The sequence below is a fragment of the Musa acuminata genome, chromosome BXJ2-10 (genome assembly GCF_036884655.1).
Source record: "Musa acuminata AAA Group cultivar baxijiao chromosome BXJ2-10, Cavendish_Baxijiao_AAA, whole genome shotgun sequence".
In the NCBI taxonomy this organism is placed as follows: domain Eukaryota; kingdom Viridiplantae; phylum Streptophyta; class Magnoliopsida; order Zingiberales; family Musaceae; genus Musa; species Musa acuminata.
Window position 1 is genome coordinate 2,967,115 of NC_088347.1, and position 72,089 is coordinate 3,039,203.

Sequence of the window (72,089 nt, forward strand, 5' to 3'; positions counted from 1 at the left end):
ATGATAGAATTGAGCGAGGTTGGAGAACCAAGCTCAAGCACCACTCTACAGCTCGAGTCTGTTCAGGTACCTAATACACAAGTATCAACTTTACGCAGGTCTGATAGAGTATCCCATCCTCCTGAGAGATATGTGGGACATATTAGAGCAGAGGATGTAGAGGATATTGATCCTCAGACCTATGAGGAGGCTATTATGAGTATAGACTCCGGGAAGTGGAAAGAAGCCATGAATTCTGAGATGGATTCTATGTACTCCAATAAGGTTTGGAACCTAGTTGATGCACCCGAAGGTATTGTACCCATCGGTTGCAAGTGGATCTTTAAGAAAAAGATCGGAGTAGATGGAAAGGTAGAGACCTATAAAGCAAGGCTAGTGGCTAAGGGGTATCGTCAAAGGCAAGGTGTTGACTACGAAGAAACTTTCTCACCCGTAGCAATGCTAAAATCCATCAGAATTCTATTGGCTATTGCAGCACACTATGATTATGAGATCTGGCAGATGGATGTGAAAACCGCATTCCTCAACGGGAACCTGGAGGAGGAGGTGTATATGATGCAACCTGAGGGATTCGTGTCCAAGAACTGCCCAGATAAGGTGTGTAGGCTGCTTAGATCCATTTATGGACTAAAGCAAGCTTCCCGAAGTTGGAACATAAGATTTGATGAGGCAATCAGATCTTATGACTTCGTTAAGAACGAAGATGAGCCTTGTGTATACAGAAAGGTAAGTGGGAGCGCTATCACCTTTTTGGTGTTATATGTGGATGACATCCTCATCATTGGGAATGACGTAGGAATGCTATCCACAGTAAAGACTTGGTTATCTAGACACTTCTCCATAAAGGACTTAGGGGAAGCATCCTATATCTTGGGGATTAGAATCTATAGAGATAGATCTAAGAGGATGCTTGGCTTGTCCCAATCCAGGTACATAGAAACCATTGTCAAAAGTTTTGGCATGAAAAATTCCAAGAAAGGGCGAACATGGATATGATACCTTATGCCTTAACAATAGGGTCTATCATGTATGCCATGCTATGTACTAGGCCTGATATAGCGCATGCTCTGAGTGTCACGAGCAGGTATCAGGCGGATCCAGGCTTGGAGCACTGGAAAGCAGTAAAGTGTATCCTTAAGTACTTGAGAAGGACTAAGGATCTTTTACTAGTAAATGGAGGTAATAGCCTTAAGGTTGAAGGCTTCACTGACTCATGTTTTCAGTCTGATGTCGATGATAGCAAGTCGAATTCAGGGTATGTGTACACCTTGAATGGAGGAGCAGTGTGCTGGAAGAGTTCCAAGCAAGATACTACTGCTGACTCGACCATAGAGGCGGAGTACATTGCTGCATCAGATGCAGCAAAGGAGGGAGTCTGGGTGAAGAAGTTCATCACAGATTTGGGAGTCGATACAGATAGCGACAAGTCGACTTCCTTATATTGCGACAACTATGGGGTGATTACTCAAATAAGGGAACCCGGGTCTCATCAGAAGTGTTCTGAGGAGGTTCCAGCTTATCAAAGAGATCGTAACCCGAGGAGATGTAGCAGTGGAAAGAGTTCCATCCGAAGATAACATTGCAGATCCACTAACAAAGCCATTGTCACAGATTGTCTTTGAGCGTCACAGGGGTCTGATGGGGATCAGACACATAGGTGATTGGCTTTAGGTCAAGTGGGAGATTGCTAGTCATAAGTGCCCAACAAGCCAATCACGTGAGTGATGGCACGTGTGACTTGATACAGAATCTTTTTGCTTATTATATTTTTGGCGTATATCACTTTATAACTATTGCATAAATGCATATATATTGTGATGTCCTTGGATTTGTGCAATGGGAATCGGATCGTGATGAGATCACGATAATGAGATCGATTCACCTTTAAACACATATCCTAAATAATCCCGGTCATAGGTTACTCGAGAGGGACATCGTGATAACCGGATAGACTGGTGTGCTGTATACCCGTCCATATGATGGATGCAGCTGGTCTCATAGCTGCTCGTGTAGGGACACTAGGGATACAGTACAGGTGCTCATTGGAGAATGAGTTCACTGATTGATCCGCTTACGGAATGCTGGATGGTTGATGATGCCTTATTGTCAGACAACGATTCCGTAGTCCTAGTGGTGTATCTGGTTCTTAGACTTGAGACACCAAGGATGTCCTGTATGAGTGCTCCACTCTTTGATACCAGACTTATAGGTTTGGCTGTTCCCAGATCTAATACAGCTGGTCATTGGGAGTGGTAGTCGACCTTACGAGGGCTATTGAGTGTCGATAGAGGATCATCCACTCTCGGCATCATGAGAGGAATATCCCATGTGTTCTTGCTCAGACAAATCCCTAGCCAGGGTCATTCGGGTTGAGAGAGAAAGAGTTCTCCGGGAGAATCCGATTAGAGCGAGACTCGAGTAGAAACCGTATGGGTCTGACAGCACCATGCTCGATATACGGTCTCTGGGATATTAGATGGATGAGGGACTATAGGTACATGGTAACTGAGGACAGACAGGTCCAATGGATTGGATTCCCCTGTATCGTCTGGGGACTACGGCGTAGTGGCCTAGTACTTCCGTAGTCGATGAGTCGAGTGAATTATTACAGAGATAATAATTCACTGAGTTAGAAGGAGTTCTGACAGGTATGACTCACGGCCAGCTCGATATTGGGCCTAGAGGGTCACACACATATGGTAGGCATTGCGATGAGTAGAGGTTCGGATATGAGATATCCGACGGAGCCCTTGTCTTATTGGATGCAGATCCAATACCCACTAGGGAAAGGACCCATTAGGGTTTTGACACGGGATCTCTATAAATAGGAGGGATTCACAGCCTCATAGGCTAGAGTCTTTGCTTGCCCTTCCTATTCTCCTCTCCCTCTCCACCTCAGAGTAGGCCTGGAGTTTTGAGGAGCGTCGTCGCAACCCTGCTGTGTGGATCACCGCTAGAGAGGAGGACGCTTGACCTCCTTCACCCTCTCCTAAGGATCTGTAAGGAAACAGGGATATACGATCTCCCTAGGTAACACAATCTCTATACGCAGTTTTGTGTTTTTGCGGATTTTGCGCACCAATCTTCGCACGACGATGAACATCTTTTTGGGAATCGGGGATTTTTGTTTTTTTGTTCTTCCGCTGCGCATATGATGTCGCCCCCCCTATGATTTCCCAACACATGTAAGATGGGGCTTTTTATGAAGGTGGTTGGATTTTGGTGAGGACTTCTCACATATCCAATTCCACTTCTTTTGGGAACGTGACCCTTGTTTGCAAGGATCATGTTTAATGACTTGCTGCCAACCTCAAATTTCTTCAAGGTGTCCTTAAGTAGCAAGATTTCCTTTTGGAAAGTTTCTAGATCATGGCATTTTATGCATGAGCTTAAACTATCATGATGTTCAGCTTTTAACTTATCGAAATTACAAATAAGACTATCATGCTCCTTTTTTAGCAATTTGTATTTTCTACTAATTGTCTTACATTCATCAAATAATTCATGGAAAGCATTTAATAATTCATGATAAGGTAAATCTTCATCAATTAAATTTGTTACCTCATCTCTGATGGCCATTAAGGCATAATGAGCAACTTGCTCGGTGTTGGACTCCTCTTCTTCGGATGCGCTTGAATCATCCCATGTTGCTTTGAGCGCCTTCTTCTTTGATGTTCTCTTCTTGGCTTGGGGACAATCACTCTTGTAGTGTCCCGGCTTTTTGCACTCATAGCAAATAACTTGGTCCTTCTTGGGTTCAAGTTTATTTTTTGCGTCATTCTTAAACTTGTTTCTTTTAAAGAATTTTTTAAATTTTCTTGTTAGAAGTGCCAAGTCATCATCACAGTCCTCATCACTTGAGTTTTCTCTCAAGTGGCCTTCTAAAGTTTTAAGTGCCATATCCTTCCTGTTCTTAGGAAGGATGTCTTCTTGCTCTTCATGAGCTTCACAAGTCATCTCGTAGGTCATTAATGACCCGATTAGTTCTTCAAGAGGGAAGTTGCGTAGATCTTTTGCCTCTTGAATAGTAGTGACTTTAGGATCCCAACTTTTAGGAAGGGATCTTAGAATCTTATTTACAAGCTCAAAATCCGAAAAACTTTTTCCGAGTCCTTTTAGACCGTTGACGACATCCGTGAAACGGGTAAACATGTCGCCAATGGTTTCACTCGGTTTCATCCGGAAAAGTTCGAAAGAATGTAACAGAAGATTGATTTTTGACTCTTTCACTCTACTTGTGCCTTCGTGAGTCACTTCGAGTGTGTGCCAAATATCAAATGCGGTTTCGCAAGTTGAAACACGGTTAAACTCATTTTTATCAAGTGCACAAAATAAGGCATTCATAGCCTTTGCATTATGAGTGAAAGCCTTCTTCTCCAATTCATTCCAATCGATCATTGGAAGAGAAGACTTTGAAAATCCATTTTCGATAATATTCCAAAGTTCAAAATCCATAGAAATAAGAAAGATCCTCATTCGGGTCTTCCAATAGGTGTAGTCCATCCCACTGAACATGGATGGACGTGTAATAGAATGGCCCTCTTGGAATCCGGCGTATGCCATCTCTCTTGGGTTTTAATCCGTTAGAGAGTTAACCAAGCTCTGATACCAATTGTTAGGATCAAGAGCACTAAGAGGGGGGGGGGTGTGAATTAGTGCAGCGGAAAACTTTCTGCGATTAAAACAAAACTGCGTTCGAACGATAAAAATGATTTCTGTTTGAAAGCCGATTCTAAGATTACTTTAACTTAAGATCAAGCAAGATGATGTTAAAGTCAATCTATGAAGGCGGTTTGCAGTTACGATGAAATCCAGAATAAGCGCAAACTGAAATACGACGTTCGTACGAAGAAACTGATTTACGTCTAAATGCTGATTCGTAAATCACTTGATTAGGCAAGATGCAGTTTAAGCAAGAGTATAAAAGGTAGTTAGCAGTTATGATGAAAACCAGAATATAAGCGCAAACTGAAATACGACGTTCGTACGAAGAAACTGATTTACGTCTAAATGCTGATTCGTAAATCACTTGATTAGGCGAGATGATGTTTTAGCAAGGGTATAAAGGCAGTTTGCAGTTATGGTAAGAATCAAAATGTAAACGTAATATGTAATATGATGATTGTACGAAAAAGCAGGTTTACGTCTAAACGCTGATTCGGAAAGTGCAAAGCTTGAAACCCGATTGTATATGCGCAGAAGGCAGTAAACTTCAGAGGAGGTTTGCAATAAAGATAAAATGCTCAAAGTAAATGCAAACTGAGATTTAGAGTGGTTCGGTCAATCTTGACCTACTCCACTTTTGGCTTCCCCCACCGACGAGGTCACCGACGTCAACTAGAGGCATTCCTTCAATAGGCGAAGGCCAACCACCCTTTTACAGTTTCACTCCTTTTGACGGGCTTAGGAGACAACCCTTACAGAACTTTTCTCTCCTCTCTTTACAACTTAGAACTTGGAAGAACAGAGGGAGAAGTACTTTTGGCCTTTACAACAATTTTGAGCTCTAAGAATCACAGAAAAGATCAAGATTTCGGTGTCTATTTGTGTGTTCAGTGCTGAATGGGTGGGGTATTTATAGGCCCCGACCCAGTTCAAATTTGGAGCTCAAAACTATCAAATCCCGGAATTCCGGGATCAAGCGATTGCACCTCCTGACTAGAGCGGTTGCACCGCCTGGCAGAGCTCGAAGACTGAGCCATGGCGGTTGCACCTCGTGTCAGGGGCTGTTGCACCACCCCAGTCTGGCTCGGAGACTGAGCCCAGGCGGTGCCACATCCTGACTAAGGTGGTTGCACCGCTTGCCAGAGCTCGAAGACCGAGCTTAGGCGGTGCTACCTCTCTGTCAGGGGAGGTTGCACCGCCCAGTCTCGCTCGGAGACTGAGCCCAGGCGGTTGCACCTCCTAGCTGGGGTGGTTGCACCGCCCAGTCTCCTTGGGAGACTTAGCCCAGGCGGTGCTACCTCCTGGTCTTGGGCGGTTGCACCGCCTAGTGCAATCAGGGTCTGAATGGGTAGATCCATTCGGCCCAATTTGAGTTTTTCAGGGGCCCATTTGCCCCAAGACTAAGTTAATGGGATCACCTCCCTTTTCTAACTTAATCAATGTGCTAACTACGATTAATCCTAAGACAATTTCCGTAGCTTGCTCCGGTGCATCAATCGCTTCTTCCGGCGAGTTTCCGGCGAACTTCCGTCGATCATCCGATGAACCCTCGGTGATGCTCCTACGGACTTTCGGCAAACTCCCGGTCTTGCGACGATCCACTTGGCGAGTTCCGACGAGCTTCTTTTGGAAAACTTATGGACTTCTGGGATTTGTTCCCGCAGAACCTCTGACGACTGTCTAAACTTCCATCGAACTCTCGAACTCCCAATGTGATCATTGTCTTGACTCTAGCGCAACTCCTGCTGCATGTCTTTCTTTTATCGTAGTTAATCCTGCACACTTATCTCAACACATAGATTAGACAACAAATGACAATTGACTTCATCATCAAAATCTGAGATTCAATAATATGGTCCCTAGTACAACCCCAATATCAAAGCCTCCCTACAGAATGGCACCACTCGAGCTAGAGGAATTAAAGAAGCAACTACAAGAATTATTAGATAAGATCTTCATACGACCCAGCTTTTCACCGTGGGGTGCTCTGGTATTATTAGTGAAGAAGAAGGATGGAACATTAAGGCTTTGTATTGATTATAGACAGTTGAATCAGGTGACCATAAAAAACAAGTATTCCATACCCAGAATTGATGATTTGTTTGATCAACTGCAGGGTGCACAAATATTCTCTAAGATTGATCTCAGGTCAGGTTACTATCAATTGAAGATCAAGGAGGAGGATATTCCAAAAACATCTTTTAGAACTCGATATGGTCACTATGAATTCTTGCTGATGCCTTTTGGTTTGACTAATGCCCCTGCAGCTTTTATGGAACTAATGAATAGGATATTTCAACCGCTCTTGGATGACTGTGTAATTGTATTCATTGATGACATATTGGTGTATTCAAGGAGTAATTAGGATATTTCAACCGCTCTTGGATGATTGTGTAATTGTATTCATTGATGACATATTGGTGTATTCAAGGAGTAATCAGGAGCATGGAACACTTAAGAAATGTACTGTCCATACTAAGAGAAAAGAAGTTGTATGCAAAGTTCAACAAATGTGAATTTTGGTTAAATGAAGTTTTTGCTTTCTCAAGCCATGGTAGGTTATTACAAGAGATTTGTGGAGGGATTTTCTCGAATCGCTCGAACCCTGCCCAATAACTCAATTTTGGTCCTTCAACCGCGGACCAAATTGCATAAGCGAGAAATTTTGGTCCTTCAACCGCGGACCAAATTGCATAAGCGAGAGTTTACGTAGTACTCATCAGGCCCTTATAAGCTAATCATACACATTGCCCACTTCCGATGTGGGACTAATGGGATGTTACATTATCTTGCAACCACGGACCAAAATGCTTAAGCGGGAGGTATTGTAGTACATTCATCAGGCCCTTATAAGCTAATCATACACATTCCCCACTTCTGATGTGGGACTAATAGGATGTTATAATATCCCCAACTCAATTAGCTTGACGTCCTCGTCAAGGCCCGATATAACCCAGATCGAACCCTAGCATAGTGCATGTGAGGATTAACTCATACACATTCCCCACTTCATTCCCCACTTCTGATGTGGGACTAATGAGATGTTACAATATCTCCAACTCAATTAGCTTAACGTCCTCGTCAAGGCTCGATATAACCCAGATCGAACCCTAGCATAGTGCATGTGAGGATTAACTCAGTGGTGGCTCCACGCCGTGATGAGTTCTCTGACTCCATCCACGGGTAGCCCCTTTCCTACTCGAGCCCTCTCACCCTACCCAAATGCTAGGTCGACTCTGATACCAAATGTCAAGACCCGAGTCTGATGAGCCAATTGGCCAATAACTCCATTTTGGTCCTTGCAACCACGGACCAAAATGCTTAAGCAAGAGGTAACGTAGTACACTTATCAGGCCCTTATAAGCTAATCATACACATTGCCCACTTCCGATGTGGGACTAATGGGATGTTACATTATCCCCCCTTTCCTACTCGAGCCCTCTCTCCCCATCCACAGGTAGCCCTTTCCTACTCGAGCCCTCTCACCCTACCCAAATGCTAAGTTGTCTGACTCCATCCACGGGTAGCCCTTTCCTACTCGAGCCCTCTCACCCTACCCAAATGCTAGGTCGGCTCTGATACCAAATGTCACGACCCGAGTCTGATGAGCCAACTAGCCAATAACTCCATTTTGGTCCTTGCAACCACGGACCAAAATGCTTAAGCGGGAGGTAATGTAGTACATTCATCAGGCCCTTATAAGCTAATCATACACATTCCCCACTTCTGATGTGGGACTAATGAGATGTTACAATATCCCCAACTCAATTAGCTTGACGTCCTCGTCAAGGCCCGATATAACCCAGATCGAACCCTAGCATAGTCCATGTGAGGATTAACTCATACACATTCCCCACTTCATTCCCCACTTCTGATGTGGGACTAATGAGATGTTACAATATCTCCAACTCAATTAGCTTGATGTCCTCGTCAAGGCTCGATATAACCTAGATCGAACCCTAGCATAGTGCATGTGAGGATTAACTCAGTGGTGGCTCCACGCCGTGATGAGTTCTCTGACTCCATCCACGGGTAGCCCTTTCCTACTCGAGCCCTCTCACCCTACCCAAATGCTAGGTAGGCTCTGATACCAAATGTCACGACCCGAGTCTGATGAGCCAATTGGCCAATAACTCCATTTTGGTCCTTGCAACCACGGACCAAAATGCTTAAGCAGGAGGTAACGTAGTACACTTATCAGGCTCTTATAAGCTAATTATACACATTCTTCACTTCCGATATGCGACTAATGGGATGTTACATTATCCCCAACTCAATTAGCTTGACGTCCTCGTCAAGGCCCGACATAACCCAGATCGAACCATAGCATAATGCATGTGAGGAATGAAACCAAAATATCAATCTTGATATCCTTTGGAAATTGACATCCTTTAGCCATGTAAAACAAACTCCCAACGTAATACACAAAATTCATGGTTTCATTCCTCTTGAAACCTCACCTTTCTATCTTATTATGGTTATACACAATTATCCAAGAGTGACCACCTCTGTCATGCCCCTAAAAAAAACAAAAAATATCCATGATATTAAAAAAATTTCAACACAAATCCATCCAGGATCCATGCACACATTTGAGGTCACTAAGAACACATTCGGATCAAACTTTCACCTCTATAATCTACAAATTTATAAATCCTGTGCAGTTCAAAAACATACAACACATCACTCGTTGATTGATAAAATCTAAACCCAACTCACCAAAATAATAACCACAACATAAATCCACAAGCATGGGAATCTATACAGTAAAAAAACCAACGTTTACCATAAGTTCATATTATTACACGAATTAAACTTAACCTTCCAGAATCCTAAATCTGAGAAGTCCTTTAAACTTATACAAAATCCACAAGGTTAGATTCATCGTCAACATTTCATTAGATGCAGAGTGTGCTTATACAACAAAAACATATATACTATTAAAGATCTGCCCAAAATCTTTTAGCTTTCCACTACCTCAGCCCAACCTTAACATTTAAGCAAGCGACAAGTTTTCCTGAAAAATTTATACAGTAACGAAGTGAGCATATAAAGCTCAGCAAGTGACTAATATATCCATGGTAAAAGAGGGAAATTTCCAAACAAATAAGGTTTCATAATGCAAGGCAAAATATAAGAATCCATAGACATAATCTCATTAGGTGTAGAATCACAAATATCATTTCAATCAAACATTTTTGGTTCTTAACAGATAGAGCATAGAGTAATTGGAGCATATCAATAACGTATGGAATGTTTTGGAGTATATCAACTACATATAGAACATTTCGAAGCATAACAATAGCAAATGAAATATTTTAGAGCATATCAAAGGCATATGAAATGTTTCGGTGCATATCAATGATAAATTAAACATTTCAGAACATATCAATGGCGTATGGACCATTTCGGAGCATTTCAAAGAACGAATATGAAACAGAAGCTCAAACGTCGACTTGACATTGCATTCATTTCATTCTTATCCAAAGTAGGTATAGAAACACATAACCAAAGCTTTGGATACCATATCAAACATATAGAAGGTGAAGTGGGACCATAACATAATATGGTACATCCATTTCTGAATGACCACCAAACATAAGTCTCTCACGTCTGGGAGCTCCATCCACCCACGTCTGAGTGAAGTCATAAGGGCCGGCAAAGCATCATAGGCTCTATGCATAACTCCCTTCACCATTTCTGGCAAAGGTTCACAATATCCCACAAACACTAGAGTACAAAGATAGTATAAACAATGAATAGCACATATCATAAGCACATGAGGAACAACAAAAGGTATATGTGCCTTTACAAGTCAATACGAAGTAAGCAATAATCTTTCACAATTATATTCAGATTTGAAAGGAAATGAAAGCAAGGGCACACACGGAATCCAAGCAATCACATACAACTCAATTCAAATAAGAAGGTTAGATGGATTCGATATCCAAAGGAATGAAACTAGAATAGGCACATATCGAAAGCAAATGCGGAATAATGGGATATATATATGCCTATATAAGTCAATGTGATATAGCATAAACGTTACATAATATGTTCAAGAATGGAAATAATTTATAGACAAGAGCAAACAATAATTCAAGCATTAATATAAGCCTCAATTGAGTAAAGGAAACTGAATGAAATCTATTTCCAAGCGAATGAAAACAAAAGATCCGAAATCAATCAAAGCTCGATTTCTGATAGAATTTCGAGAGGTGCATTGGATAAATACTTCAGATTGTCAATTATGCTCCAATACCCTCAAGAAAGTTATTATTGAAAGATATATCAATCTATTTTCTGATGGAACAAATTTCGTATGAATCAGGGTTTCCAACAAGGAGTTACCATGGATTTAGTAATCAAAGGTCAAAAACAAAAACACTATTTTGTAGAATTCATAGGGTCGGATTCAACAGATAACAGGAAAGGCATTTGAATTCAAAATTTATCAAACTATATGTCAAAAGATAGGTTTACAAGTCTATTTTCGAATGAAGTCAGTTTCGTACAAATCAGAATTTACAACAGGTACTTATAGGTATTTTAGTATCTAAAGGTCAGAAATTTTGATCCCTATTTTGCAGCATCGATAGGCTCATTTGAAACAGACGTTTAGGTAAGAATTCGGTGTCCAAAATCTTCAAAATCAGTTTCAAAAGAAAGATATAAGAGCCTAATTTTAAACAAACTATGTTCTGCCCAAATCTGCATTTAGTGCTAAAAATTATATCTAAAAACGTGTATAGGGGTCAGTTTACCGAAAAATTTCAGATCCATCGTTTTATGTCTAAAGAGATAATATCAAGTTCTAAGTATAAATCTTTCAGATTATTTAGAATTAATATAAGAACAGAGACTAATATTTCTATAGGATGGGATTAGAAAACTTGTCTTTGAGAATTATGACCCCAATTGAGAAGATTTGAGTAAGAAACCTCAAAGCCCCAATTTTTTTTTCTTCTTCTTCTTCCCCCTTTTTTTTCTCTTCTTCTTTCTTTCTTTCTCTGTTCTTCCACACAGCAGCTGCCTTCTCTGGTTCCTTAAGAATGAAGGCAGAGAGGCTTAAGCGGTGGGATTCGTAATTTTATATATTTTACAGTTTAGTCCTTGCTTTATTATATTTACGATTAGGTCCTCAGGGTTTACATATAGGTCCTCAGATTTTATTTTTTTTGAAAAAATCCCTCAAATCTTATGAATAAGTTACCTCTGATTCATACTTAGGCTCTTTTATCAAATTTAAGATAGATACTTACATTATCACTAGAAACTTATACGAAAATTCAGAAATGAGGGATGTTACACTCTCCTCCCCTGAAAAGAAAAATTTAGTCCTCTAAATTTATCGTACCTCTATCGATGAAAAGATGAGGATAAACCTTTTTCATTTCCTCCTCTAGCTCCCAGGTTGTTTCCTCTACAGAATGATATTTCCAAATTACTTGAACCAGAGGGATGACCCGATTCCTTATGATCTTTTCTCTCTTATCAACAATCTGAATGGGCACTTCCACATAAGATAAATCTTTATCGAACTCCATCAGCTCATACTTAATGATATAAGAAGGGTCAGATATATACTTTCTAATTATCGAAACATGGAATATATTATGGATATGACACAACGAAGGTGGCAAGGCCATCTTGTAAGTGACAGAATCAACCCTCTCAAGAACCTCAAAAGGTCCAATAAATCTTGGGCTTAACTTTCCTTTCTTCCCAAACCTTATAATGCCTTTGGAAGGGGAGACCTTTAAGAATACAAAGTCTCCGATTTCAAAGTCAATATCTCGTCTTTGTTGAATCTCGGATTTTGATGATAAAATCAATTGATGGGTTAATTGATCTAATCCATATTATTGAGTTAAGTGTGCAGGATTAACTACGATAACCAGAAAACACAAAGCAAGGATACCGGAGTCAAGTTCGATGGACGTTTAAGAGTCCGAAGAATCGTTGGAGATACTGCCGGAACCAACCGAGAAGAAATCGGGAACCTGTCGGAATTTTCGGAAGTTCACCGAAGAGATCGTTGGAGGTTCATGGAGATCACCGAGAAGGCTCGGCTACTCATTAAAGTCATCACAAGTTCGGGAGCTAGCTGGGAGCCCGTCGGAAGAAGTTCGTCGGAAAGCTCGCCGGAACAAGACTCGACGTTCGCGGTTGAAAACCTGCTTAGGATGTGTTTTTGTTATGTAGTTCACTTGTAGTTAGGATTAGTATTAAGAGATAATCCTATATCCTGGTTAGGGGCCAACTGGGCCCAAAATTAGACTTGGTTTGGGCTAAATTTGAAGCCCAACAAGTGAACCAAAGGGTCTAGCGATGACACTGCCAGACTAGGCGGTTGCACCGCCCAGCACTGTCAGTGTCTGACACTGACAGGCGGTGGCACCACCAGCATCGGGAACTTAAAGAGAATTCAAATTTTAGAGCCCAAATTTGAATCCTCTTGAGGCCTATAAATACCCCTCAAATCTCAGCTGAGATTACAACTTTTTGAGAAGCAATTGATTGAGAGAAAAATCTTAGAAGAGTCTTTGCTAGTCTTGTTTTCAATTTGCTAGTGTTCACCTCTTTCTTTCTTGCTGAATATCTGTAAGAGAGCGAACCGCTTGTAAGAAGTTGTAAGAAGGGTATTTACCCTTCCCTTTCAAGAGATTTGCTAATGGAAGGTGGGAGCCTCATCGAAGAGGGGCCTCGCAAGTGGATGTAGGTCATTTGACCGAACCACTGTAAAATCGGCGTGATCTCTGGTTTGCATTTACTTATTGTCATTTATATTGCTGCAAATCATTTGCACTTTAATGCTCTACTTCTTTGTCTCTGTCTTACTTATCCCTTTAAGTTAAAACGCAATCGAAATGGTTTCAAACGAAAACGTTACTTTTATCGTACGAAGTTTCCGAAAGGTTTTAAATCATGAAAAGTTTATCGCACTTTACCGCTGCACTAATTCACTCCCCCCTCTTAGTGCCGCTCCGATCCTAACAATTGGTATCAGAGGAAGGCTCACTCTCATATTTGGTTTAATACCCAAGAGAGATGGCTTACTCCGGCATGCATGAGGGACACTATATCACACGTCCACCTATATTTAATGGGTCAGATTACACGTATTGGAAGACCCGTATGAGGATCTTCCTCATTTCCATGGATTTCGAACTTTGGACTATTGTCGAAAACGGATTTCAAAAATCTTCTCTTCCGATGAGCGAATGGAATGAATCAGAGAAGAAGGTTTTTGCTTTAAATGCAAAGGCTATGAATGCCTTGTTTTGTGCACTAGATAAAAATGAGTTTAATCGTGTTTCAATTTGTGATTCGACTTTTGATATTTGGAGAACTCTTGAAGTCACTCATGAAGGCATTAGCCGAGTGAAAGAGTCCAAAATCAACATCCTTGTGCACTCTTACGAACTTTTCCGAATGAAACCAAGTGAGTCCATCGGAGACATGTACACCCGGTTCACGGATGTCATCAATGGACTCAAAGCTCTTGGTAAAGATTTTACTAACTTTGAACTAGTAACTAAAATCTTAAGATCCCTCTCTAAAAGTTGGGATCTAAAAGTTACGGCAATTCAAGAGGCCAAAGACCTTAAAACATTCCCTCTTGAAGAACTTATTGGGTCTCTAATGACCTATGAAATGACATGTCAAGCTCATGATGAGCTCGAGAACCCCCTTCTAAAGAACAGGAAGGATATGGCACTCACATCACAAGAAGACCACTTGAAAGGAACATCAAGTGATGAGGACAGTGACAATGACATTGCACTTTTGACTCAAAAATTTAAAAAATATTTAAGAAAGAACAAATTTAAAAATAATACAAAAAATAAGTTTGAACACAAGAAGGACCAAGTGATTTGCTATGAATGCAAAAAACCGGGACACTACAAGAACGATTGCCCTCAAGCCAAAAAGAGAACATCAAAGAATAAGGCGCTTAAGGCAACGTGGGATGATTCAAGCGCGTCCGAAGAAGAGGAGTCCAACACCGAGCAAGTTGCTCATTACGCCCTAATGGCCATCGGAGAAGAGGTAACATATTTAATTGATGCAAATTTACCTTATCATGAATTATTAAATGCTTTCCATGAGATATTTGATGAATGTAAGACAATTAGTAGAAAATACAAATTGCTAAAAAAGGAACATGATAGTCTCACTTGTGATATCGATAAATTAAAAACTGAATATCATGATAGTTTAGCTCCATGTATAAAATGTCATGATCTAGAATCTCTCCAAAAAGAGAACTTGCTACTTAAGGACACCTTGAAGAAATTCGAGGTTGGTAGCAAATCTTTGAATATGATCCTTACAAATAAGGGTCACATTCCTAAAAGAAGTGGAATCGGATTTGTGAGAAGTCCTCACCAAAATCCAACCACCTTCATTAAAGGCCCTGTCTTACATGTTCGGCACCAAAGCAATTGTAACTTTTGTTGCAAATATGGGCATAAAACTTATAAATGTCCATTCAAGAAAATTAGTCCGAACAAACTAATTTGGGTTCCTAAAGGAACCATGATCAACTCTATGCAATATGATGAACAAGTTAAATCAGTTTTTAAGGCACCCAAAAGAAAATGGGTACCTAAAAATAATCCGTTCTTGTTGAAACATACACCATCACAAACTAGGAGCAAGAGATGGTATCTAGATAGTGGATGCTCAAGACATATGACTGGAGATCCATCTCATTTCTCTATGCTCACTAGCAAAGAAGAAGGGTACGTCACCTTCGGAGACAACAACCAAGGGAAAATCATTGGCAAGGGAACCATAGGTAACAAATTAAAATTTTCTATTGATGATGTCTTACTAGTTGATGGATTGAAACATAATCTCTTGAGTGTTAGTCAATTATGCGATAAAGGTTATATCGTTAGATTTGAATCAAATGTGTGTATTATTGAAAAACTAAACCATAACATGACTATAATTACATTAAAACAAAATAATGTCTACACCATCAACCTTGATGAACTAAGTAATGAAATGTGCTTCTCTGCTTTAAATAATGATGCTTGGCTTTGGCATAGGAGACTAGGCCATACAAGCATGAAACTAATATCTAAGATCTCATCTAGAGAATTAGTGCGAGGAATTCCAAATATGAAGTTTATTAAGGACAAAGTATGCGATGCATGTCAACTAGGTAAACAAATAAAAACTAGTTTCAAATCAAAAACTCAAATTAGCACCACTAGACCATTACAATTGATTCATTTGGACTTATTTGGATCAATTGATATGACAAGTTTAGAAGAAAGCAAATATGCATTTGTAATTGTGGATGACTATACTAGATACACTTGGACCTATTTCTTAGCTCACAAAAGTGATTGTTTCAAGTGTTTCTCTAAATTTTGTAAACTCACTCAAAATGAAAAAGGTTTCATGATTTCATCAATTCGGAGTGATCACGGTGGCGAATTTCAAAACCGTGACTTTCAAAATTTTTGTGAAGTTAATGGATACAATCACAACTTCTCCACTCCGAGAAATCCCCAACAAAATGGAGTAGTTGAAAGAAAAAATAGAAACCTACAAGAAATGGTAAGAACTATGTTGAATGAACATAGTTTACCTAAGTATTTTTGGGTCAAAGCCGTAAATACGGCTTGCTACATCATGAATAGGGTCCTAATAAGACCATCCCTATCAAAAACTCCCTATGAATTATGAAATCACAAAAAACAAATATTTCCTATTTTAAAGTTTTCGATTGTAAATGCTTTATTTTGAATGAAAATGATGCCTTAGGAAAATTTGATGCTAAATCCGATGAAGGCATCTTTCTTGGTTACTCTTCTGTTTCTAAGGCTTTTCGGGTTTTTAACAAAAGAACCTTAGTAATAGAAGAGTCTATTCATGTAGTTTTTAATGAAATTTCTAATTTAAAGAGAAATAATTTTGATGATGATCTTGGTTTTGATAATTTGAATTTAAATGAACCCCCTCCTCAAAACAACAACTTGGATGCACCTTCTTCCAAAATTTCCTTACCCAAGGAATGGAAGTATATAGATGCTTATCCAAAGGAGCTAATTATAGGATATACATCAAAAGGGGTTCAAACTCGTTCCTCTTTCAAGAATTTTTATGCTAATGCCGCCTTCCTTTCTCAAATCGAACCTAAGTGCATTGACGAGGCCATAAAAGATTATTTTTGGGTTATTGCAATGCAAGAGGAATTGAATCTATTTGAGAGGAATAAGGTGTGGAAGCTTGTTCCTAGACCTAGTGACCATTTAGTCATTGGTACTAAATGGGTCTTTAAAAACAAGCAAGACGAAAATGGTATCGTGGTTAGAAACAATGCTAGATTAGTGGCCAAAGGTTTCAACCAAGAAAAAGGTATCGATTACGAAGAAACCTTCGCTCCCGTGGCTCAATTAGAAGCCATAAGGATGCTCCTTGCCTATGCTAGTAGTTATAATTTTAAACTATTTCAAATGGATGTCAAAAGTGCCTTCTTGAATGGTTTTATTTCCGAAGAAGTATATGTCGAACAACCTCCCGGATTTGAAAATTCTCTTCTTCCTAATCATGTATTCAAATTGACTAAGGCTCTTTATGGCTTGAAACAAGCTCCTAGAGCTTGGTATGAAAGACTTAGTTCCTTTCTTATTTTAAATAATTTTACCAAAGGCAAGGTTGATACTACATTGTTTATTAAACATTTTGAAAATAATTTTCTTATTGTGCAAATTTATGTTGACGATATTATTTTTGGCTCTTCGGATGAATCACTATGTGAATCATTTGCCAAATGTATGAGTCATGAATTTGAAATGAGTTTAATGGGTGAATTAACTTTCTTTTTAGGATTACAAATCAAACAACTTAGGGATGGTATATTTCTTAACCAATCTAAATATACATTAGAATTGTTAAAACGATTTAACATTGATAATTCAAAAGCAATAAACACCCCTATGAGTACTACGACTAAGTTAGATATGGATGAAAATAGTAAAAATTTCGATCAAAAAACATATAGGGGAATGATAGGTAGTCTACTCTACCTTACCACGACTAGACCGGATATTATGTTTAGTGTAGGACTTTGCGCTAGGTTTCAATCAAATCCTAAATTATCTTATCTTAAATGTGTTAAAAGAATATTTAGATATTTTAAAGGAACTCCAAATTTAGGATTGTGGTATCCAAAATCTGAAAAATTTGATTTAATAGCTTATACGGATGCCAATTTTGGTGGATGCAGGATAGATAGAAAAAGTACATCCGGAACATGCCAATTTTTAGGACATGCACTTGTTTCTTGGACTTCCAAGAAACAAAATTCAGTTGCACTATCTACGGCGGAAGCCGAATACATTGCTGCAAGTGCATGCTGTGCACAAGTTGTTTGGATAAAAAATACATTAGAGGACTATGAAATTCACTTTAAAAACATTCCCATAAAATGTGATAATAATAGTGCCATATGTCTTACCAAAAATCCAATTCAGCACTCTAGAACTAAGCACATCGACGTTAGGCATCATTTCATACGCGATCATGTCCTTAACAATGATGTTGTTCTAGAATTCATTGACACAAAGTATCAACTAGCAGATATATTTACAAAAGCCTTGAATAAAGACCAATTTGAATTCATTAGAAGGGAATTAGGTATGTTAAATTGTCCCTAAACAATAAACTTGTTTGAATGGATTTTCCGTAAAGTTTTTTACCTTCTCTCCGTTCCTCGGTGAATCTAATCCTTCTCCTTCAATTCTAAATGACATGTTAAATTATCTTATCCTACCGCTCCAATCTGCTCAAGATTAATGATTTTATGACATTTTGATTATGAGTTTCAAGTTGACAATTTGAATTTAAATGAGTTTGTATTCGAATTATGATCTTGACTTATTGAAGTTACTACTTGAAATTTTTTCCAATCTCTTCCTTGTACATCTACAATTTCTATTATTTATAGAAAGAAGAGATTAGATAATATGGATGCATACTAAATTTTCTTTTAAGATGAACTCTGCGTAAATATTTTTTGCATACTTAATTTTAAATGATAAAATCTTTGTATGACAAAATATGTGCTTCAGGTCTCATTTCCCTTTTTGTTGATGACAAAGGGGGAGAAAAGTGATGACTTGTATCATTTTAATAGCATGACTTATATGAATTGCAAAAGTTTTTTAAATTCTTTGAGAATATGCCTTGCAAAATCTTTGAGAAAAGTGATCGATCGATGAATGTCTTATATGCCTTGCAAAATCCTTGAGAATATCGCAAGATCGATTGATCATATTGAAAGCATGTCTAACATGTATATCAAGAAATTCATGTTGAAAATCTTTATCTCCTGTTGTAGTAAAAATTGTCTCTTATCATTCGACTTGAAAAGGATTTTCATCGAAGTTTCGCATTTACATGAAGCTTAGTGAGAATAACGACAAGTTTTATGGTTAGAACTTATCGGTTTATGCTTGAATTCAATGGGATGGAATTCAAGTGTTTTTATCTTCTCATAATATGGCATATAGATAGGGGGAGTTATGTTTAACTCCGTCATCAATTGATTATCATCATCAAAAAGGGGGAGATTGTTGAATCTCGGATTTTGATGATAAAATCAATTGATGGGTTAATTGATCTAATCCATATTATTGAGTTAAGTGTGCAGGATTAACTACGATAACCAGAAAACACAAAGCAAGGATACCGGAGTCAAGTTCAATGTACGTTTAAGAGTCCGAAGAATCGTCGGAGATGCTGCCAGAACCAACCGAGAAGAAATCGGGAACCTGTCGGAATTTTCTGAAGTTCACCGAAGAGATCGTCGGAGGTTCACAGAGATCACCGAGAAGGCTCGGCTACTCATTAAAGTCATCACAAGTTCGACAGCTAGCTGGGAGCCCATCAGAAGAAGTTCGTCGGAAAGCTCGCCAGAACAAGACTAGACGTTCGCGGTTGAAAACCTGCTTAGGATGTGTTTTTGTTATGTAGTTCACTTGTAGTTAGGATTAGGATTAAGAAATAATCCTACATCCTGGTTAGGGGCCAACTGGGCCCAAAATTAGACTTAGTTTGGGCTAAATTTGAAGCCCAACAAGTGAACCGAAGGGTCTGGCGGTGGCACTGCCAGACTGGGCGGTGGCACCGCCCAGCACTGTCAGTGTCTGACACTGACAGGCGGTGGCACCGCCAGCATTAGGAACTTAAAGAGAATTCAAATTTTGGAGCCCAAATTTGAATCCTCTTGAGGCCTATAAATACCCCTCAAATCTCAGCTAAGATTACAACTTTTTGAGAAGCAATTGATTGAGAGAAAAATCTTAGAAGGGTCTTTGCTAGTCTTGTTTTCAATTTGCTAGTGTTCACATCTTTCTTTCTTGCTGAAAATCTATAAGAGAGTGAACCGCTTGTAAGAAGTTGTAAGAGGGGTATTTACTCTTCCCTTTCAAGAGATTTGCTAGTGGAAGGTGGGAGCCTCATCGAAGAAGGGCCTCGCAAGTGGATGTAGGTCATTTGACCGAACCACTATAAAATCGGCGTGATCTCTGGTTTGCATTTACTTATTGTCATTTATGTTGCTGCAAATCATTTGCACTTTCATGCTCTACTTCTTTGTCTCTGTCTTACTTATCCCTTTAAGTTAAAACGCAATCGAAACGGTTTCAAACGAAAACGTTACTTTTATCATACGAAGTTTCCGAAAGGTTTTAAATAGTGATAAGTTTATCGCACTTTACCGCTGTACTAATTCACTCCCCCCTCTTAGTGCCGCTACGATCCTAATAGTCTTCTATTGTCAGCATAACTCTTTTGACGACTCTGAGTAGTTTTTAACCTTTTCCTTATAACTTGAATTTCCACAGTAGTTTCTTGTACTTTGTCCGGTGCTAACAACTTTCTATCACCAACTTCATCCCAACATATATGTGTTATGCACTTTCGCCTATATAAAGCTTCATAAGGAGCCATCTGAATACTTGAATGATAACTATTATTATAAGTGAACTCAATAAGTGAAATATCTTTATCTCATTCACCTTTCCAATCCATAACATAGGCTCTAAGCAAATCCTCATGTGTTTGAATTGTTCTAGCCATGCATTTGATATATCTGTACAACTTCCGAGATTCTGAGCTTTCTACCTTATTATGGTAACAAAATAAAAAAAATTGGGGCTTTGAGGTTTCTTACTCAAATCTTCTCAATTAGGGTCATAATTCTCAAAGGCAAGTATTCTAACCCCATCCTACAGAAATATTAGTCTCTGTTCTTATATTGAATCTAAATAATCTGAATGATTTCTACTTAGAACTTGATATTTCTCTCTTTGGACATAAAACCATGGAATTGTAATTTTTTGGTAAACTGACCCCTATACACTATTTCAGCTATAATTTTTAGCACTAAATATAGATTTGGGCAAATCTTAGTTTGTTTGAAATTAGACTCTTATATATTTCTTTTGACCCTGATTTTGAAGATTTTGGACACCGAATACTTACCCAAACGTCTGTTTCAAATGAGCCTATAGATACTGCAAAACAAGGATCAAAATTTCTGACCTTTTGATACTAAAATACCTATAAGTTCCTGTTGGAAACTCTGATTTGTACAAAACTAATTTCATTAGAAACTAGACTCGTAGATCTTTCTTTTGATATAAGGATTGAAAGATTTGGAGTCCAAACACCTGCACAATTATCTATTGAATCTGACCTTATGAATTCTACCAAACAGAGATCTTGTTCTCCGACCCTTGTTACCAAATTATTTGTAACTCTCTGTTAGACAGTTCAATTCATATGAAGCTTATTTTATCCGAATGTATATTGAAATATCTTTCCAATGATATATTTTTGAGTAAATTGGAGCACGATTGATAGTATGAATCATTTGTTCAATGTACCTCTTGAATTCTACCAGAAATCGAGCTTTGGTTGATTTTGCATATTCTGTCATGAATTGGGGCATGATAGAGGTGCAATTTTTGGGCCACACTGAGGTGGTATCTAGAAGAAGAAGAAAACAAAATTAGGGTTTTGAGGTTTCTTACTCAAATCTTCTCAATTTGGGTCATAATTCTCAAAGGCAAGTGTTCTAACCCCATCCTACATAAATATTAGTCTCTGTTCTTATATTGAATCTAAATAATATGAAAGATTTCTACTTAGAACTTGATATTTCTCTCTTTGGATATAAAAACATGGAACTAAAATTTTTCAGTAAACTAACCCCTATCCACTCTTTCAGATATAATTTTTATAATTAATTGTGGATTTGGGCAAAGCCTAGTTTGTTTGAAATTAGACTCTTATATCTTTCTTTTGACCTTGATTTTGAATATTTTGGACATCGAATACTTACCCAAAAGTCTGTTTCAAATGAACCTATAGATGCTACAAAACAGCAATCAAAATTTCTGACATTTTGATACTAAAATACCTATAAGTTCCTGTTCGAAATTCTGATTTGTAGAAAACTGATTTCATTAGAAACTAGACTCATAGATCTTTATTTTGATATAAGGATTAAAAGATTTGTAGTCCAAACATTTGCCCAGTTATCTATTGAATATGATCTTATGAATTCTGCCAAACAGAGATCTTGTTCTCCGACCCTTGTTTACCAAATTATTTGTAACTATCTGTTGGATAGTTCAATTCATCTGAAGCTTGTTTTATCTAAATGTAGATTGAAATATCTTTCCAATGATATATTTCTGAGTAAATTGGAGCACGATTGATAGTATGAATCATTTGTTCAATGTGCCTCTTGAATTCTGCCAGAAATTGAGCTTTGGTAGATTTCACATATTCTGTCACGAATTGGGGCGTGACAGAGGTGCAATTTTTGGGCCTGACTGAGGTGGTATCTAGAAGAAGAAGAAAAACAAATTGGGGCTTCGAGGTTTCTTACTCAAATCTTCTCAATTGGGGTCATAATTCTCAAAGGCAAGTGTTCTAACTCCATCCTATAGAAATATTAGTCTCTGTTCTTATATTGATTCTAAATAATCTGAAAGATTTCTACTTAGAAATTGATATTTCTCTCTTTGGACATAAATCCATGGAACTGGAATTTTTCGGTAAACTGACCCCTATACACTGTTTTAGCTATAATTTTTAGCACTAAATGTCGATTTGGGCAAATCCTAGTTCGTTTGAAATTAAACTCTTATATCTTTCTTTTGACCCTGATATTGAAGATTTTGGACACCGAATACTTACCCAAACGTCTGTTTCAAATGAGCTTATAGATGCTGCAAAATAGCAATCAAAATATCTGACCTTTCGATACTAAAATACCTATAAGTTCCTGTTGGAAATTCTGATTTATACAAAACTGATTTCATTAGAAACTAGACTCGTAGATCTTTCTTTTGATATAAGGGTTGAAAGATTTGGAGTCCAAATACCTACCTAGTTATCTATTGAATCTGACCTTATGAATTCTGCCAAACAGATATCTTGTTCTCCGACCCTTGTTTACCAAATTATTTGTAACTCTCTGTTGGACAGTTCAATTCATATGAAGCTTATTTTCTCCGAATGTAGATTGAAATATCTTTCCAATGATATAATTCTGAGTAAATTGGAGCACGATTGATAGTTTGAATCATTTGTTCAATGTGCCTCTTGAATTCTGCCAGAAATCGAGCTTTGGTCGATTTCGCATATTCTGGTTTCATTCCTTTGGAAATTGATATCCTTTAGCTTTCTTATTCAATTGAGCTTTATATTACTGCTTTGAATTCTTGTATGATCTTGTCCTTCAAATTATTTGTATTCTTGAAACTATTGTGTAATGTTTATGCTATATCGTATTGACTCATATAAGCACATATATATCCCATTGTTCCGTATTTGCTTTCGATATGTGCCTATTCCAGTTTCATTCCTTTGGACATTGAATTCATCTAACCTTATTATTTGAATTGAGTTATATGTGATTGCTTGGAATCCTTGAATGCTCTTGCTTTTATTTCCTTTCAAATCTAAATACAATTGTGAAAGATTATTGCTTACTTCGCATTGACTCGTAAAGGCACATGTACGTTTTGTTGTTCCGCATGTGCTTCCGATATGTGCTATTTATTGTTCATACTATCCTTTTGTACTCTGGTGTTTGTGGGATATTGTGAACCTTTGCCAGAAATGGTGAAGGGAGTTATGCATAGAGCCTGTGATGCTTTGCCGGCCCTTATGACTTCACTCAGACGTTGGTGGATGGAGCTCCCAGACGTGGGAGACTTATGTTTGGTGGTCATTCAGAAATGGATGCACCATATTATGTTATGGTCCCACTTCACCTTCTATATGTTTGATATAGTATCTAGAGCTCTGGTTATGTATTTTTATACATGCTTTGGATAAGAATGAAATGAATGCAACGTCAAGTCGACGTTTGAGCTTCTGTTTCGTATTCGTTCTTTGAAATGCTCCGAAATGGTCCATACACCATTGATATATTCTGAAATATTTCATTTATCATTAATATGCTCCGAAACATTTCATACGCCTTTGATATGCTCCGAAATATTTCATTTGCTATTGTTATGCTTTGAAATGTTCCATATGTAGTTGACACACTCCGGAACATTCCATATGCTATTTATATGCTCCAATTACTCTATGCTCTATCTGTTAAGAACTAAAAATGAAACATTTCGGAATATATCAACGGTGTATGGATCATTTTGGAGTATTTCAAATAACGAATACGAAACAGAAGCTCAAACGTCGACTTGACATTACATTCATTTCATTCTTATCCAAAGCATGTATAGAAACACATAACCAATACTCTGGATACCATATCAAACATATAGAAGGTGAAGTGGGACCATAACATAATATGGTACATCCATTTCTGAATGACCACCAAACATAAGTCTCCCACGTCTGGGAGCTCCATCCACTCACGTCGGAGTGAAGTCATAAGGGCCGGCAGAGCATCACAGGCTCTATGCATAACTCCCTTCATCATTTCTGGCAAAGGTTCACAAATATCCCACAAACACCAGAGTACAAAGGATAGTATGAACAATGAATAGCACATATCGGAAGCACACGCGGAACAACAAAACGTACATGTGCCTTTACGAGTCAATACGAAGTAAGTAATAATCTTTCACAATTATATTCAGATTTGAAAGGAAATGATAGCAAGGGCACACACGGAATCCAAGAAATCACATACAACTCAATTCAAATAGGAAGGTTAGATGAATTCGATAACCAAAGGAATGAAACTAGAATAGGCACATATCGAAAGCAAATGCGGAACAATGGGATATACATATGCCTATATAAGTCAATGTGATATAGCATAAACATTACAAATTATGTTCAAGAATGAAAATAATTCATAGACAAGAGCAAACAAGAATTCAGGCATTAATATAAGCCTCAATTGAGTGAAGGGAACTGAATGAAATCTATTTCCAAGCTAATGAAAACAGAAGATGCGAAATCGATCAAAGCTCGATTTCTAACAAAATTCGAGAGGCACATTGGATAAATATTTCAAATTGTCAATTATGCTCCAATACCCACAAGAAAGCTTTTATCGAAATATATATCAATCTATTTTCTGATGGAACAAATTTTGTTTGAATCAGGGTTTCCAACAAGGAGTTACCGTGAATTTAGTAATCAAAGGTCAAAAACAAAAATCACTGTTTTGCAGAATTCATAGGGTCGGATTCAATAGATAACAGGATAGGCATTTGAATTCCAAATTTATCAATCTATATGATAAGAAAGGTTTACAAGTCTAGTTTCGAATGAAATTAGTTTCGTACAAATCAGAATTTCCAACAGAAACTTATAGGTATTTTAGTATCGAAAGGTCAGAAATTTTGATCCCTGTTTTGCAGCATCTATAGGCTCATTTGAAACAGACATTTGGGTAAGTATTTGGTGTCCAAAATCTTCAAAATCAGGGTCAAAAGAAATATATAAGAGTCTAATTTCAAACGAACTAGGTCTTGTCCAAATCCACATTTAGTGCTAAAAATTATAGGTGAAATAGTGTATAGGGGTTAGTTTACCAAAAAATTCATGTTCCATGGTTTTATGTCCAAAGAGAGAAATATCAATGTCTAGGTAGAAATCTTTCAGATTATTTAGATTCAATATAAGAACAGAGACTAATATTTCTGTAGGATGGGGTTAGAACACTTGCAAGAGGAATATCATAATACTTGCAATAAGAAAAATTAGAACAATTACAAGAGAAACGATAGGGAAACTTGCAATAGAAAGGATCGAAACACTTGCAATATAAAGGATCAAAATATTTGCAAAAAGGAAGTGCAATAGGAAAGATAAGAACACTTGCCTTTGAGAATTATGACCTCAATTGAGAAGATTTGAGTAAGAAACCTCAAAGCCCCAATTTTTTTTTCTTCTTCTTCTTCCCCCTTTTTTTTTTCTTCTTCTTTCTTTCTTTCTCTGTTCTTCCATGCAGCTGCCTTCTCTGGTTCCTTAAGAATGAAAGCAGAGAGGCTTAAGCGGTGGGATTTGTAATTTTGTATATTTTGTAGTTTAGTCCTTGTATTATTATATTTACAATTAGGTCCTAAGGGTTTACATATAGGTCCTCAGATTTTTTTTTTTTTGAACAAATCCCCCAAATCTTATGAATAAGTTACCTCTGATTCATACTTTAGCTCTTTTATCAAATTTAAAATAGATGCTTACATTACCACTAGAAACTTAGATGACAATTCAGAAATGAGGGATGTTACACTCTCCCCCCCTTATAAGAAAAATTTAGTCCTTTAAATTTATCATACCTCTATCGTTGAAAAGATGGGGATAACCCTTTTTCATTTTCTCCTCTCTCCAAATTACTTGAACCAGAGGGATGACCCGATTCCTTAGGATCTTTTCTTTCTTATCAACAATCTGAATGGGCTCTTCCACATAAGATAAATCTTTATCGATCTCCATCAGCTCATACTTAATGATATGAGAAGGGTCAGATATATACTTTCTAATCATCGAAACATGGAATATATTATGGATATGGCATAACGATGGTGGCAAGATAATTCTGTAAGCGACAGAACCAACCTCAAAAGGTCCAATAAATCTTGGGCTTAACTTTCCTTTCTTTCCAAACCTTATAATGCCTTCGAAAGGGGAGACATTTAAGAATACAAAGTCTCCAATTTCAAACTCAATATCTCATCTTCTATTGTCAGCATAACTCTTTTGATGCAGTTTTGATGCAGTTTTTAACCTTTTCCTTATAACTTGAATTTTCTCGGTAGTCTGTCACCAACTTCCTCTCAACATATAGGTGACTGCCCATAGTGGAATACCATGAAGTCTTACTATTTCATTGACATATAAATCTGTAAGTCTATCAAGCGTAATACACTCATCAGGGGATATTACAATATCCCCTTATAAGCTAATCATACACATTGCCCACTTCCGATGTGGGACTAATGGGATATTACAATATCCCCAACTCAATTAGCTTGACGTCCTCGTCAAGGCCCGACATAACCTAGATCGAACCCTAGTATAGTGCATGTGAGGATTAACTCAATGTTGGCTCCACGCCATGAGGAGTTCTCTAACTCCATCCACGGGTAGTCCTTTCCTACTCGAGCCCTCTCACCCTGCCCAAATGCTAGGTCGGCTCTGATACCAAATGTCACGACCCGAGTCTGATGAGCCAACTGGCCAATAACTCCATTTTGGTCCTTGCAACCACGGACCAAAATGCTTAAGCGGGAGTTAACGTAGTACACTCATCAGGCCCTTATAAGCTAATCATACACATTGCCCACTTCTGATGTGGGACTAATGGGATGTTACAAATCTAGAAAATTAATACTAAGTATTAATCACGTTGTTCGATCATGTCATTGATCCCTCGATGCTTCGTCCGATTCTTCGGCACATCAGCCTCTCTTATGGTATATTGCCCAATCAGCTAATTGACTTCGCAACTCCTATATCCTTGGTGTAGTATCTGCTCTTCTTGGCCCAATGCTCGAATCCATGGCCTGTAGCCTTTTGTCGATACGTCTACCAATCCACTGGTTCGACATCCAATCTTCTAACATGATCTCCTAGCACAACATGATTTTTCCTGCTTTAATTGTCTCATCCTAATCGAAGAATCTTGCATCACTCAAAATACATATAAAAATATAAATATAATTATCAATTGGTTTCATCATCAAAATACGAGATTCAACTCTCCTTTCTTCTAAGTGTTAAGATCATTCAAGAGAGGAGTGAAGCTTGTAAGGGTTGTCTCCTAAGCCTGTCAAAAGGAGAAAAGCTATAAAACAGTGGTTGGCCTTCGTCTATTGAAGGAAGGCCTCTAGTGGACGCCGGTGACCTCGTTAGAGTAGGAAGCCGATAGTGGATGTAGGTCACGTTAATCAAACCACTCTAAAATCTCGGTTTGTATTTACTTTGAGCATCTTTCCTTTATAGCAAACTGCTCTACTTCTTACTATGCTTTAAATATGTCTACATTGGCTTTGACGCAAAATATCTTTATACATCTACATTCATTTTGACGTAAAACATCTTTCAAAATTGGCTTTCTACAAAGTCTTTGCGGAAGCTATGTTTTTGTGATTTACACTGCTGCAAATCACCTTAGTCTTCTCTTGCATTTTTACTTGAGACTTCAAGCTCAAATTTCTTCCAAAATGAATTGAGTTGAATCAGCTTTAATCAAAACAAGGTTTTTTAAATCATGAAAATTTTTTGTTGCACTAATTCACCGCCCCCCCCCCTCTTAGTGCGCTCTTGATCCTAACAATTACTAGGCGGCCGCTTGATCTGCCATTGGGATGTACTACCACCTACCACCGTTGGCAGCATTCACTATTGATGGTACCATCGCTCAAAATTCTTGGGTGCTTTTTCCCAAGCGGTTCCATAGTTAACTGGGCTTTCAGCATCCTAGTTGGTCCTTGAATCCGACCCAAACAAGCCTAACTTCGGGCCCAGTTGGTCCCTAACATAGTTGATGAGATTACCTCCCAAATCATACTCTAATTATGTGCTAACTATGATTCCTAAGACATATTCTAAGCAAAATAAGTCTAGTTTCTTTCGACGAGCTTCCGACGATCTTTTGGTGAACTTCTGACGATCTCTCAACAATGTTCCGGCAGACTCCTGGCAAGCTCCTGGACTTTACAATGATTTTCTTGGCGAGTTCCGACGAGCTTCTTTGGCAATCTCCAGGACTTCTCGATCAATTCCGGTAGAACTTCCGACCAACGTCTGGACTTCCGACGAACTCTCGAACTCCCAACGAAATCTCGTTCTCGACTTAGGGACTTCATTTTTCTTTATGCCTTACTATTGTAGTTTATCCTATACACATAAAAATATACTTCGATCTAGACAATTATTACTAAGCATGGATCATGTTGTCCGATATGTCATTGGTCCATCAATGCTTCATCCGATTCTTCAACACATCGTCCTCTCTTGTGGTCTATTGCTCAATTGGCCAGTTGACCTCCGTAACTCTAATATTCATGTCACAATATCCGGTCTTCTTGGCCCGATGCCCGAATCCTTGGCTTGATGCCTTCTATTGATATGTCGACCGATCCTCCGGCCCGACGTCCAATCTTTTGACATGTTTTCCTCCGACCCAACATGATTCTTCCTGCTTTAATTGTATCTCTCTGATTGAAGTATCCCACGTTACTCAAAACATAGATCAAACCATAATTACTATCAATTGGTTTCATCATCAAAATTCAAGATTCAATAATCTCCCTCTTTTTTATGATGACAACCAATTGATGATGGAGTTAACCTTAACTCCCGGAGTTTAAACAAACTCCCCCTATCAATATGTCATATTGATAGAACTCTTGGATTCAAAAATCCAAGCAACATGTTATCATAAACTTATGCATAACATCATTATACTTCTCCCCCTTTGTCATCAACAAAAAGGAGAAGTATAACTATAAAGTGTTTGAGATATAATGTCAAACATTGAATTTATCATCATACAATTTGTAAGCTAGAAAATTTAGCAAGTGCCACATCATGTTAGAACATGCAAGCTATCAAATTTTATATCACTTTACAACATGCATAATCACCAAATCATCATTAATTTTAAAGATGTGCATGATTGCACGTTTTACAAGTTTGTATTTTTGCTTCTTAAGATAGACAAGCTAGTGATGTTCAAGATAGCAAGCTCTTTCTTCTCTTTTGAGAAGTGTCATTTTTTATTCCTTTGCAAAGTGCTTGCTAGAAAAATTTTCTATTATTTTACAACATGCAAGCTAGCAATTTGGCAAGTGTTACTTCTCTTTGAAGTATGAAGGCTAGCAAGTTTTTGAAAAATAATGCAAGATAACAAGCTAGCAAGATACAATGTTTTATATGAAACAAGCTACATGAAGTACGTTTACATCTTTTCTTTAGATGTGCTAGCAAACAAGCAAGTTTTTGCATCTTCTTGACTTGTGCAAGCTAGCTATCTCCCCCTTTGTCATTGTCAAAAACAAGGGAAGAAGACAATTTTGTATCTCTTTTCAAATCATGACAAAGGATAAATAACAATGATGAAAAATCAAGTTATGAATGTCAAAACAATTTTTCATCATGAATATTTCATCATTGCATGCATCATTATCATAAGTTGAAGTATTGCATAAATAATATCAAATCATCATTCATAATTACATCAATGTTTCAATCATTATTTCAATATGTTTGTGCATCATTATAGTTTCAATTTACAACATGCACAATTTCAAAACTTTACATATCATTCTTACTCTATGCATGATATGAAAAATAAGTCAATCATTATATCATACATGATACTCATAAGCTAGCAAATTTATACCATTTTAGAGGATCAAAACAATATCAGGAGTATTTCATGCAATTATATCATCACATGAAGAATATCAAGAAGAATTAGGTGATGAGATATACTTTAAGAATACAAGGAATTATACAAAGCCAAAAAAATTATACCATGAGATCATGTGAATACCAAAAGACATGATTCATTTAGTGAATCTCTTCTTTAAATAAAATACCAAGAAAAATTGTAGGAGTACAAAGAAGAGATCTTGATTAAAAAAAATTCCATGAAATTCCAAGAAATCAAGATCATGATTTTGATAAAACTCATTCAAATTAAAATCGTCAAAATCATCAAAATCTCAACATTTCTTTCAAGATATTCAAAATGGCATATATAATTTTATTGATCTCTTGGTGAAAAATCGATAAGGTAGGGATTGAGAAGTTTTCAAGAAAAATGCTTTCCTCTTTTTGTTTCAACTTATTGATTGATTTCATACATGCATGTTCTTTTCTTTTATGCCAAATCCATGCATCATTCATTAACACCAAAAAAAATTTCAAAAGATCGTAAAAACTATCATGCATAAGTTTGAAATATAAACTTGTTAAGCATGCTTTCAAATAATCATTACATTTTCATTAAGACATCAAGCATGGTTTTGTTGAACATAATGTTGAATGATTCTTAAAGAAATCTAAACTTCTTTAGTTTCAATTTGTGTGATTGACTTTATATTAGCATGCCCAAATATTTGTTCTTATATCAAAACCATACATCATGTTAGGATCGAAAAGTAGATTTTGTCATAAAAACCATCAAGACAAAAAAAAAAAAAAATATATATATATATATATATATATATATTAAATATAATGCTTCTTTAAACAAGAGATTTGATTCATTATTTTAATTCCAATGATAATATATTTTCCTTTTTATGTGTTTCATTTTAAGTCATTGAATTCATATAAGCATGATCAAGTTTTTCATATGAAAACATACATCATAGTTTAAAATCGAAAGGGCAAATCTCATCGTAAAAGTCATCAAGAACAAATCATCATTTCTTCAAATCATCATGCTTAATTAATTATAAAATCATCAAGTATGATACTTACATTATTTCATATAAGCATGCCTTTGTCATTTATGCCAAATCAAGACATGTAACCTTTTTAAAACTGAAAAAACCACTTTTATTATGGTAAAAATTGATAATCCATAAATCGCAAGAATCATCATGCATAATTTCGAAAGATAAACTCATTAAGCATGATATTACTTCAAATCAAACATGATTTAAAAAGAAATTTTTAATCAAAATCATTTTGTTTGTTTATCATAAAACATGTAATTTTCATGATTATTTTTAAAATCACTAGAAAGGTAAGTATGATCCAATTTTATTTTTGAATTTTCATTAAACATGTAATTCAAAAAATATATATAATTTTTCTAAACTAATTTAAGAACAACTCGTGAAAAGCATTATGTAATTTTGAAATAAATTAAAGGAATTTCATTTGAGTTGTTTACCTTATTGTCGAATGTTGTTAAGGCGTAGTTTACCACCTCGCATTTGTTGATTTTCTCCTCGTCTTCGGATGAGCTCAATTCGTCCAAAGCCACATTCTTCTTCTTTTTAGGTTAATTTTTAATTTTTATTTCTTGTTTTAAAAATTTTATGAGGAGTTCAAGTTTACCATCACTTGAGCTTATGCTCGAGTGGTCTTCAATTGTTCTAAGTCCGAAATCCTTCCTATTCTTTAGAAGGTGGTTCTCAAGTTCTTCTCGTGTATTACACGTCATTTCATAGGTCATCAAAGACCTTATAAGTTTTTCAATTGGAAAATGGTTCAAGTTATTTGATTCTTGTATTGCCGTTATTTTCGAATCCTAATTTTTAGAAAGTGATCATAAAATCTTATCAACGAGTTTAAAATTAGAAAAGCATTTGCCAAGAGCTTTTAAGCCATTGATAACATCCGTAAAATGGGTGTATATGTCAATAATGGTTTCGCTTGGCTTCATTCGAAATAATTCAAAATCGTGCATTAAAAGATTGACCTTTGAAAATTTTAATCTGCTAGTGCCTTTGTGAGTGGTTTTAAAAATGTGCCAAATGTCGAAAGCTATTTTACAAGTAGAAACCCGATTAAACTCGTTTTTGTCTAAGGCGCAAAATAGAGCATTCATAGCTCTAGCAGTGAAAGAAAAAGTCTTCTTCTCCAAATCATTCCAATGGTTCATTAGAAGAGAAGACATTCGAAAACCACTTTCGATAATATTCCATAAATTCAAATCCGACAAAGTAAGAAAACTCTCATTCGATTTTTTCAATATGTGTAGTCCATCCCATTGAACAAGGGAGGACGAATGAGAGAGTGACCCTTTAGAAAGTCGAAAAGAGCTATTTTTCTTAGGTATTAAACCAAATAAGAAATTACGAGGCTCTGATACCAACTGTTAGGAACGAGTTGGCACTAAGAGGGGGGGGGGGGGGGCGGTGAATTAGTACAGTAGTAAAAACATCGGTTTTAAAAATTCTTCATATGTTGAAAACTAATTTCACAAAAGAAGGTAAGCAAGTAAGAAGGTTTGCATTAAGATAAATTACACAAAAGAAATGCAAACCAGATTTTTATAGTGGTTCGATCATCGTGACCTACATCCACTCCACCGATTCCTCTTTTGTCGAGGCCACCGGCATCCACTATCGATCTTCCTTTAATAGGCAAAGATCAACCTCCTACTTACACCTCTCTTTTCCTTTTCATAGAGTTAGGAGACAACCTTTACAAGCACACACTCCCCTCTAAACAAAATTCTAAGTTTAAGATAGAGGAGGGGATTTCTTAAGTGATTTCTACAGCGTTTTCTCACTTTTAAACTCTATATGCTTATGTAAGTTAACTAGAGATGAGAGAGATATTTATAGGCTTCAAGTTGATTCAAACTTGGAGCCTAAAAAGGTATAATCCTAAGTTTCCTAGGTATTGGCAGTACCACCGCCATTACTGGGCGGTACTACCACCGCTTGATATGCCATTAGGTGGTACCACCGCCTAACAGGGGTGATACCACCGCTAGTAGCATTCATTGCTGGTGGTACCATCACCCACTCTGGGCGGTACCATCGTCCAGAATTCCTGGGGTGCTATTTCCCAAGCGGTGCCATCGTTGGCCCTAACAGTGCCATCTTCAGCTGGGCTTTCAACATCCTAGTTGGGACTTGAATCCAGCCCAAACTAGCCTAACTTCGGGCACAATTGACCCCTAACATAGTTGATGGGATTACCTCCCAAATCATACTCTAATTATGTGCTAACTATAATTCCTAAGACATATTATAAGTAAAATAAGTTTGGTTTCTTCTAATGAGATTCCGATGATCTTCCAGCGTACTTCTGACGATCTCTCGGCAATGTTCCGACGGACTCTCGATAAGCTCCTGGACTTCACGATGATCTTCTTGGTGAGTTCTAATGAGCTTTTTCGGTAAGCTCTAGGACTTCTTAGTCAATTTCGGCAGAACTTTCGACCAACATTCGGACTTCCAACGAACTCTCGAACTCTCAACAAAATCTCGTTCTCGACTCCAAGACATCATTTTGCTTTATGCCTTGCTATCGTAGTTATTCCTACACACATATAAATACACTTCGATCTAGACAATTATTACTAAGCATGAATCATTTTGTTTGGCATGTCATTGGTCCATCGATGCTTCGTTTGATTCTTCGGTGCATCATCTTCTCTTGCGGCCTATTGCCCAATTGGCTAGTTGACCTCCACAACTCCGATATCCTTGGCATAATATCCGCTCTTCTTTGCCTGATTCCTCAAATCCATGGCCCAAAGCCTTCTATCGATATGTCGACCGATCCTCCAGCTTGACGTCCAATCTTTTGACATATTTTCCTCCGGCCCAACATGATTCTTCCTGCTTTAAATGTCTCTCCCTAATCGAAGCAACCTGCGTCACTCAAAACTCATAGATACTATCGATTGGTTTCATTATCAAAATTTGATATTCAACAATATATACACCAGTTTTACAGATATCGACAATGACTTAAAAGCTCTTGGCAAATGTTTTTCGAATTTTGAACTTGTTAATAAAATCTTGAGATCCCTTCCAAAGAGTTGGAACCCTAAAGTAACGACCATTCAAGAGGCCAAGGATTTAAATGACTTCTCTCTTGAAGAACTTATCGGGTCATTAATGACCTATGAGATGACTTGCATGACTCATGAAGAGCTTGAGAACTACCTTCCAAAGAATAAGATAGATTTGACACTTCAAACATTAAAATACTACTTAAGTGATGACTCAAGTGATGATGATGAAGATCATGAACTCCTCACAATAAAGCTTAAAAAATTCTTAAAACAAGTGTCAAAAAACAAAAATGAACCTGAAAAGAAGAAGCTATAAAAGAAGAAGAGAGCACTCAAGGTGGCTTGGAACAAAGGCAAGGTTGCAAACTATACTTTAAAGGCTTTTGATGACGAGGTAACCAAAACCCCCTTAGTTTACTTTGAAATTACTTGATACATTTCATATGTTGTTTTTAAATTAGTATATAAAGTGCAAAATATAAATAAATAAATAAAAGGGGATCATGCTTTTTTAGCTAATTTTGAAAATGATAATGACAATTGCATGTTTTATGAAAATACAACAAAATGTTAGATTTAAATCTAATGATTAATCCAATATATGTTTTTAAGAAAAAATAATATGTATGAAAATTGATGATTTCCGACTTCGATTGAAAATGCTCAATAAAATCATGCTTGTTGTTTGAATGACATAATGATATAATAATGTAAAGAAAGTTTTGGTACAATTCTTGATGACTTTATTCTATGCATGAGATTTTGAAGTTATACATGATAATTTTTGTGATTTATTGATCTTGATGATTTTTGTGATAAATCTTGCACTTTCATTTTATATGATGATATATGTTTTGATTTGACAAAAAGGATAAGGTCATGATGATGAAATTTATTTTTGGATCTTAAACGATGATGCATGTTCTTATTTGGCATAAAAATTTGAGCATGCTTATTATCGATTTTTCAAAAAGAGATGAATGAATCTATTTATGTTACTTTTAATGAATCTATTGAAAAGTGATTTTAATGATTTGATGATTTGAAATTTAATGAGGAACAACTTGATTTCATTAGAAGAGAATTAGGCATGCTAAATCTTCCAAATGTATGAATTACTTTTTTAGATTTCTCGGTTCTTCGTAACTTGAATTTTCTTTTTAAATTGAGATCATCTTTCTATTTACCAAAGAAGAGCTTTGATTCATGGATCTTTGGATTAATGACTTAATTAATTCTTTTGAATCATTCTTCCTTCTATTTACAAGAAAAGAGATTTGATTTATGAAGTTTTATTCATGGATTTTTTATCCTTCATTTAATGATCATTTCTCATGAAAGAATAGGGATTTGATTTTGTATGGGCATCTTGATCCTTTAAACGAAGCATTTCTCTTTGCTAAAATAGAAACTTGATTCAATAAAACTCATTTATTATCGATTTGACTTAGTTCAAATCTTTTCATGAATTTAGTTCTTGATTTTATTTTAGAATGAATTTCTCCCTTACTCTTCTTCCTCTTCTTATTATCTTTTCATGACAAAGGAAGAAAGAAACTTGCTAAGAAGAACAAAAAAAAAAGCAAAAATACTAGCTTCTCATTTTTCATGCAAAGTTTTTGCTTAACGTCTCATTTTTGCTAGCTTGGATAAATTAGTGTAAAACTTGACATGCTTTCAAACACTTGTATTGTTGAATGACTCTCCTTTTTGTTGACAACAAAGGGAGAGAAAATAAATGATGAATGTTTGGTTCCAATCATTATGAAGTGATAAATGCTTAAAAATATTGATTTAATGTTTGGTATCATGAATGCTTTAGTATCATGTATGATATGCCCATAGTGATGATTGATTTATTTGTATCATGCATGAAGTAAGAATGCAAATGTAAGGTTTTGAAATTGTGCATGTTTTAATTTGAAACTATAATGATGCAAAAATAAGATTGATAATTTACCTTTTTCATAATTTCAGAATTGTTATAAAGGGAAAAAGAATTGCAACATTGTATTCTTCCCTTCTTTTTGCCAATGACAAAGGGGGAGAAAGAATTTCTAGTGTGTACATCTCAAAAGACAAAGATTTGCTAGCTTGCACAATTCAAGAAGATGCAAAAACATGCTAGCTTGTTCATCTCAAAAGAGAAGCAAAGATTGCTAACTTGCATAATTCAAGAAGCAAAAGTTGCTTTCTTGAACAAATCAAATATTTTTAGCTTACATCTTCTGAAATGATGTAAAAATTTGCTAGCTTGCATGATATAAAACTTGTTAGAATTGCTAGATTGAGCATTGTAAAGGAAGCAAAAATTATACTTCTCAAAAGAGAAGAAAGAACTTGTTATCTTGAACATTACCAAAAATTGCTAGCTTGCCTATCTTAAGAAGCAATAGTACAAACATTTAAAATTTATAATCTTGCACATCTTTAAAACTAATGATGATTTAGTAATTAAGCATATTGTAAAGTGATAAAAAAATTTTGCTAGCTTGTATGTTACAAAACTTGCATATCACTAAAACTTGCTAGATGCACTTCTCCTTTTTGTTGATGACAAAGGGGGAGAAGTTACGTTGATGATTATGGATGGAATAATGTATTGAAAATTTGATTATGCTTGATTATATGTTGCACATATTCATGATAAAATATTGCTTCGACTTGAATTCAACTTGAATTCAAGGTTCTATCAATATGACATATTTATAGGGGGAGTTAAGGTTAACTCCGTCGTCAATTGATTGTCATCATAAAAAAGGGAGAGATTGTTGAATCTTAGATTTTGATGATAAAACCAATTGATAGTGCTTATTTGATCTATGTTTTGAGTGATGCAGGAAGCTTCGATCAAGAAGAGACAATTAAGGTAGGAAGAATCATGTTGGGCCGAAATGGAACATGTTAGAAGATTGAACATCGAGCTGGAGGATTAGTCGATATATTAGTAGAAAGGTTCGGGCCATGGGTTCGGGCATCAAGCCAAGAAGAGTAGAAATTACGCTAAGGAAATTGGAGTTCTGGAGGTCAACTGGGCGATTGGGCAATAGGCCGTAAGAGAGATGCACCAAAGAATCAGACGAAGCGTCGATGAACCAATGACATACCAGACAATAATTGATTTAAGCCTTGTAATAATTGTCTAAATTGAAGTAGGTTTTAAGTGTGCAGGATTAACTATGATAGCGATCAAGGCATAAAGAAAAATAGAGTCCTGGAGTCAAGAATGAGATTTTGATGAGAGTTCGTCGGAAGTCCTAACATTCATCGGAAGTTCTACCGAAATTGACCGAGAAGTCTAGGAGCTTGCCAAAGAAGCTTGTTAGAACTTGCTAAGAAGATCATTGTGAAGTCCAAGAGTTTGCTGGGAGTCTGCTAGAATATTATCGAGAGATCATCGGAAGTTCGTTAGAAGATCGACGGAAGAAACCTAGACTTACTAGATTTATTTAGTTTAGTATATGCCTTAAAATTTATAGTTACCATATAATTGGGTTGGAATTAAGCCAACTCAATTAGGAGCCAATTTGGCCCAAGTTTGGGCTGTGTTGGGCCAAGTGGAAGGCCTAAATAGTGACCCAATAGGTAGAACCATTATGGTACAATCTCCGAGACTATGTTAGGCGGTAGTACCGCCTAGACACAATCTCTGAGAAACTATCCGACGATGTTACTACCAGATTGGGAGGTGGTACCACCTAGTGGTAGGGTGTCAGGTGGAAGTATTGCTAGATTGGGCGGTGGTATCGCCTAGTGTCAATGCTGCAGGTGGTGGTACCGCCCAACGTAAGCGGTGGTACCGCTAGGATCTGGGAAACCCAGGATGAGACACTTTTAGGCTCCAAGTTTAAATACATTTGAAGCCTATAAATACCCCTCTCATCCTTGGTTAACTTACACCTAACTAAGAGCAAAAAGAAAAGAAAACGCTATTGTAATCTTGTGTGAACTCCTCTTAAACTCCAAGTGTTAGGCTTGTTTAAGAGAGGAGTGAAGGGGGGTTGTAAAGGTTCTCTCCTGAACCTGTTAAAAGGAGAATCGAGTTTTAATGGTAGTTGATCTTTGCCCATTGAAGGAAGTTCGTTAGTGGATGCCTGTGGCCTCGATGGAAGAGGAATCGACGAAGTGGATATAGGTCACGTCTACCGAACCACTATAAAAATCTAGTTTGCATTTACTTTAAGCTTTTCATTCTAATTGAAAACTGATTTCTTACTTTCATTTACTTGCTTACGAATGTGTTTGAAGTTAACATCTTTAGTGGAAGTCGATGACCTCGAGCAAAGAGGAATCAAGAGTGTATGTAAGTCATGATGACCGAGCCACTATAAAAATGTAGTTTGCATTTACTTTAAACTTTTCATTTTAATTGAAAATTGATTTCTTACTTTGATTTTCTTGCTTACGAATGTGTTTGAAGTTAAAATCTTTATGACATGAGTTTTTATTGTTCAAAGATTTTCTAAATCGATATTTTTATCATAAGCACTAATTAACCCCCCCCCCCCCCCCCTCTTAGTGTCGTATTGATTCTAACAGCTGGTATCAGAGCCACGTTTTTCTCATTTGGTTTAACACTCAAGAGAAATAGCTTTTATCGGATTTCTAGAGGGTCACTCTATCATTCATCCTCTTATGTTCAATGATACAGACTACACATATTGGAAAACTGGGATGAGAGTTTTCTCCCCCTTTGTTGCATCACAGATACTTGAAAAATATCAAAATGTATTGCATATGCATCATATGTATCGTAATGTGGCATAAATACTTGAAAATGTTTAATTCTTAAAATCATGCTTGATTTCAAATCAAAATGATAAATGTCTATCATTGTGATTATCATGCTTAATTTCCTACTTATAATTGATATCATGCCATGGATTGATGAATTGTTATTTTTTATCGAAATTTAAATCTTGCTAAATTTCATATTTCAAATTCATATCATACTTGAAAATGATGATTGGTTATCATCATTCTATATTGTACTTAAAAATGGATATCATACCTTGACATCATTTGTATTGTGATAAATACATGGTATCATATTTTGAGATGGTAAATCATGATTGGTATCATGATGTGCATGTCAATAAGTTTAAATGCATATAACTTATCAGTTTGATGCTTAAATTCAAAGACCTTGAATGCAAGAGTGTCTTTTCTCAAGTATGACATATAGATAGGGAGAGTTAAGGTTAACTCCATCATCAATTGATTATCATCATAAAAAAGGGGGAGATTGTTGAATCTCATATTTTGATGATTAAATCAATTGGTAAATTATTTGGTACAATCTATATATTTAGAAAAGTATACAGGATTAACTACGATAGTGATCAAGGCAAAAAATAAAATGAAGTACTAGAGTCAAGATTGATATTTCATTGGGAGTTCGAGAGCTCATTGGAAGTCCGAAGGTTCATCGGAAATGCTGTTGGTACCACCTAGTGTTAGTGCTATAGGCGGTAGTACCTCCAGTACCCCGGAAACCCGGGATGAGACACTTTTTGGCTCTAATTTTAAAGCCATTGGGACCTATAAATAATCCACCCTTTTCTGCATGAAAGTATAACAAAGGGCAATCATAGTGTAAAAATATCTTTAAGTTTTGGGGTGTAAAAGTGTTATAAAAGTGCAAAGAGTACTCCTCCTTCTCTTTAGCTTTGTAATTATCCAAGAAGAGCTATGAGACTTATAAGGGTTATCTTCTAAACCCATGAAAAGGAGAAAGCACTGTAATGAGGTGGTTGGTCTTACCTATAAAAAGAAGACTATTAGTGGATGCTGGTGATCTTAATGGAGAAGGAATCGGAAGTGGATGTAGGTCACAATGACTGAACCACTATAAATTCTGGTGTGTTCTTTCCTTAATGCTTATTTTCTTACTTGTGCTGCATTCTATTTTACTTCATTACAAATTATCCAATCCCCTCTTCTCTACTCACAAACTTATTAGAGCCAAATGCCTTTTCAAAACGGTTCTCGTCGAACTAAAGTTTTTTTTTACCATCCGAAGTTTTTGAAATCCCTTAAATTGATCGTTTTTATCTACTACACTAATTCACCCACCCCCCCCCCTCTTAGTATCATTCTTGATCATAACAAAAAAAACTATGAGCTTACAAGAAATGATATGAACTATGTTAAATGATCATAGCCTACCCAAATATTTTTGGGCCAAAGCCATAAATACAACATGCTATATTATGAACAGGGTTATCATAAGACCAGTAATTTCCAAAACTCCCTATAAATTATGAAATAACAAAAGACCCAATATTTTTTCTTTTAAAGATTTTGGGTGTAAATGTTTTGTTCTAAATGAAAAAGATGCCTTAGGAAAATTTGATGCTAAATCCGTTAAAGGTATTTTTCTTGGTTATTCCTTTATGTCTAAAGCTTTTTGTATCTTTAATAAAAGAACTTTGGTTATAAAGGAATCTATTTATGTTATTTTTAATGAACTTCCCAAATTTAAGAAAAATAATTTTGATGGTGATTTTGATTTTGATACTTTAAAATTGAATGAACACTCTCCTCCTCCAAACAACTTGGATGCATCTTTTTCTAAAGAATCCTTACCTAAGGATTGGAAGCATGTAGATGCTCATCCTAAGGAGTTAATCATTGGAGACACATCAAAAGGTGTTCAAACTCATTCTTCTCTTAAAAAAATTTGTGTGAATGCAGCCTTTTTATCTCAAATTGAACCTAAATACATTGATGAAGCCCTAAAAGATGATTCATGGGTCATTGCAATGCATGAGGAATTAAATCAATTTGAGAGAAATGATATGTAGAAGTTTGTGCCTAGACTTAGTGACCATTTGATAATTAGTACTAAATTGGTCTTTGGAAACAACCAAGATGAACTTGGTATCATAGTTAGAAACAAGGCTAGATTAGTAGCTAAATGTTTCAATCAAGAAGAAGGTATCGATTATGAAGAAACCTTCGCTCTTATGGCTAGACTTGAAGCCATAAGGATTCTCCTTGCCTATGATAGTTGTAATAATTTTAAGTTATTTCAAATGGATGTTAAAAGTGATTTTCTTAATGGCTTTATTTTCGAAGAAGTTTATGTTGAACAACCACCCAGATTTGAGAATGCTATATTTTCGAATCATATGTTTAAGTTGACTAAGGCTCTCTAAGGATTAAAATAAGCTCCTAGGGCTTGGTATGAGAGGCTTAGTTCTTTCCTTATTTAAATAATTTTGTGAAAGGCAAGGTTGATACTACATTATTTATTAAATAATTTAAAAAAAATTTCTCATTATCCAAATTTATGTTAATGATATCATTTTCAGTTTTTCAAGCGAATCTTTGTATGAATCATTTGCCAAAAGTATGAGTCAAGAGTTTGAAATAAGCTTAATGGGCAAATTAACTTTTTTCATAGGATTGCAAATTAAACAACTAAGTGATGAAATTTTTATTAGTCAGACTAAGTATACTTTAGATCTATTAAAATGATTTAATATGAATAGTACTAAAGCTATTAATACACCAATGAGCACTTCTACAAAATTAGATATAGACATTAATGAAGAATATTCTGATCAAAAGACTTATAGGGGTATGATAGGTAATTTATTATACCTCATGGCAACTACACCTTATTTCAAATTTAGTGTTAGACTATATACTAGATTTTAATTTAATCATAAACAATCTTACTTAAAAGCTATTAAAAGGATTTTTAGATACCTAAAAGGAACCCGTAATCTAGGATTATGGTATCCAAAATCTAAAAACTTTCAATTATTTACTTATGCCAATGTTGATTTTGCTGATTGTCAAATAGATATAAAAAGTATATCCAAAATATGTCAACTCTTAGGTCATGCACTTGTCTCTTGGTCTTCTAAGAAACAAAACTCGGTTGCATTATCTAAAATCGAAATTGAGTATATAGTAGCAGGTACATGTTATATACAAGTTATATAGATGAAAAATACTTTAGAAGATTATAAAATTCACTTGAAAAATATACATATAAAATGTGATAACACTAGTATAATATATATAACAAAAAATATAATTCAACATTCTAGAACTAAACATATTGATATTGAGCATCATTTTATAGGAGATCATATTAATAACCATAATATATCTCTAGAATTTATTGATACAAAACATCAATTAGCTGATATTTTTACAAAACCATTGAATGAGGAATAATTTGATTTTATTATAAGAGAATTAGGTATGTTAAAACTTTCTGATGCATGAGTTCCTCTTTTATATTTTATAAATTTCTTGACTTTTGAAAATTGAGTGTTCTTTTTCGAGATCGTTTACTATTATTCCTTCTCTTTGCAATTCACAAAAGAAGAGATCTGATTCATGGATCATTGGTATATTTGATATTTTATGAGCTAATCATTTCCATATGAATCATTCCTCTTTCTATTACGACAGTAGAACTTCGTTTCATGAAATGACTTGATATGATATTTATGCAAATGAGTGTTTGCACCATATAATGATTGTGATCTTGCTCGTCTCAAACGAAAAGGAGGCAAGAGTACTTGCTTGATGCATCTAAAAAGAAAAGCAAAAATGCTAGACAAAGAAAACCAACAGCAAATACTTGAGCAAACCAGTGCACTGACGGTGGCACCACTGGACTAGCGATAGCACCACTAGTATGCACTGCTTATAGGTGGTAACAACGCCTAGCTGACAGTACCACCGCCCGCAACCCTGTCTTATAAAAACCAAAGTTAGGGCCAGTAGTAAAACCACCCCCAACCCTCTTTACACCCCTCTAAACTGCTCCACACCCCTCATTCCTCTTATTGTCCTTCTAGAAACTCAAGAAAACCCTCATCCTTTATAAACTAATGATCGATCTCAAACTCCCCTTTGGTGATCATAAGAATGTTAAACTACAAAGGTAATTCCTAAACCCAATTATTTCTCTCATTCTCTATTCATTACTTATTCTTTTCTCTTATTCTTTCTGATACACGTAGTCTCCATGGCATCTAGAAGATCCTTAAGGTGTTAAATCTCATATTTTGATGAAGAAACTAATTGATAGTATTTATGATTTGATCTGCATTTTGAGTGACGTAGGATACTTCAATCAGGGAGAGACAATTAAAGTAGGAAGAATCAAGTTGGGCCAGAGGAAAACATGTCAGAAGATTGGACGTCGGGCCTGAGGATTAGTCGATGTATCAATAGAAGGCTTTGGGTCATAGATTTGGGCATCGAGCTAAGAAGAGCAGATATTGCACCAAGGATATCAGAGTTGTAGAGGTCAACTAGCCAATTGGGCAATAGGCCGCAAGAGAGGATGATGCACCAAAGAATCAAACGAAGTATCGATGGACCAATGACATGCCGGACAACATGATTCATGCTTAGTAATAATTGTCTAGATCGAAGTATGTTTTATATATGCAGGATTAACTATGATAGCAAGGCATAAAGCAAAATAAAGTCTCGGAGTCAAGAACGCGATTTCGTTGGGAGTTCGAGAGTTCGTCGAAAGTCCGAACGTTCGTCGGAAGTTCTATCGGAATTGACCGAGAAGTCCTAGAGCTTGCCAAAGAAGTTCATCAAAACTCACCAAAAAGATCATCATGAAGTCCAGGAGCTTGTCGGGAGTCCGCCGAAACATTACCGAGAGATTATCGGAAGATCACCAAAAGCTCGCCGGAAGAAACCAGACTTATTTTGCTTAGAATATATCTTAGGAATCATAGTTAGCATATAATTAGAGTATGATTTGGGAGGTAATCTCATCAACTATGTTAGGGGCCAACTGGGCCCAAAGTTAGGCTGGTTTGGGCCAGATTCAAGGCCCAACTAGGATGCTGAAAGCCCAGCTGGTGGTGGCATCGCCTTGGAAACAACACCCCAGGTTATCTGGATGGTGGTACCACCGACAGTGAATGCTACCAGTGGTGGTACCACCCCTATCAAGCGATGGTACCGCCTAGTGGCAGATCAAGTGGTGGTAGTACCACCCAGTAACGATGATGGTACCGCCAGTACCTAGGAAACCTAGGATGAGACATTTTTAGGCTCCAAGTTTGAATCAACATAAAGCCTATAAATACCCCTCTCATCCCTGGTTAACTTACACAAGTATTGAGAATAAAAAAGGAAAGAAACACTGTTGTAATCTTATGTGAACTCCTCTCGTTCTTCTAAGTGTTAGAATAGTTTGAGAGAGGAGTAAGTGGGGTGTAAGAGTTATCTCCTAAACCCGGTAAAAGGAAAAAGAGCTGTAAAAGGTGGTTGGTCTTCGCCTATTGAAGGAAAATCGATAGTGGATGCTGGTGGCCTCGACGGAAGAGGAATCGGTAGAGTGGATGTAGGTCACGATGACCGAACCACTATAAAAATCTGGTTTGCCTTTCTTTTATACAATTTATCTTACTGCAAACCTCTTTACTTGCTTACTATTTTCAATATGTTTACAAATACGCTTTCAAGTTAATAGTTTCCAAAACTGAATTTATCATATGAAATGAGATTTTCAAACCGACGTAATTTTTATCGCTGCACTAATTCACCTCATTCCTAATAGTTATTATCAGAGCCTCATAATTTCTCATTTGGTTTAACACCTAAGAGAAATGACTCTTTTCAGCTTTTAAGAGGGTCACTCTCTCATTCCTCTTCTATTATTCAATGGGATGGACTACACATATTGGAAAACTCGAATATGAGTTTTCTTGCTTTTGTTGGATATGAATTTATAGAATATTATCGAAAGTGGTTTTCGAAGGTCTTCTCTTCTAATAAACCATTGGAATGATTTGGAGAAGAAGACTTTTTCTTTAAATGCTAGAGCTATGAATACTCTATTTTGCGCCTTAGACAAAAACAAATTCAATTGAATTTCTATGTGCGAAATGACTTTTGATATATGGCACACTCTTGAAATCACACACTAAGGCACTAATAGAGTAAAAGATTCTTAAATAAATCTTTTAATGCATGATTTTGAACTTTTTCGAATGAAGCCAAGTGAAACTGTTGTTGACATGTACACCCATTTTACGGATGTCATCAATGGTTTAAAAGCTCTTGGCAAATGCTTTTCAAACTGTAAACTTGTGAACAAAATTTTACGATCTCTTTCTAAAACTTGGGGTCCTAAAGTAATGGCCATTCAAAAGGCTAAAGATTTGAATAATTTTTCGATCGAAGAACATATTGGGTCTTTGATAATCTACAAAATGATCAATGTGGCATAAAACAAACATGAGAACAACCTTCCAAAGAATAGAAAGGATTTGACACTTAGAACAAATAAAGACCACTCGAGCGAAATCTCAAGTGATGATGAACTTGAACTTCTCACTATAAAACTAAAAAAGTTAATTAAACAATAATTAAAAAATAAAAATAAACTTAAAAAAAAGTTGTCAAAGAAGAAGATAGTACTAAAAGTGACTTAAGATGAAACGAGTGCATCCGAAGACGTGGAGTCAACCAACAAAGGCAAGGTGACAAACTACGCCTTAACGACTTTCGACAATGAGGTAACGAAAACTCCTTTGCCTTATTTCGAAATTACTTGATGCTTTTTTCATGAGTTATTTTTAAATTAGTTAGTAAAAAATAAAAAATAAAAATTACAAAAACGTTATATCGTGCTTCATTTTATTTTGAGAAAATGATCACAAAAATTACATGTTTTATGATAAATAAATAAAATATTAATCTAATGCTCATGGACCTAGTAAGATTAACTTTATGTATGTGTTTAAGAAGTAAGAATGTTTATCTAAATTGATGATTTCCGAATATGATTAAAAATGCTTCATGTTTAGTGAAATCATGCTTGATGATTTAATAATATATAATGATCATGCTTAATAAGTTTATATTTCAAAATTATGTATGATGATTCTTGTAATTTATGGCTTATCGATTTTTACCATAATGAAAGTTGCTTTTTTTATTTAAAAAATGATGCATGTTTTGATTTGACATAAATGAAAAAGGCATGCTTATATGAAATAATGTAAGTATCATGCTTGACGATTTTATATTTAATTATGCATGATGATTTGAAATAATAATGATTTTTGGGTAATTTATGATTTATTAATCTTTATGATTTCCATGATGAGATTTGCTCTTTCAATTTTAAACTATGATGTATGGTTTTCGTATGAAAAACTTGAGCATTCTAATATGAAATCAATCACATAAAATGAAACACATAAAAGCGAAAATAAATTATTATTGGAATTAAAATGATGAATCAAATCTTTTGTTTGAAGAAGCCTTATGTTTAATGTGTTATACGTTTTTGGTCTTGAAGGTTTTTATGATGAAATCTATTTTTCGATCCTAACATGATGCACGGTATTGACATAAGAACAAATATTTGGGCATGCTAATATAAAGTTAATCACACATATTGAAACTAAAGAAGTATAGATATCTTTAAGAATCATTCAACATTATGTTCAACGAAACCATGTTTGATGTCTTAATGAAAATGTAATGATGATTTGAAAGCATGCTCAACAAGTTTATATTTCAAACTTATGCATGATAGTTTTTGTGATCTTTTGAAAGTTCTTTTTCGGTGTTAATGAATAATGCACAGATTTGGCATAAAAGAAAAGAACATGTATGTATGAAATCAATCAATGAGTCGAAACAAAAAGAGGAAAGCATTTTTTCTTGAAAACTTCTCAAATCCCCACCTTAATGATTTTTCACTAAGAGATCAATAAAATTATTTATGCCATTTTGAATCTCTTGAAAGTAACGTTGAGATTTTGATGATTTTCATGATTTGAATTTGAATGAGTTTTATCAAAATCATGATCTTGATTTTTTGGAATTACATGAGATTTTTTTTAATCAAGATCTCTTCTTTATATTCAAATGATTTTTCTTGGTATTTTATTTAAAGAAGAGATTTACTATATGAATCATGTCTTTTGGTATTCTACTGGTCTTATCTTTCATGACATGATTTCTTTGTATTGGTATTTTATAGCTTGTATGCCTTGAAATGATTAAAATATTTTACACTATTATGTTCTTCCCTTATTCTTTCTTGTTTACAATAATAAAAAGGGAAGAAGTTATGATCATGCATGGTAGGATGTAACTTGATAAATTGATACCATTATGATGTGAAATATTTATGATTTAGAATGATGCACGTAATACTTATGCTTTTTATTATGATGATGCATGTGATGTATTGCATTTGATGTGAATCATGATTTTTTGGAATTATAATTTTTATGATTCATAATGAATTGAGAGATTTTATATGCATAAATTGAAATCTTTCTCTCCTACGTTTCCTTTTGCGATTTACAAAAGAGAATATCTTTTTCAAAATTCATGACTTAAAATTTTATTTAAAAATCTTATTCGAAATTCATGACTTAAAATTTCATTTGAATATCTTTTATTATTTGATCTCCTAATATTTCTCTTTAAATATTTAAGAGGAGATTTGTCAAAATGAGTCATGTCTTTTAGTATTCATATGATCTCATCTTTCATGATATGATTTTTTGGCTTTGTATAATTTCTTGTATTCTTGAAGTATATCTCATCACCTAATTCTTCTTGATATTCTTCATGTGATAATATGAATGCATGAAATACTCATGATATCGTTTTGATGCTCTAAAATGATATAAATTTACTAGCTTATAAGTATCATGTATGATATGATGATTGATTTATTTTTAGTATCATGCACAGTGTAAGAATGATATGTAAAGTTTTAAAATTATGCATATTGTAAATTGAAACTATAATAATGTGCAAACATATTGAAATAATGATTGAAACATTGATGTAATTATGAATGATGATTTGATATTATGCATGCAATACTTCAACTTATGATAATGATACATGCAATGATGAAATATTCATGATGAAAAATTGTTTTGACATTCATAACTTGATTTTTTCATCTTTGTTATTTATCCTTTATCATGATTTGAAAATTATTGTAAAGGGAAAAAGAGATACAAAATTGTATTCTTCCCTTCTTTTTGACAATGAGAAAGGGGGAGATAGCTAGCTTGCTAGCTTGCACAAGTCAAGAAGAAGCAAAACTTGCAACTTGCACATTGCAATAGGAAGCAAGAATCACTAGCTTGCACATTTCAACAAAAAAGCTATCTTGCATTTGCTTTCGAAATTTTGCTAGCTTGTATGTTGTAGAACATGCTATTTTACTACTTTACATATCTACAACTTGATAGCTTGCATATTCTAACATGATGTGGCACTTGCTAAATTTGCTAGCTTGCATAATGATTAAACTTAATATCATGTTTATTATCCAATGGTTTGACATTATATCTCTAAAGACTTGATAGTTGCACTTCTCCTTTTTGTTGATGACAAAGGGGGAGAAGTATGATGTTACGCAAAAGTTTATGATAACATATTGCTTGGATTTTTGAATCCAAGAGTTCTATCAATATGGCATATTGATTGGGGGAGTTTATTTAAACTCCGGGAGTTAAGGTTAACTCTATCATTAATTGGTTGTCATCATCAAAAAGGGGGAGATTGTTGAATCTCGGATTTTGATGATGAAACCAATTGATAGTATTTATGATTTGATCTGCATTTTGAGTGGCATATGATGCTTCAATCAGGGAGAGACAATTAAAGTAGAAAGAATCATATTGGGTCGGAGCAAAACATGTTGGAAGATTGGATGTTGGGCCAGAGGATCAGTCGATGTATCGACAGAAGGCTTCGGGCCATGGATTCGGGCATCGGGCCAAGAAGAGCGGATATTGCATCAAGGATATTAGAGTTGCAGTGGTCAACTAGCCAATTGGGTAATAGGCCACAAGAGAGGACGATGTGCTGAAGAATCAGACGAAACGTCGATGGAGCAATGACATGTCGGACAACATGATTCATGCTTAGTAATAATTGTCTAGATCAAAGTGTGTTTTATGTGTACAAGATTAACTACGATAGCAAGGTATAAATCAAAATGAAGTCACAAAGTCAAGAACGTGATTTTGTTGGGAGTTCAAGAGTTCGTTGGAAGTCCGGATGTTCATCAGAAGTTTTGCTAGAATTGACTAAGAAGTCCTAGAGCTTGCTAAAGAAGCTCATCGAAACTCACCAAGAAGATCGTCATGAAGTTCAGGAGCTTACCGGGAGTCCACCAGAACATTGCCGAGAGATCGTCGAAAGTTCACCGAAAGATCGCCGAAAGCTCGGCGGAAGAAACCAGACTTATTTTGCTTAGAATATATCTTAAGAATCGTAGTTAGCAAATAATTAGAGTATGATTTGGGAGGTAATCCCATCAACTCTGTTAGGGGTCAATTGGGCCTAAAGTTAGACTAGTTTGGGCCAGATTCAAGGCCCAACCAGGATGCTGAAAGCCCAGCTAATGGTGGCGCCGCTTGGGAAACAACACCCCCGGTTATCTAGGCGGTGGTATTGTCGATAGTGAATACTGCCAGTTGTGGTACCGCCTAGTGGCAAATCAAGCGACGGTAGTACCACCCAGTAACGACGGTGGTACCGCCGGTACCTAGGAAAACTAGGATGAGAGCTTTTTAGGCTCCAAGTTTGAATCAACATAAAGTCTATAAATGCCCCTCTCATCCCTAGTTAACTTACACAAGTATTGAGAGTAAAAAGGAAAGAAACACTATTGTAATCTTGTGTGAACTCCTCTCGTTCTTCTAAGTGTTAGAATAGTTTGAGAGAGGAGTAAGTGGGGGTGTAAAGGTTATCTCCTAAACCTAGTAAAATGAGAAAGAGCTATAAAAGGTGGTTAGTCTTGACCTATTGAAGGAAGAACGATAGTGGATGTTGGTGGTCTCGACAGAAGAGGAATCGGTGACGTAGATATAGGTCACGACGACCGAAACACTATAAAAATCTGATTTGCTTTTCTTTTGTATAATTTATCTTACTGCAAACCTCCTTACTTGCTTACTACTTTCAATATGTTTATGAATATGTTTTCAAGTTAATAGTTTCTAAAATCGATTTTATCGTACGAAACGAGATTTTTAAACCGACGTAATTTTTACCGCTGCACTAATTCACCCCCCCCCCCCCCCCCTCTTACTATTGACTCGTTCCTAACACAAGGGACAAAGGAAAGAGAAGATTAGATGAAACTTATAATTCTATACTCTTTGATTCCCCTCAACACGCCCTTAAATTTCTAACCTTTGAGTATATACGTGTACATAAAGGAAAGTATGTAGATCTAGAAGAATTGAGTAATTTAGAACCAATTCAATAGTTTGCTAACTTAGATGTCCTACCAATTCTTCAAATAAGTAAACCCAGTTATCCTAGACTTGTTCGATTATTTTACAACAAGTTGCATGTGGATGAACATGATAGGGTGTCCACTTATCTCTTAGGGCATCACATACCCATTACGAATAGCGTAATTTGTAACCTTATAAGAATTCCTAAGAAAAGGAGAGGTTGCTATTTTAGAGGACAATGAGACATAGAATCGGTTGGGATCACATATTCAAAGGCTTTAGGTACCATTTTTGGTAACCCAAATTTGTCTATCGTTCCAAAAAGTTATGAACATTTGCTACCTTTCAGTACAAAACTGCTTCATTATATCATGATAAGTATTCTACTTCCAGAACAACACTATCGTGATGAAGTTAGTCAAATAGAATTAAGAACAATGTATTGGATTACGGTAGAACATGATAATTGTTTTGGATATCTAATACGATAAAACATGATTGAACTATCAACAAAAGATATTATGCCATATGGTGGCTTGATTACTAGACTAATGCATGCACATGACATAGTCATTCCACCAGACGAAGAAACCTTGAAACTAGAGAGATTTAATGTCATAAATAGAAACATATTAAGAAGATTAAGATGTATAGAAAGAAATAGGGTTTAGACTAGATTACTTAGGAGGATTGTTTCTCTCACACTTGAACCAGAACTAGAAACACTTGTATATAGGAAAAGTCAGTCTTTTCCTACTAGTCCCTTTGAGGCAACACCTCTAACCGATGCTGCAATGACTAGACTAGATCGAATTGAACTACGTCAAGATCAAATCTTAACCGAGATTCAACAAATTCATCGACATCTTAATACTCTATTTAGGCATTTCAATTTACCACAACCTTAATAGCTTGTGTATGTCCTTTTTTGTTGATGACAAAGAGGGAGAAGTTGACGGATTCTTCCATGTACTCTTTAATGTTACCATACATGATGTTTTTGCACACTTAGATATATGGAGTCTTCTAGGTACTCTTTAATGTTACCATGCAATGATGAATGCTTTAGTATCATGTAATGATGATTTAATTTTGGTATCATGCATGAAGTGATGAGTTGTAATGCTTTTGAAATTGTGCATGTTACATTTTGATAACTTGAAACTATTTTGATGCATAATGTATGAAATTTTGATATGATATATATTACATTTGATCACTATGATCAAAGTACATTTCACTTAAATTCAAAGGTTATGATTCCTTTTGAATATAAGTTTGCCTTATCTCAATATGGCATATAGATAGGTGGAGTTAAGGTTTACTCCATCATTAATTGGTTGTCATCATAAAAAAAAAGAAAATTATTAAATCATTGATTTTAATGATGATATCAATTGATAAAGTAGTGATCTAATCTATGTGTTGAGAAAAGTGATACAGGACTATAAAGAAGAATCGAATGTTAGGCTGAAGTCAAGTGAAACCGGTGTGATGCAGAATGGGGGGGGGGGGGAGGGAGGGGGTGTAAATAGAGTAGAACTCGAAAGAAAACTAATAGTATAGTTTTTCGGATAGAAAATGTACGAACTTAATAAAATCGAAAAAATAGCTCACCACCCAGTTCAAAATCATAAAGGGATACAGAAAGTTCACCACCCTAACAAAATTAGACAAGGATACGGAACTGAAAATAAAAGACTCACCACTCAAGGAAGCATCCAAGAGATATAGAGTTTAAGCGAGAACTCCAAGAGAGCTTCTACAAAATATCATTAATTTCTAAAAGTCTTTTCTAAGCCTTAAACACCAAAATAAGTACTAGTGCATGAAACAACCCTTCATGCATAGGGAATTTCGAAATTAAGTGTTTATAGCTGCTAACCAACTCCTTTAATGCATTCCTTGGTCATGAAGAAAAGCACCTTGAAACAGCTTTAACTTTGTGCAAAGAATATGCTAATAAGCTGTCATATTTGAGTAGGTTGAGTTAAATATTATGAGGTATCATTATTGGTTGAAAAAAATATCATATCATAATCAAGGTTCATATGATCAGATTATAGTAAATTAGACACTCTTGTATCAATCTCCCCCGATTGAAAAAGACTTATCCTCAAGTCCTTTGATTCGTTAGTATAATTATAAAAATGACTTAAATCAACCACATTAAATGTTGGGGATACTCCATAATCTTCAAGTAGCTCAATCTCATAAGCATTTTTGCTAATTCTCTTAAGCACCTTGAATGGACCATTAGCCTTTGGTTTTAATTTTCTAAATTTGCTCGATAGAAACCTCTCCTTCCTTAGATAAATCAAGACCAAATCACTTGTATTAAACTCCACATATTTTATGTGTTTGTTAGCAGCTTGCATGTACCTCTCATTTTGCTTCTCTATGGTTGCTTTAATACCCTTATGTGGCTTCTTTAATACCCACATATTTCATCAGCATCTCTACTAAATTGTTTTTTTATAGAATGAGGGATTAAGTCCAAAGAACCAGTAGGATTAGCACCATAAACTACCTCAAAAGGACTCTTACCAATACTATGATGTATAGAACGATTGTAGTCAAACTAAATTTATGGAAGAATGAGATCTTATTGCTTAATATTCTTACTAACATAGCTTCTAAGCAAATTTTTCAAGCTTCAATTCGTTAACTCAGTTTGCCCATCGGTTTGTGGATGATGCGAGCTGCTGAAATTCAAAGAAGTACCTAGTTGCCTCCAAAGAGTTCTCCAAAAATAACTAAGAAATTTTAAATCTTGATCAGACACCATAGTTCTTAGAATTCTATGCAATTTAATAATCTCCATAAAATATAAATTAGCAATATGAAATGCATCATTCGATCTATTGTATAGAACAAAGTGAAACATTTTTAAAAATCTATCAACAATAACCATGATAAAATCCTTGTTCCTTTGAGTTATTGGCAGTCCTAAAATGAAATCAAGACTCACATCCTCCCATGGAGCATTTGGCACGAGCAATGGAGTGTACAAACCAAAATTTTGACTTCTTATTTTTTTCCAAATGATACACTCGGCAATGCTTTACATGTCTCTCCATATCTCTAAACATCTTAGGCCAATAGAAGTTTGATTGAACAAGAGCTTGAGTCTTGTCTCTATTGAAATGTCCTCCCAAAACACCATCGTGAGCTTCAGCTAGATTTACTTGTCTTAAAGAACAAGATGGAACACATAAAGCATTAGCTCGAAAAAAAAAACCATCAAAGATAGAAAATTGTTGAAATGAACTTGATTTGCAATTCTGCCATATTGAGCTAAAATTAACATCATTCTTATAGAGATCTTTAAATGTTTCAAATCCAACCACTTTAACTTCCATTGCTGATAATAAAGAATGTTTTCTGCTCAATGCATTAGCAACGATATTTTGAACACTAGATTTGTATTTGATTGTAAAGTTATAAAATTGTAAAAACTCCACCCAAACTGCATGCCTCTTGTTTAGCTTGTTATGGTGATTAATAAACTTTAATATCTCTTGATCAGAATATTGGACAAATGACTTATCAAGATGATATTGACTCCAATGAGATAAAGCTCAATATATGGTATAAAATTCCTTATCATATGTAGAATATTTCTTTCTCATATCATTCAGCTTTTCACTAAAAAATGCAATGGGCTTTCTGTCTTGACTTAAAACAGCACCAATTCCCATATTAGATGCATCACATTCAACTTCAAACACATTGTCAAAATTTGGCAGAACTAAGATAGGAGCTTCGGTCACCTTTTTTTTTTAAAGCTCAAAAGTATCATTAGCCTCACTAGTCCATTTGAATTTATCACATTTCAGACATTTGGTAACTGGAGCGACAATAGAGTTGAAACCTTTAATAAATCTTCTGTAAAAGGAAGTTAAGTCATGGAAACTCCTCATATCATGCAATGAAGCAAGTGTTGGCCAATTGAGAATAGCTTCTACCTCACTTTGATCCATCATGATTTCATCTTTTGAAACAACATACCCCAAAACCACAACACTAGAAGTAAAGAAATCACACTTCTTTAGATTATAATAAAGCTTTTGTTATCTTAAAATAAGAAAGATCTCTTTTAGATGATTCATATGCTCCTCTTTGCTCTTGCTATATACCAATATATCATCAAAGTAAACTACAACAAATATTCTAATGCATGGCTTAAGTATATAATTCATAAATCTAATGAAAGTGCTAGGACCATTAAATAGCCCAAATGGCATAACCAACCATTCATATAAGTCTTCTCTAGTTTTAAATTCTATTTTCCACTCATCTCCAGGCCTCATTCTTATTTGGTAATAGCCACTACTCAAATCAATTTTAGAGAAAATAGAAGCACCACATAATTGATCAAGTAAATCGTCTAACCTTGGAATGGGAAAATGATAATCCAATGTGATTTTGTTGATAGTGCAGCTATCCACACACATTCTCCAAGGACTCGTGCTCTCCTGGATTAACCCATTTTTCACCAATTCATCATCTTGCCTTTGAAGTTCTTCATACTCCTTGGGACTCATTCTGTACGCTACCTTATTAGGTAGAATAGCCCCCGAAATAAGATCAATGTGATGCTGGATGTCCCTCAAAGATGGAAGGCCATGTGGAATCTCTTCCGGTATAACATCTTGAAATTCCTCTAGGATTAGTTTCATGATAGTCGGTGTTTCCTTATGTTGTTCATTCTCCTCTACTACCAATAGGGCTAAAACATGAGCACCCTTGTCTAATTCACATATGTATTAACCATAAGACATAAAAGCACTAACTTCCTTCTTTAGTGCACTGATTTCGGAAGGTTGTAATGGAGCTAATATAATCTTCTTTTTATTCATCATAAAAGAATAAGTATATTTATAGTCGTCATATAACACTATTCTATCATAATGCCAAGGTCTTTCCTACTAGTCATAGGTGCCCAACAAGCCAATCACGTGAGTGATAGCACATGTGACTTGATACAGAATCTTTTTGCTTATTATATTTTGGCATATATCACTTTATAACTATTGCATATATATATATATATATATATATATATATATATATATATATATATATATATATTGTGATGTTCTTGGATTTGTGCAATGGGAATCGGATGATGATGAGATCACGAAAATAAGATCGATTCACCTTTAAACACATATCCTAAATAATCCCGGTCATAGGTTACTCGAGAGGGACATCATGATAACCGGACAGACTGGTGTGTCCATATGATGGATGTAGCGAGTCTTATAGTTGCTCATGTAGGGACACTAGGGATACAATACAGGTGCTCATTGGAGAATAAGTTCACTGATTGATCTATTTACGGAATGCTGGATGGTTGATGATGCCTTATTGTCAGACAATGATTCCGTAGTCCTAGTGGTATATCTAGTCCTTAGACTTGAGACACCAAGGATGTCCTATATGAGTGCTCCACTCTTTGATACCAGACTTATAGGTTTGGTTGTCCCAAATCTAGTATAGTTGGTCATTGGGAGTGGTAGTCGACCTTACGAGGGCTATTGAGTGTCAAAAGAGGATCATCCACTCTCAGCATCATGAGAGGAATATCCCATGTGTTCTTGCTCAGACAAATCCCTGGCTAAGGTCATTCGGGTTGAGAGAGAAAGAGTTATCTGGGAGAATCTGATTAGAGCGAGACTCGAGTAGAAACCGTATGGGTCTGACAACACCATGCTCGATATACGGTCTTTGGGATATTAAATGGATGAAGGACTATAGGTACACAGTAACTAAGGACAGACAGGTCCAATGGATTGGATTTTCCTATATCATTTGGGGACTATGGCATAGTGGCATAGTACGTCCGTAGTCGATGAGTCAAGTGAATTATTACAGAGATAATAATTCACTGAGTTTGAAGGAGTTCTGATAGGTATGACTCATGGCCAGCTTGATATTTGGCCTAGAGGGTCACACACATATGGTAGGCATTGCGATGAGTAGAGGTTCAGATATGAGAAATCCGATAGAGCCTTGTCTTATTAGATATCCAATAAGCCCATGAATTATTGGATCCCATGGATGAGATCCAATAAGAGCCCACAAGAGATTATTGGATAGAGATCTACTAATCTAAAAGACTTGGGTTATTGGATGCAAATCCAATACCCACTAGGCGAGGATCCATTAGAGTTTAAGAGGGGACCTCTTTAAATTAGAGGGATTCAAAGCCTCATAGGCTAGAGCCATTACTTATATCTCCTATTCTCCTTCCCCTCTCTACCTTAGAGTAGGCCTAGAGTTTTTTAGGAGCGTCGTCGCAGCCCTATTGTGTGGATCACTACTAGAGAGGAGGATGCTTGACCTCCTTCTCCCTCTCCTAAAGATCTGTAAAGAAACAGGTATATACGATCTCCCTAGGTAACACAATATATTCTATACGCAGTTTTTCAGTTTTGCGGATTTTGTGCACCAATCTTCGCACGATAACAAACATCTCTTTGGGAATCAGGGATTTTGTTTTCTTGTTCTTCCGCTACGCATATGATGTTGCCCCCAAAGATTTTCCCAACAGTGGTATCAGAGCCAAGTTGTTCGTACGATAGATTGGTTTTAAACTGCGTGTGTTATGTTTTGGAGAAGCTTTTAACGTCAAAATCGTTGATGCAAAAGCGGAAAAGGGCAGCAACTGTTGCTGCCCTCGTTACTGTTGCAAATAGTAGCACTACCAGGCGTGCAGGCAAGCAGCCGGTAGCAGCAGCCGCAAGGGCAGCGGCACCTGCGGCCGCAGCTCTCGCGTGGTGACGTGCCACAGGGCAGCGGCGCTTGTGGCCACTGCTCCCGCGGGCAAAAACCCAGCAAGGGCGACCGCTCGACGAGGTAGCACCGCCTACGGGTGCTGCCTCGTGGGCAGAACCACCCGCGGAGGGGACGACGCCCATAGGGTCGCCCGCCCGTGGAGGCGATGGTGCCCGCGGGGGCGCCCAACTGCAGGGGCAGCGCTGCCAATGGGCGTGCCGCTTGTAGGCATGGGCAGCGACCCCACCCTCCGTTGCACAGCCCGTCGCCGGCAGGGTGGTAGAGGTGGCGGCAGTAGGAGCAATAGGGGAGGATGAGGGCATTAGGGTTTTCTAGGCAAAAGATATTTTTGCCCCTTGGAATTTGAGAAATTCCAATTTCTGTCTTTTGTCTAAATTATGAAAATACCCCTAGGAATTAAGAAATTCCCTATATGTCCCTGATTTAATAAAATACTAGTTAATTAAAAAGTTTAGTTGATTGTTATTTTTATTATTATCTAGTAGTCCTACATGATGATGATTATTTATACATGTGATGTATGATGTGTGGACGGATGATCATAGACCGTGTGATGTGTGTACTTGTGATTATTATTATTGGGGTCTGCGAGCCTCCATTATATTTCTCGTTTATTGTCGGGCCTGCGTGCCTATGATTACGTTGTAATCACATGAGGAGGCGTAGCGGGAGCGTGGATGCGATAGCGGGACCCACGAGACGGACAATCGCGATGCATGAAGATGCATCGAGACGTCGACGAAACTAACGAGGACGAGATGGACGATCACAGGGCATGGAGATGCAACGTGGCACACATAGATCTTGATGTGAGTGATTAGGCCTACTGGCTCAGGCCTAATCACATTAGGTTGTGGTCCATGATCATCTGGTGTGATTGCTTATACACATACTATATATGTATATATATTTGCAGGCGATGTAGATATATATTAAATATGTTTATGTGTGACATGTCATATTAGGAGACCAAATCATAGAAACATCTCTCTCGATAATATTAGATCGGTAAACGTGAGGCAATTAGATTGACCCACGTGGCCTTCCATCGTTATAAGTAGGAACTGATTCCCGGTATAGGTTGAGTTGGTCGAGTCTCTTGAGACTCATCTATATCACAATTCACTATCTTGCTTACAACATAGAGATGTCACCGGTGACCTGAGGACATGGTATGCTTGGTCGAGTCTCTCGAGGGTATATTATCAAATCAGACTCATCTTGTAACAAAGATGTTGACTTAACCGAGCATCATGGTTGGTTGAGTCTCTCAAGACCATGGTGATTCAAAGGCTGAACAGGACGAGAATCACAAGGAGTTGTAATTGGCAAGAGTTGCCTACCTTTTAGGCTTACTGCGATTGGTCGAGTCCCTCGAGGTTACACTAAGACGCTGATTGGATCCTGATCCCCACTATAAGTCTGCTGGAGACTTCTGTTTCACATGCTGAGGGTATCGCGTGACTTGTTAGTAAAATAGTGGGAGCATATTAAGATAGAAGTCCATATCTTGATAGTTTATTTCTTATAAAATCTGCATGTTATTCATTTCTGTTGTATCTTTATTTTCAGAAAATGTCGCTTTCAAATCCCTTACGTGGCATACTTGATGTTAACCACCTCACTAGTCCACATTAAACGGATTGGCTCCGTAACTTGGGAATTATTCTCACAGCAGAGAAAATCATGTACGTCCTTGATACAGTGATGCCTACGCCCGAAGAAGGGGCAAGCGAGGATGAGATCACTCGCTACGTGAAGTACATTGATGACTCTACTCTTGCTCAATGCTACACCATATGAGATATGGAAAGGGAAGAAGCCTGATCTTAAGGTTGTTAAGATTTGGGGCTGCCCTGCCCACGTTAAAAGACAACCCCGATAAGTTAGAATCAAGGATAGAGCGATGCAAATTTGTGGGATACCCCAAGGAAACTTGTGGGTATTATTTCTATCATCTCGAGAACCAAAAGGTCTTTGTAGCTTAGAGAGCAGTGTTCCTTAAGAAAGAACACATTCTTGGTGGAGATAGTGGGAGAATGATAGAGTTGAGCGAGGTTGGAGAACCAAGCTCAAGCACCACTCTACAGCCCGAGTTTGTTCAGATACCTAATACAAGTTTCAACTTTACGTAGGTCTGATAGAGTATCCTATCCTCCTAAGAGATATGTGGGACATATTAGAGGAGAGGATGTTGAGGATATTGATTTTCAGACCAACAAGGAGGCTATTATGAGTATAGACTCTACGAAGTGGCAAGAAGCTATGAATTCTGAGATGGATTCTATGTACTCCAACAAGGTTTGGAACCTAGTTGATGCGCCCGAAGGTATTGTACCCATTGGTTGCAAGTGGATCTTTGAGAAAAAGATCGAAGTAGATTGAAAGGTAGAGACCTATAAAGCAAGGCTAGTGGCTAAGGGGTATCGTCAAAGGCAAGGTGTTGACTACGATGAAATCTTATCACTCATAGCAATGCTAAAATCCATCAGAATTCTATTGGCTATTGCAGCACACTATGATTATGAGATATGACAAATGGATGTGAAAATCGTATTCCTCAATGGGAACCTCGCTGAGGAGGTGTATATGATGCAACCTGAGGGATTCGTGTCGAAGAACTGCCCAGATAAGGTGTGTAGGTTGCTTAGATCTATTTATAGACTAAAGCAAGCTTCCCGAAGTTGGAACATAAGATTTGATGAGGCAATCAGATCTTATGACTTTGTTAAGAACGAAGATGAGCCTTATGTGTACAGGAAGGTAAGTGGAAGCGCTATCACCTTTTTGGTGTTATATGTGGATGACATCCTAATCATTGGGAATGATATAGGAATGCTATCTATAGTAAAGGATTGGTTTTCTAGACACTTCTCTATGAAGGACTTAGGGGAAGCATCCTATATCTTGGGGATTAGAATCTATAGTGATAGATCCAAGAGGATGCTTGGCTTGTCCTAGTCCAGGTACATAGAAACCATTGTCAAAAGGTTTGGCATGAAAAATTCCAAGAGAGGTCTCATACCGATAAGACATGGGATATCGCTTTCTACGAGTATGTCCTCAAAGACTCCAAAAGAAAGGGCAAACATAGATATGATACCTTATACCTCAGCAATAGGGTTTATCATGTATGTCATGCTATGTACTAGGCCTGATATAGTGCATGCTCTAAGTGTCACGAGCAGGTATCAAGCGGATCCAAGCTTAGAGCACTGGAAAACAGTAAAGTGTATCCTTAAGTACTTCAGAAGGACTAAGGATCTTTTACTAGTATATGGAGGTAGTAGCCTTAAGGTTGAAGGCTACACAGACTCAAGTTTTGCAGTTTGATATCGATGATACCAAGTCAAATTCGGGGTACATGTACACCTTGAATGGAGGAGCAGTGTGTTGGAAGAGTTTTAAGCAAGATACTACTGTTAACTCGACCACAAAGGCGGAGTACATTGCTGCATCATATACAACAAAGGAGGGAGTCTAGTTGAAGAAGTTTATCACAGATTTGGGAGTCGTGCCGGGTAGCGAGGAGTCGATCTCCATATATTACGACAACAACGGGGCGATTGCTCAAGTAAAGAAACCTAGGTCTCATAAAAAATCTAAGCATGTTCTTAGGAGGTTCCACCTTATCAGAGAGATCGTAACCCGAGGAGATATAGTAGTGGAAAGAGTTCCATCCAAAGATAACATTACAAATTCACTAACAAAGTCGTTGTCTCAGATTGTCTTTGAGCATCACAAGGGTCTGATGCGGATCAGACACATAGGTGATTGACTTTAGGTCAAGTGGGAGATTGCTAGTCATAGGTGCCCAACAAGCCAATCACGTGAGTGATGGCACGTGTGATTTGATACATAATCTTTTTGCTTATAATATTTTGGCATATATCACTTTATAACTATTACATATATGCATATATAAATTGTGATGTCCTTGGATTTGTGCAATGGGAATCGAATCGTGATAAGATCACGAAAATGAGATCGATTCACCTTTAAACACATATCTTAAATAATCTCGATCATAGGTTACTCGAGAGGGACATCGTGATAACCGGACAGATTGGTGTGCTGTATACCCGTTTATATGATGGATGCAGCGGGTCTCATAGCTGCTCGTGTAGGGACACTAGGGATACAATATAGGTGCTCATTGGAGAATGAGTTAACTGATTGCTCCGCTTACGGAATGCTGGATGGTTGATGATGCCTTATTGTCAGACAGCGATTCCGTAGTCCTAGTGGTATATCTGGTCCTTAGACTTGAGACACCAAGGATGTCCTGTATGAGTGCTCCACTCTTTGATACCAGACTTATAGGTTTGGTTGATCCAGATATAGTACAACTGGTCATTGGGAGTGGTAGTCAATCTTACGAGGGCTATTGAGTGTCAATAGAGGATCATCCACTCTCGACGTCATGAGAGGAATATCCCATGTGTTCTTGCTTAGACAAATCCTTGACCAGGGTTATTCGAGTTGAGAGAGAAAGAATTCTCTGGGAGAATCCGATTAGAGCGAGACTCGAGTAGAAACCATATGGGTCTGATAGCACCATGCTTGATATACGATCTCTAGGATATTAGATGGATGAGGGACTATATGTACACAGTAATTGAGGACAAACAGGTCCAATGGATTGGATTCCCCTGTATCGTCTGGGGACTACGGCATAGTGGCCTAGTACGTCCATAGTCGATGAGTCATATGAATTATTATAAAGATAATAATTCACTAAGTTAAAAGAAGTTCTAACAGGTATGACTCACGGCCAGCTAGATATTGGGCCTAGAGGGTCACACACATATGGTAGGCATTGCGATGAGTAGAGATTCGGATATGAGATATCCGACAGAGCCCTTGTCTTATTGGATATCCAATAAGCCCCTGAATTATTGGATCCTATGGACGAGATCCAATAAGAGCCCATGAGATATTTTTGGATAGAGATCCACTAATCTAAAAGACTTAGGTTATTGGATACAGATCCAATACCCACTAGGCGAGGATCCATTAGGGTTTGACAAGGGACCTCTATAAATAGGAGGGATTCAAAGCCTCATAGACTAGAGCATTTGCTTGCCTCTCCTTTTCTCCTTCCCCTCTTCACCTTAGAGCAGGCCTAGAGTTTCTGAGGAGCGTCATCGTAGCCCTACTGTGTGGATCACCGCGAGAGAGGAGGACGCTTGACCTCCATCATCCTTTCCTTAGGATCTGCAAGGAAATAGGGATATACGATCTCCCTAGGTAACATAATATATTCTATATGCAGTTTTTCAATTTCGTAGATTTTGCGCACCAATCTTCGCACGACGACGAACATCTCTTTGGGAATTAGGGATTTTGTTTCTTGTTCTTCCGCTGTGAATATAATGTCGCCCCTAAAGATTTTCCCAACATTTCCAATAGCAAATGACAAGTGTCCATAGGAGTAACATCACATCATACTTCGTCTTTATAATATTTGCCAATAGAAAACTATGGAATCTCGGATTTTGATGATGAAGTCAATTGTCATTTGTTATCTAATCCATATATTGAGATAAGTGTGCAGGATTAACTATGATGGCTGTAAGACATGCAGTAGGAGTTGCGGTAGAGTTAAGACTATGATCACGTTGGGGGTTCGAGAGTTCGACGGAAGTCCGGACGGTCGTTGGAGATTCTGCGGGAACAAATCCGAGAAGTCCAGGAGTTTGCCAAACAAGCTCATTAGAACTCGCCAAGTGGATTGTCGTAAGTCCAGGAGTTTGCTGGAAGTTTGCTGGAGCATCGCCGAGGGTTCGTCGGATGTTCGTCGTAAGTTCGCCGGAAGCTCGCCGGAAGAAGCGATTGACGCTCTAGAGCAAGTTGCAGTAAATGTCTTAAGAAATATCATAGTTAGCATGTAAATTAAGCTAGGAATGGGAGGTGATCCCATTAACTTAATCTGGGGGCAATTGGGCCCTTGACAGACCCCAATTGGGCCGAATGGATCAGCCCATTCGGACCTAGATTTCCTGGCCAGCGGTGGCACCGCTTGGGTCAACGGTGGCATCGTCCAAGAGCTCAGGAAAGCTGGGCGGTGCAACCGCCCAAGTCAGGCGGTGGTATTGCCTAGGCTCAATCTCTGAGCGAGACTGCATAGTGGAACTGCCCCTGTCAAGCGGTGGTACCGTCTGGGCTCAATCTCCGAGCGAGACTAGGCGGTGGTACCACCCCTGTCAGGCAGTGGTACCGCCTGAGCTTGGTCTCCGAGAGGTAATACTGCCCAGTTATGGCGGTAGTACTGTCAAGACCCTAGAAATCCAGGAGATGACATTTTTTAGCTCTAAATTCAAACCAGTTTGGGGCCTATATAAACCCCACCCTTTCCTGCATGAAAGGGCACCCAAAATCCAATCTTACTCTATGATTTTTAGAGCTCAAAAGTGTTGTATAAGCTAAAAGTTCTCCTCCCTCTTTTCTTCTAAGTTTCAATCATTCAAGAGAGGAGTGAAAATTTTGTAAGGGTTGTCTCATAAGCCCGTCAAAAGGAGTGAAACTTTAAAAGGGTGGTTGGCCTTCGCCTATTGAAGGAAGGCCTCTAGTGGATGTTGGTGACCTCGTTGGAGGAGGAAGCCAAAAGTAGATGTAGGTCAAGATTGATCGAACCACTCTAAAATTACGGTGCTCTCTAGTTTGCATTTATTCTTACTGCTTACCTTACTGCAAACCTCCATATGTGCTTTACTTCCTCATTACTTATGCTGCACTCCATTATGAAGTCGCTTTCAAGTTAAGTTTCCAAAAACGGTTTTACGTCGGAAATGATTTCATCATACGAATGTCATTTTAAATCGTCGAAAGTTTTCCGTTGCACTAATTCACCCCCCCTCCCCCCCCTCTGAGTGCTCTTGATCCTAACAAAAATGAAACTAAGCATCTTTTAATTACCTTGATGACATTTCTTTTTTGCAACCAACATAATTGGTATGGATGTGGATGAGGGATTGTGTCCAACTTCAACTTCTACACCATCTCCGAAGAAACTACTTTTTCAAAGCTATCATTGTCGATGATCACCAAGCACACCTTGCTAAGAGAAGTGCATGTAGTGTGAAACATGTTTTTTCTCACCCAACTTTTATCCTCGGCCACATAAGACACTTATAAGCTACATTGCAATATAATAGATAAACCATAATATGCATAAGTAATCTCTTCCAAATCTTCATCATATTTTGGTTCATCGTTGGCTTCAAATTCTCCTCTATATGTATGATCTTCAACAAAAGTTACAATCCTCTTATTTGGATAATTTGAAGCAATATGCCCAAAACTATGACATTTGAAGCATTTTCGACCACTTGGGGTAGAAGCATTAGGTGTTTTTTTACTACCAATAGATTCTTCACCCTTTTCTTGCACCTTTGATATCACCTTGCTTTGGACTGTAGGCTTCAAACTTCTTGCTTTTGTATATCCTTTTTTTGAACCATACCGATAACTCTTTTCAAACTTATGTTATTTTTCAGTTTTGAGTGCCAACTTGCTCACATCATTTAAAAACCAATATGGCTGCAATTGAACCACTTTAGCAATCTCATATTTCAGACCTCCAAAGTATCGTGCAATGGTTTGCACTTCTGGTTCCACAAGCTCTCCTTTTCACATCAGATTATCGAATTCTATAGTGTACTCCTCCACACTAAGATCTTTTTACTTGAAATCATAGATATTGAGAAAATCTCTTGGCTATAATTGTGATGTAAATTTTTCCTTTTCAGCTCCCTTTTTATTTTTTCCTATGTCATGATTTCACTCTTCCCCTCACGTTCTCTTTGTTTCTTTATATTTTCCCACCAAAAAGGTTCTCTTTGTTTCTTTATATTTTCCCACCAAAAAGATGCATTCTGTCTGAGTTTGAGTGCCACAAGTTTGATCTTCTTTTATTTTGGTAGTTCATGAAAATCAAAAATTCTTTCTATTATATTAAGCCAATCGATAAAGTCATTAACATTTATTTTACCTTCAAATTATGGAATCTACAATCTTGGGTTATATTTATTCTGCCACTCATCTTGGACTCCACGCCTTGCATAAAATCTTCTCGACTCCCTTGGATAAGGAGGTGTATCATCATCAGAAGTAAATTCATGGACATCATTTTCATGCTGGTTGTATCTACTTCAAAGTTCTTTAATTATTTGTTTTTTTTCAGGCAAACTACACAGCAATTTTCGTAGCTGCAGCCTCAATGATTCAGCATCATCTTCATGGTCAGTACCTTCACCAACTATATCTCTTCCAATCTACCTTGCCATGATCTATAGGCTTTAGATCTGATACAAAACTAATGCTGGTGTGATGTAGAATGGGAGGGGGGGGGGTAAAGTAGAATAGAACTCGAAAGAAAATCAATAGTACTTATTTTCGGATAGAAAATATAAGAACACAATAAAATAAAAAAAATAGCTCCCCACCCAATTCAAAATCACAAAGGGATACAAAAAGTTTACCACCTTAAGGAAATTAGACAAGGATGCATAACTGAAAATAAAATACTCACCACTCAAGGAAGCATCCAAGAGATACAAAGTTTAAGCGAGAACTCCAAGAGAGCTTCTGCAAAATATCATCAGTTTTTAAAAGTCCTTTCTAAGCCCTAAACACCAAAATAAGTACTAGTGCATGAAACAACCCTTCATGCATAGGGAATTTTGAAATTAAGTGTTTATAGTTGCTAACCAACTCCTTTAATGCATTCCTTGGTCATGAAGAAAAGCACCTTAAAACAGCTTTAACTTTGTGCAGGGAATATGTTAATGAGCTATCATGTTAAAGAATATGAGGCATCATTGTTGGCTAAAAAAAATATCACATCATAATCAAGGTTCATATGATCAGATTATAGTAAATTAGATACTCCCTCGTCATTAAGATCAGGCATCGGGTCGAAAGAATCGAGGATACACCATAGGTTCAAACGATGCGTCGGAAGCTCACCGAGAGTTCGTTGGAAGTTCGCCGAAAGCTTATTAGAAGATTATTGAGAGTGTGTCAAAAGTTTTGCTAGAAGTTTAGATGAACAATTGACATACCGGACAACTAGGATTGCTTATATTATAATTGTCTAGGCTTAATTATCATAGTTAGGGTTTCAATTTGAGTTAGTTTTGGGAGAAATCTCACTAACTCAATTAGGGGCCAATTGGGCCTAAATCAAGGCTCAATTGGGCCGATTGGATGGCCTATTCAATGACTTGAAGCCACGTCAAGAGATAGCATGACTGGAGCTGATAGTAGAACCGCTTGAGGCTCGGCCTCCTAGGGAGTCTGGGTAATGGTATCGCCTAGACTAGGCGGTGGTACCACTAGCAATTAATGCTATCAAGCGGTGGTACCGCCCTTTCAAGCAGTGGTACTACTAGAGCCTAGTCTCCTAGGCTTTGTTAGACAATCGTACCACCTAGACTAGGTGGTGATACTATCTAGTTTTAGTTTACAAGCGGTGGTACAGCCCAATAATGGTGGTGGTACTGCCAGTACCTCGAAAACCCGGGATGAGACACTTTTTGGCTTTATTTTTTAAGCCATTGGGGCCTATAAATATCACACTCTTTCCTACATGAAAGTACATGAAAGTGTAAAGAAAAGTCTTGTGGTTTTGGGTTGTGAAAGTATTAAAAAAGTGCTAAGTATCGTCCTCCTCTTTTTTTAGATTTATGATCATTCTACGAGAGGTGTGAGGGTTGTAAGGGTTGTCTCCTAAACCCGAAAAAGGATAAAGTGTTGTAAGAAGGTGGATAGTCTGCGCTTATTAAAGGAAGACTATTAGTGAATGCTAGTAGCCTTAACAAGGAGGAATCGAGAGTGGACATAGGTCACGATGATCGAACCACCATAAATCCGGTGTGATCTCTACTTTATCATTCATTTTATGCTTTTTCTTCATATTACTTATTTACTTGGTTGCTTACTCTCCTTTACACTTTCTTTATGATTAACACATTTTCGATACAACTTTAAATTGAAATAAAATTTTTTATTCAACGTAATATTTTCATAAGCATTAATTCAATTATCTCTTTATGCAACTTGATCCTAACAAGTATATCAAATGATTTAATAATTTAAAGAGATTTTAAACTCTCAACCTATGATGGAACACTATTCTGGAGTAGTATCACATACGTAGTGGAAGAATACAACAAGCAAAATCTTAGAATTTTTTATAGAAAAAGTTTCTTGTCATCGTACAAAGATTGGTGTGTAAAAACCCACAAAATCGAAAACTATGTGTATGTGAAAGATGTATTACTTAGGGAGATTGTATATTCTAAAAAGCTAACAGATCTATGAGAGAAGATGAAGGAGGTCAGCGATCCTCTTCTCTAATGATGATCCACATGGTAGGCATTGTGAAGATTCTCCTCAAATCGCTGCACAATCCTCCCTTCTATGCACACCCCATAATCAAGAAGGAGTTGGCCCTTCTTGCTATCTGCACCCTCTAAACTAGGGCTGTTGACTGAGGAGGAGAGGTAGAGAGAAGTATAGGAGGTTGTTGAAAAATCTGAGGTGACATCACATTTGTAGTGAAAGAACATAAAACAAAAATCATAGAATTTCCTGTAAAAAAGAAGGTTTCATTATCGTGCGAAGATTGGTGTGCAAAAACCCACGAAATCGGAAAAACACATGTGTTAAGGAAAGTGTGTTACCTAGGGATATTGTATATCCCTGAAAACCTATAGATATGTGAGAGAAGATGAAGGGGGTTAACTATCTTCCTCTCTAGTAGTGATCCACATGACAGGGGCTACAAAGATGCTCCTCAAATCATTGCCCAAATCTCCTCATTGCGTGCACCAAGCGATCAAGAAGGGGCTGACCCTTCTTGCTATCCATATACCCCAAATAGGGGATGCTGGTTAAGGAGGAGAGGGGGATAGGAGAATAGGAGGTGGCAACCAAAAGGGGTCTAGACTATGGCCCTTTTGGTTCTCTCCTATTTATAGAGGCCCCTTGTCAATTTAACCCTAATAGATCTTATCCTATTGAGTACTAGATCTCTATCTAACTATTCAAGCCTTTTAGATTAGTGGATCTTTACCCAACAATCTCTCATTGGCTCTTATTGGATCTCATATATAGGATCCAAAAATTAAGAGGCTTATTGGATATCCAATAAGATAGGAACTTCAAAGAATATCTCGTACCTGAAGCTCTACTTATCGTAATACCTACCATATGTGTATGACCCTCTAGGCCCAATATCAAGCTAGCCATGAGTGATACATGTCAGAACTCCTTTTGGCTCAATGAATTATTATCTTCATAATAATTCACTCGACTCATCGACTACGGATATACTAGACCACTATGTTGTATTTCCCAAATTATACAAGGGAATCGAATCTATTGGACCTATCTATCCTCAGTTAACATATATCTATAGTCCCTCATCCATCTAATATCCTAAAGATCATATATCAAGCATGGTGCTATCAGGCCCATATGATTTCTACTCGAGTCTCGCTCTAATCGGATTCTCCCGGAGAATTCTTTCTCACTTAATCCAAATGACCTTGGCTAGGGATTTGGCTGAGCAAGAATACATGGGATATTCCTCTCATGACACCGAGAGTGGATGATACTCTATCGATACTCAATAGCCCTCAAAAAGTTGGCTACCACTCCCGATGACCACTATGCTAGATCTGAAACTTCCAAGTCTATAAATCTGATAATAAAGAGTGGAGTACTCATACAAGATATCCTTGGTGTCTCAAGTTTAAGGGTTAGTTACATTATTGGGATGATAGAATTGCTATTTTACAATGAAGTATCATCAACCATCCAACATTCCGTAAGCGAATTAATCAGTGAACTCATTCTCCAATGAGCACTTGCGTAGCATCCCTAGAGTCCCTAAATGAGTAGCTATAAGACCAACCACCTCTATCATATGAATAGGTGTACAATACACTAGTCTATCCAGTCATCTCGATGTCCCACTCGAGCAACCTATGATCGGAATTATTTAGAGTCTATTTTTAAAGGTGAATTAATCTCATTATCATGATCTCATCACGATCCGATTCCCATTATATAAAACTATGGACATTAAAATATATGCAATTGGCAATATAAAGTTTGAAAAATATCAAATAAATAACAACAAAAAAGAGTGTGTATCATATCATATGTGCAATCACTCACGTGATTGGCTTGCATGAAACTTATGACTAGTAGAGGTGGCAACCAAATAGGGGTCTAGCCTTTGGCCCCTTTGGTTCCCTCCTATTTATTAAAGTCCCTGTCAACTTAACCCTAATGGATCTTGACCTATTGTATACTGGATCTTCATCCAACTACAAAAGACTCTTAGATTAGTGGATTTCTACCCAATAATCTCTCATTAATTCTTATTGGATCTTGTCCACAAGATCCAATAATTCATGAGCTTATTGGATATCCAATAAGATAGGGGCTCTAGTGGATATCTTATATCTAAACCTCTACTCATCGCAATACCTACCATATGTGTATGACCCTCAAGACCCAATATCAATCTAACCATGAGTCATACCTATCAGAACTCCTTCTAGCTCAGTGAATTATCTCTATAATAATTCACTCGACTCATCGACTACGGATGTACTAGGCCACTATGTCATAGTTTCCAAACGAGACTAGAGAATTCAATCCATTGGACCTATCAATCCTAGGTTATCATGTATCTATAGTCTTTGATCTATCTAATATCTTAAAGACCATATATCAAGTATGGTGCTATCAAGCCCATACGGTTTCTACTTAAGACTCACTTTAATCGAATTATTCCGAAGAATCCTTTCTCTCTCAATTCGAATGACATTGGCCAGAGATTTGGCTGAACAAAAATACATAAAATATTCCTCTCATTACACCAAGAGTAGATCCTCTATTGACATTTAATAGCCCTCGTAAAGTTGGCTACCACCCTTGATGACTGATTGTGCTAGATATGAAACTTCTACGTCCATAAGTCCAATAAAAAAGAGTGTTGTGCTTAAACAAGAAATCCTTGGCGTCTTAAGTGTAAGGGCTAGATACACCATAGGGATGACAGAATTACTATCTAACATTGAGGTATCCAACCATCTAGCATTCCATAAGCGAATCAATCAGTGAACTCATTCTTCAATGAGCACCTATGCGGTATCCCTAGTATCCCCACATCTAGTCATAGGTGCCCAGTAATCCAATCACTTGAGTGTTGGTATGTGTGACATGATATGCATTCTTTTTACTTATTATATTATTTAGTATTTTATTACTTTATATTGCTTATTGTATGAATATATTATGATATCCATGGATTTGTAAAATGGGAATCGGATCGTGATAAGATCATGATAATAAGACCGATTCACCTTTTAACATAAATCCAAAATAATCTCAGTCATAGACTGCTCGAGGGGACATCGAGATAACTGGATAGTTTGGTGTATTGTATATCCATACCTATGATATAGGCGACTGGTCTTATAGCTGCTCGTGTGGGGACACTAGGGCTATAGTGTAGGTGCTCGTTAGAGAATAAGTTCATCGATTGATTTGCTTACTAAATGCTAGATGGTTGATGATTCCTTATTATCTAACAACAATTTCATCATCTCAGTATTGTACCTGGTCCTTGATAAGACCCTAAAGTCTTATCGTTGCTTTGATACCAATTGATAAGACCCTAAAGTCCTATCGTGGAAGAAAGGGGAGAAATGGGGATGATAATGATCGCTTCGAGGGGATCGGCCTCCTTGATCGCTTCGAGGGGATCGGCCTTCTTGATCGCTTCGAGGGGATCGGCCCTCCTTGATTACTTCGAGGGGATCGACCCTCCTTGATCACTTCGAGGGGATCGGCCTCCTAGGATTTGTCAAAAGACATAATAGTATTTTTCATATATAACTGAAAAGAAGCAGTTACATCCCTATTTATAGAGTTTCACCCAAAGTCCATCAGGACTTGAACTATAATAATAAATAAATATTAAATAAACCTCTACTTGACTCTATCTGAACCAAACTGACTCAATAAACAACTGGACGAAACATACTCAATAAACATTATTTAAAAGCTTAGAAAAAGGGTCCTAATAGTTCTTCCCTCTTCAAATCATCCTTATCCTCAAGGTTGAGCAGCATCAATCTTGGGGAGCTTCTCTTTTAGCACTTCAATCATAGGCTATCTGCAACGCATCACAACTCGTTGATCAAGTAAGTATGGTCTCCACATTTTGATAGTGTAAGCAACAAGTCGATATTTTAGTGTAGTAATCATTGTAAGAAACTCCTGGCCTTTGCTATTAAGTGTTTCTTATAGTCGGTTCTCAATTCTAATTTCTAATGCTCCAATTTGTGCTTTCACAGAGTTATCAGTGGCCATTGCGTAAGACTGCAAATCTG